Here is a 60948-nt window from a genome sequence, read left to right as displayed (position 1 = left end):
CATTATGTCTCCAACCAGAAGCAACCACTTTAAAAATATTTTGGAATGTATTTCTTTCCGGGGCATTTTTCAATGTACTATTTAAAAGGATTAATATCTAAAAATATCTGAATAATTTAATGGCTGTATATTAGTTTACTTATGTATAAACTATGATTGATTTAAGTCTTCCTTTAGTTGGATTTTAGATTGATCCAATTTCACTATTTTAAACAATTGAGATATCTGACAAGAGATTTTCACATATTGAGGTATATGGGGTAGCTATTCTGGTCCAAAACTGATTCGACTTGAACTAAGGAAGCCTGACTTCCAGCCTTCACACACACACTGTACGTCTGCTTTAGCCATTAAAGTAAAGAATTCATGCTTTGGAGAAAAGAATGCAGACTTCCCCGCCTGCGACGCCAGTATGGGTAACGCCCACCAGTATCGGTAAACGTGCTGTCAGTACTCCTAAAGATAAGTTCCCTTTCCCAGACATGAGGGTCATGTTGACCTGCTGATTTTCAACTGCCTATATCCTTGAAACTTTGATGAATATGTATCCCGGGCATGTTTGATGTGTGTTCTTTGTTCTAAAAAGGTATAAAACTGTCCTGAAAACCATGCTTCTCTGGAATGCTTTCTTGGTTTGTGGAGACCGCCTGCCTGGGTTATGATCCTCAGCTTGGCTCCAGTAAAACCACCCTCTCTCTCCTATCTAGAGAACGATTATTGGTAATTTGCATCAACATTTCTTTGGGCATAAATATTTATGATTATTTCCTTAGGGGAAGTTCAAAACAGGGAAATTGCTGGATGAAAGGACAAATATTTTTAGCCTTCTCTTATATTAGATATAACTTTATCTTTACTTTCCCCCAAAATATAAGTTAAAGATAGGGCAAAATATGATATTTTCTATGGAAGGGACTTATGTTCCTTTTCTCCAAGCAAGACCCAAATCTCCCTGGAAGGTTCTCTGAGGAAGTCTCTGGGTTCTTTTAGCAACTGTCTATAGAAGGGGTGGCTGAGAGATTTCATCTTACTTGGTCATTAGGTAGTAGCTGCATTTAGTCTTGAGTATTGTGGTGGTGTGCAGACTAAAACCCATCACTGTGAGACCCTTTTGTTTTCACATCAGAATTAAACACTTTTGTTCCAGAATGGGATTTGCATACAGCTGAAGCATTTTAGTGATATTTTGTCTCCACAGTGTAGTATCTTGTATGGGGGACTGGAATTGGCCACCCTAAGGTATGTCTCTTTGGCATGAGGATTATTTTGGGCTGGTTACTTTTAAACACTGCAGACATGAGAGAAACTCTGAAAAGTAGAAGTTACCCTATGTAAGAGACATTTACATTTGTAAAGGAAATCTCCATCTGTAAAGGTGTCTCCCTCTCTGTACCAGGAAGAAGGGGGGATGACCTTATCTTTAAAAACTCCAATCAATGCGGAAGGTGAGGACTTAAATCTGCATACCTACCTTACTCTTGTTTACTGTGCTTTTCTGGTAATCTCCCATAACTGACTCCCCCACCCCCAACATCTTCCTTTGCTTTTAGCTGAAGATGATATTTAAGAAGAGAACCGTCACCGTTTTGGTGAGCTGCTCAGTTTTTCTGAGTCTCTCCCATGCATACATGTCACAAAGCTTTGTTTAATTTTCTTTTGTTATTCTGTCTCATGTCAATTTAATTTGTAGTCCAGCCAGAAGGACGTAGACTGGGTAGAGGAAATGTCTTCCTCCCCTACACTTGCACTTAATATTAAACCAAAAGGAAACTCTGTTTATCCTCAACTCCTAATACCTCTCCTGCTCCTTTATTATTAATTTGGGCTGTTAGGAAGAGAATAATCTCTTTCTTTCTAACTGTGGATTGGGAGATGTGAAAAATAAGCCTAGCTTCAGGTGGAGGAATGGAATAGTTCAAAAGCAGGTCTGAGGCATTTGCAAATGCTTAAGAATTGAAAAATCAAAGAACTTATGGTCCCTGCTGAGGACCTAGAAATATAACTGGGTGTTTGAGTGTGCATGAGTATCTGTGAGTGTGCATTTGTGTGTGTATGAGAGTGTGTGTGTGTTGGGGGGGGAGGTGTGGTCCTGGCAAGTGTCTGGGAGCTTTGGGCCACTCACACTAGTCACAGGTTGGAGGTCAGTGGGTGAGACCAGGATTGCTGGAGGATTAGAGATCCAGTACGTAAAGCTCTAAAAGCAGTACTGCTGATCACAAGGACTCGATCAAGAAACAAAATAAGGAAAACACATTGGTAAATTATTATAATTGATCCTTCGAGTGGAGTCTGGAGCAGAAGTTCAGGTTTCTGATTCCAAGTGCAGTGCTCTCCCCAGTGGAGTGAATCAACTCTGAGATGCCAGGCACTCTGGCAAAAATTGTGGCCATTGCAGTAGTTGACCCTGGGCAATGTCCTGTGGAGGCAGGATGGGGCTGAATATCACCCAAGAAAAAGGTAAAAGAATTGGGCATCCTACGGAGACGTTGATTAAACCCCTTTCTTTTGGACCTCAAGATGGCTGACAGTGAAACACTCAGTGGCTAGCTCCTCGGGACTCCCCAGGGATTTTATGGGTAATGGTGGTGAGTCGTCTTTTGAGCATGTACATTATGACTTGATTCCTCCATTTCTGTCTTTGCACAGGGGTCTTCAAAATGCCCCTAATCTTAGGAAATTTAAATTTGAATAGCTCAAAATTAAATAATTGAAAACAGTTTTCTACTAACCAGTTTTATAATCCTACTCATTTAAAAGTGAATGTAAGGGGCCAGCCCAGTGGCGCAGTGGTTAAGTTTGCACGTTCCGCTTCTCGGCAGCCCAGGGTTCGCTGGTTCAGATCCTGGGTGCAGACATGGCACTGCTTGGCAAAAGCCATGCTGTGGTAGGCGCCTCACGTATAAAAAGTAGAGGAAGATGGGCATAGATGTTAGCCCAGGGCCAATCTTCCTCAGCAAAAAGAGGAGGAATGGCAGCAGATGTTAGCTCAGGGCTAATCTTCCTCAAAAAAGAAAAATAATTGAATGTAAAGGTTTTACCATTTTTAGGTTTTAAATATCAGTTTTCTGTGAGAACCAGCGTAATCTCTCAGGTCCTTCCTCTCTGTACTATAAATACTATGCTGTTTGGTAACCAGTCAGAGAGGTTCTGAGGTTGTACCCCTGAAGCTTTTTTTGGAGTTCAGGTTTAACCAAAGGGGTAAAAAATTAGGCAAAGCAATGAGTTTTCCTTACTTCTAAGCTCTGGGTCCTTAGGATACAGTCTTTGTGGCATATGACAAATCTCCATGTTTGACTGTGGGACCCAGGCTTGGCCAAGCTAAATGCCACTGCTCTCGCTATAGCAAGGGGTTCAGGGATGGAGCCATGAATCAAATAATCCAAAGAGTTTTATCAGGATTTTTTTCCCTTACAGATATCAGGAAAGAGATGCCTCCTTTTGGCAAGATTCCCTAGCTGAAGGATGGCATATGCCTAGAAATATGAGCAGCCATCACTATCCTGTGGGGACAACTTGCCTGAGAAGCAAACCAACAGAGAGGAAAGCAAAACTGAGAAGAGGGCAGAAAAAGGTAGTCTTGATCATATCCCTTGATCCAGCTGTGCCTGAAGCCAATCTTAGCCTCAGATATCCTAGTTACATAAGCCAATGCCCTGTTTGTCTTAAAGTTGTGCAAGTTGCGTGTTTGCCATTTAAACAGGTCCTTTACTTGCATTATTCCATTATTCTTTTTTTTTTTCTGCCTTATCTCCCCAAATCCCCCCAGTACATAGTATTCCATTATTCTTAATGTCCCTATTCTATAGACAAGGAAACTGAGATTCAGAAAGTCTAAGTGCTTTGTTCAAGCTAATGCGGCTGGGAAGTGGTGTGGCCTGGGAAGTGGTGTGGCTGGGCTGTTCTGACTATAGCTCATGTTGGTTCCACAGCCCAATGCAGCCTCAGTGAGTACGGCTAACTGAGCTGGCAAGCGCAGCCCTTGACATGATCAAGAGGACAGCCATTGGCTCTCTTGCTTTACTAGCTCAGGGGCAGGCCAATGACGTCAGACACTTCAGGCTGGTACACACAAGGTCAGACAGGATACACTTGGTCCTTGGTCCCATGCTGCATGCCTGGCTGTGCTGGGAATCCCATTTTATTCAGGCTTCCCATCTTGCAGAAACCACTACCTGGGCTGGATCAGACCTGGTTGGCCTCCAGGCAGCCAGGCTGCTGCTGAGCAGACACAGATCCTGCAAACAGAAACACCCCAGGAAGAGGCGCTCGGCTTTGAGGTGCTAAGCCTCCCACCTCCACTTCCCAAAGCTTAGGAGAAAAGAGCAGAAGCTGTTCCAATGTGAGATAACAGTATATTTAATATTTAAGTAACAAAACATGCAGGTTAATACTCAATGCATATACAATAAGTCAGAGCGACAAAAAAATTACAAAGCACGATCTAACTACATGAGGCTTTCAAACAATTAAGTGTTGGATAGAGAATGTGCGAATTCAAAACCCAGCTGAGCCACACCCCAGTGCCTCAGACCTGACCAGGGACTTTCTGTAGGTAGGAGTGAGAGCTCACCATGACCTTCAACTCAAATCCTGATGCCCTAGACTGCTCAGCTTCCTCTCCCCCGATCCCCAGTTCCTTTGCTTGAATTGATTTATCTGTCTGTCCTTTACCCAGTGCCAGACAATGAGTCCCCTGGGTCCTCTATCTGATTTGGCCTGAAACCATTGCTGTCTAGTGAGAAGGGTCTCTGAGTTTACTGTTTTGGCTCCTTTCCCGATTCCTCTGTTTAATGGGCCATGATCTGGTCTTCCCCCAGACATGGTCCATTCAGCCTGAAGACCCCTGTGGATATTCAGCCATCTCTGGGAGACCACTTTCACGCGCACTATTGGTGTGAGGACTTTTTTTTCCCAAGTAATAACCAAAGGGTCAGATTCCCCCGGTGCGAATGCTGCTGCCTGATTAGGTAGTTTTGAGAGACTGCGCTGACCTCCCTTTCCTGGGGGGCCTACCCTGGCTCTGGTGCCAGGATGGAAATCTGGTGGCCCGGAAGAAGGAGTTGAGGCCTTCTCCAGCAGTGATGTAAAGACGGGGAGGGTGTGTGCTGCAGAGAGCTTTCGGTTCTTGAACGTCCAACCGTCCAACCACTCTAGTGAATTCAGTGACGGGAGCAGCTCTCAGAGGAACAAAGCTGACCACAGTGCCAAGTAAGTGCGACTGTCAAGTGACAGTGGCCTGTAGTCGTGCAAGTGTGGATATGTGTCTCTTGGAAACATAACATTACATTCAGGCTCATCACTTTTTTCTTTTTTGAAAGAACTGGTTTCAACTCACTTCCTAGGATCTGCTGTGTTCCATTATCTGGTTTTCAAAGGGTTACACTGACTCTGTCATGTATGATCAGAGTCCTGGAGACCTCAAGGGGAGAGGATTAGGATCAGTCAGCATTTCATGAAATTCGGACTTAAGTGTGACTTTACAAAGTACAATAGAGGCAACGTCAAAGCAATTATTTTGTCATTTTCTTCTATCTACGTGCAGGGGTGAGGCTAATTCACAGAGCCAGTGTATCATTTCACTAATACACTAGTTATTCTAACTATATTTAGAATACCAAATATATTTAGATTACAAAAAAAAAAGAAATCCTTTTCTCATTCCTCCAGGGACACTTTCCGGCTGGTGACACAAAGAAGAGCTGCAGTGGAGAGCCCTGGAGACGCTGGGAGAGTCTGGCTGGAATTAGCAGATGCCAGCGGAAGCAGAAAGGCGTGGTTTCCACAAACTGAAATCACTTTGGTCAGGTAACGTTCAAAATCACAGTGTGAGAAAACTCAGATAATGAGCTGGAGACGTTACTAAGATCTTTCCCCATCACCTCTTCTCCAGTCAGTGTTTATTAGTAGCCAAACTGGGGAAAGGGAGGCAAAAATTAGATAGCAGAAAATGATGTCTTTTGACTGACTCTCTCTTTTTCCTTTTACAATTGTTCTGGGAGACGAGTTGGGAAATAGATCATCAATGAGCAATTGGCTAGAAGAAAGAGAGAGAGTCTGTCTAAATCATCCATATGTCTGATAGGAATTCAAACCACATTCTATCATCAGATTGGGGAGGTTATATTAAAAAAAAAAAGGAAATAGAGGGCTGGAAAATATGAGCTACGGCCTCTAATTCATATCCGATAACTCAGCTGTTTCGTGATGGAACATTTAGAGACGGAGACATGTGGCCAAGACCATCTGGCCTCACCAGGTGAAATCAAGGCTTTGCTAACTTCCAATTGTGAGGCAAAAGTGATCAGGAATCAAGGTAAAATGTCCTTGTTTTGGGGTGAGCTCTAATGGGGGAGTTTCTTCTGCCCGCGCGAGGTGTCTCCGAGGGCTACACGTAGTCGTACTTGGAAGGATGAGATTGTACCTCGTCCTCTGTGCGGGCTCCTCCATCGTATATCTTCTTGTTTTTGGTGTTGGACCCAAAGCCAGTGCTGGCCTTGAAGCCTCCAGGCTTGTAGGCAACATTGTGGCCTGAGGCATGATAAGACACGGTTTTGTAGCTGAAAAGAGAGAAACATTCCATGACCATAGATGTATTCGGTAGGAGGACGAACCGCCCCATTTTCCCTGGAATGTCTCAGTTTTAGCACTGAAAGTCCAGTGTCCCAGGAAAGCCCTGGTCCTGGGCAAACTGAGGCAGTTGCTTACCCCAGGCTTTGAGACACTGGTTTTTCTGGAGTAGAATTTCTTGCTTTCTATTAAAGCTGGTAGTTGGTGACTGGTGAGCTCCCTCTGGTAATCAGCTAAAATGAAGCTGAACCAGAAATACTGTCCAGGGGAACATGGTAATGCCAAAGAATCATAGAATTTGTGAGCTGGAAGTTACCAACGGCAGCCCATCTGCTCTAATCTGCTTAGTTCATGGAGGAGCTAACAGTGGCCCAGAGCTGGCAAACGACTTGCTGGAGGTCACAGGGCTAGTTAGCAGTAGGACCAGACTGGGATGCAGGGCTCCCAGCTCCAGGTCCATTCCTGGAGGTAAGCAGGGTTTCTCAGCAGCCATATATGCTATTGACGTTTTGGAGTGGATGCTTCTTTGTTGTGGGGCCCTGTCCTGTGTATTGTAGGAGACTTAGCAGCATCCTGGCCTCCATCCGCTAGATGCCAGTATCACCCACCTCCCCACCCCAAAGTGGTAACAATCAAGAGTTTTCAGATGTTGCCAAACATCCCCTGGGGGACAAAATGCTCCAGCTGAGAACCATTGAGTGAGGAGGACACTGGAGTCAGAGGGAACCTAGAGGGATGGGTTTTTTCCCTTCAAATAGGATCATTCCTAAATCTGCTCAGGCTGAAATATTCCCCTTCTGTTCTTTAGGTTCCCCATAGAAGAGAAGGTTCCTGAACCTTTAGTCATAAAGTTCTTCCATATCCCTGGGCTGTCATGCTGGCTGCAAATTACACATTAGGATGGACTCGCATCAAACATCTGATTGGTCGGGGAGGGGAGACTCACTTGGTTTCCTCGGGCGCCAGGCCCCGGCAGGCGATGCACATCATCACGCCTCCAATGAGCGTGAGGCCTCCAGCGACCCAGCCCACAAACAGAGCCGAACCGAAGGTGTACCTGAGCCGGGAGACGGTGGCTGTGAATGTGGGTGACTCAACTCCCCAGGTTCCCCACACGGCACCTGGCCATGCCCATCCTTTCTGGATTCCACATCTATCCCCACCCACGCCCCCGAAACATACACTCCTTTGGGTCACAGGCAACGTTCTCAGGTGCCCTGGAGGATGGACTTGGGACTGAAGCTAATCAGCGAAACAGCAGGAGATTCTTGGGCCCCTAGCATCACTCAGGCAGAGAAATACCTGTTAGTGTCTAATCCCAGAGAAACACCTCAGGAAAGCCCCCTCCTCCCTACTGGCAAAGGGGAGTGTCTCGAAGGTTTGGCCAGAAAAGTTCGAGAGATATGGACTATCTCCAGTTATTATTTCTGAAGGAGTTTTGGTCCTTGGAGTTCTTACTTTGGGCCAAGAAGCTTTCGTCTTATCTAACTCAAGGAACCCCGGCAACCACCCACTCAGGCAGGAGTGAAAGTTTGGAGTCAAGACAACTCGGAGGTGTAATTCATGCCCCATAGCTCCTCAGGATCAGGCGGAGTGCAAGGCTTAATCTGAAAGCATGCCCTTCCCTGTCCTGCTTGCCCCCTCCCCATCCAGTCTCCCCTTCTCTAGTAAATCACTTACACACGGATCCTCAGGATCTGTTTCTGAGTAACCCAACCTCTGGCACTTCTAATTTTTAAAAGTTGATGATTAATTCAGGTTATAAAATGAAAGGCTAACACAAAACACCTCACAAGCCGTGTATCGTGTGAAGGCAGGAGCTTTGTGCTCTGGTCCAGGGCTTAGACTCTGCCAATGTTTTACTCAATGCAGCAATGGCAGAGGAGGGGATCCTGGGACCGAATGGGGAACCAGAACCAAAGCCCCATCAATTGGCTGCCAAGATCTTTCTTGGTAGCTATGCTGTCTTGTGTGAATTCTGGGTAGAACAGATGAGAAGACAGAAAGAAGGGGGGAAACCACAGCCCATCCGTGGATAAAGATGTTCTGGAGGCCTTTCAGAATCCTGTAATTTCAGTCTCAGGACTGAAGTTGCCTGCCCCAGGGACAGGGGCAGGTTCCAGGGAGATGGCAGGAGAGAGTGACGACAGGCATTAGTGCTGGGTGCCAGGTGGGTGGGTGACTCTGCTGGTCAGGAGCAATGACACTAGGTACCCAGATACTTTGGACAAGGTGGGCTTTTCTATGTAGGATGACAACCATCCTGATTTGTCTGTGACAGAGGAGTTTCCCAGGATGTGGGACTTTCAATGCTAAAGCTGGGAAAGTCCCAGGAAAACCAGGACGAGTTGGTCAGGGTACTTCTAAGTTGCCCTTGTAAGCAAGAGACCATGGGAAGGCCATGGAGGAGGATGAGGGCAGCTTGTGGGGATCACTTCCTTCCCATTCTTGAAATAAAGCAGGAACAAGGATGGGGATTAGAGTTCCAGGGAGCCAGAGAGTAATGGATTTATATGTCTTCACACCCTGCCTGTATCCCATGATGGTGTGGCTGGAGAAATACCAAGTGGATCCATTCCGCAGACAACGAGTCGCTAAGGTATAATATTTACATTGTTGTCCCAGAACAAGATCTTTCTCCTTCAGGAATTTGTTGCTGCTTCTGGCTATGAAATATATTCCTTTGAAGTGGCTAAATGAATACGGGTGTGGAATTCCTCTTCCATTTTTTAAAAGTTCTACCCTTCTTCAGACACCAAATTATAGTGGAGTTTTATCTCCCTCTCCTCGACTGTAACCTCCATGAGAATAGGGACCTTGTCTTTATCCCCAGCACTCTGGACAGTTCCTGGCCCACAGCAGGTGATCAATAAATTTGCAAAATGAATGAATTAATGAATGAGAGAAAGAAGCAGCTGTACAAGGAAGAAACATTACTTTTCTCACCTAAACTGCATCTTGCTCATTTCTATTCCAGCTTTTACCTGTCCCTAGCCAGGTTCCTGTCATGGACTGGAGATGCGAGTTGATACTCATTTACATGCCTGGGTTAACAGTGCCTGTTTCATTGCCACCACAATGGGGCCTGTGTAAGAGTGTTAGATAAATACTGTGAACTGTCGCTGTATTTCAATGCAAATGTCAGATCAGCCCCAAGTCATATCACCAAGGATATTTCACTGAAATGAAGTTTATGAATTTACAGATCATTGTTGATTTATGATATGGCATGGTTGCCTCTGATAAATTTTCGCTATTTCAGGCACTGACAATCACATTAGGCATATGTGTTTAATCAGATTTTTACAACAATATTCCCCATGGAGCACGGAGACTAGATTAGGAGGTTACCTGGTCTGAACAGTCTGCACCATCCCACCCATGCCGGTGTACATGTTAGCTGTAGACATCCAGAAGTTAGTAACCAGCATGTTGGCAAACACAGACACTCCAGCGATTGCACAAATACCTGTGGGCAAAGAATAAGAAAGCTCCAGAGTCAGTTTTAAAGAGATCACCATGTTTCTGAGGCAGCGTGTGCGTAAATGAGTGTAGAGGAGCAGGCTGCAGAATATCCTGTTCCCATAACAGAGTGGTCAATCCAAGCACCGATTATTGAAGTCCCACTATGTGCTAGATGTTATATTAGGTGCTTAGACTCTCTTATCTCCCTAATTGTGGAAGGATTTACATGTGCACAGAAAGAGATTTTTCTATGCATTTTGGGACCGGGGGTTAATAGTACAAATATTTTGGGCCTGGTCCTTTGACTATGTTAAGAGCTCTTCCCTTAAAATCATTTTCTAGAGTCTTACCAAAATAATGCCTTTGGGGATTGAGTCACATGACTACCCTAGGGTTGAGAGTCTCTTATAACGGGGTGGGGTTGGCAGCTGAGAGGAGCTTTAGCACTTGTGACAATTCCGTAGAATGTAATGGGGCCTTAATCTCAGATTTTGAATCCCAGTGTGTAAAGCTCTGATCCATGTTCAGATCACACTCAGTAGAGAGAACCGTGTTTCCTCTGCCAGAAAGATTTTGCTTTGACATTCCCAGCAGCATATTTGAGAGGGGGAACCCCAGGCTCCTTGTTCACCTGAGATGATGAACATGATCCCAGACGTCAGTGTCATGTTGGCCTTGGCAGAGTCCTCCATGTTGCCAATGCGGATGCACTTCAGGGCAAAGATGGACACCAGGAGGCCAATGGCACCCAGGACAATGCCCACAACCATCAGGGCTCGCACTGCCTGCAGCATGGCTGCAAGACAAGAGGCAAGAGACAAGCAGACAAATAAGACCACTTGAACAAAGCTTTGTTAATAAAACAATGCAACCACAACCAACTAGCACCAAACTGCTGAGAAATAGCAATTCCATAAACTGTGAACCTTGTCGTTGTCAGGGGATGTGGAATTGTGGGAAATGCAAAACTATTGCTTACAATCATCTAATTGATGAAGGACACGCATGTGAATGTAGAATGAGACAATTAGGGACTGCTGGAGCTGGGAGGGCCAATGGAATTTAACTATTTTATTTCCCCATTTTAAAGCTTGATAATCTGGGGCTCAGGAAGGGGAAATGGCCTGATTAAGGTGACATTAAAAATTACTGATAGAACTTGGAGTAAAACTATCTTGCTTTGACTTCTAACCCAAACGTCTCTCTTCTCTGGTCTTTCCATATAGGCTCAATGCTTCATATAGTTGGGTCTGCTTTAGGAAAACGCAGTGTTCATTTATAGCATATAATAAAGCAAGGTCACTAGGTGATATACCAAGGGCATTGTATTTTTGCCTCTTTCCAAAGGGACAACTAAGGGCTTGGTGAGCTGTGATTTGGGATGTATGTAAAAGACTACTATATCAATCTCAGACCTTTCAACCCAACCCAACCACAGTTTATTAGCCATTCCCTTTCCAGGAATCAATGGGAGCTCTTGGTCTTGCTGGACTCTCCTGCAGTGACCTCCCCTCTAGATATATCCAAAGTGGCTTCTAGTGCTTCCTTAAAGTGCAGGGGACTCATCTCAACAGTTCTTTACTGAGCCCCATGACTATGCATGGGATTGACGGTAATTAACAGGTCAGATGTGGTCTCTGCCCTCATGGAGCTTTGCCAAGGAGGGGAAAGACAGTTATTAAACATGTCCATTACAAGCATAATGAATTTTACAAAAGGAAGACAAATGAATCTTTGGTCTCTTTCAGAGGGAAAGGCCCCAGTGTGGGTAGTTCTGATAAAGCAGAACTGAAGAACTGTGTGATACAAGGCAGAGAGCTCCGTCCTACCCTAGTTGTCATGGCCAATTGCTACTTTTGATTGAAAGCTATTAGGGGCTTTTAATTAAACAATTTTCATTAAAAAGTTAATCCACATTAAAAAACTCCTGCAATGTAGGTAATATTACTTCCATTTTATAATTGAAGAAATTGAGACTCAGAGGTTAAGTTACCTAAGGACACATATGAAGGGAAAAGCAGAGCTGGGGGTCAAACTCAGAACTGTCTCAAAATGGTTACTTTCCCAACACAGTACGTTGCTTTCAGGTACCTTATCCTGGAAAAACCGGCAGAGTCTGGCTGCCGTCAAGGTACAGGGACCTGTAAGCTCCTAATAGGATGTATCCTCCAAACTTGGAGGCTTGGCCATAAATGTCATCCTCTGAAATGGATGCTAAGAATGCATAAAGGGATATTCTCCAAAAATCATCTCAGGGAATACTCTGTCCCAGGAGACTATTTATAAATGTGACTCTCAAGACAGGGGAGCCCTGGGAGGGAATTCTCTCCAATCTCTTTGGGAAGATTTCCATCTCAAATATGGCCAATATCAGTGGAACTGCCAGCTTATTTACTCTAAGGTGTGTATCGCAAAGCAATTTGTCATGACGGAAGAATTGGTGATCAATAAAACATACTGAAAAAGGAGAGGTAGACCATGCAGAATTCATTAAAGAGGCTTCTGCAGCATCTGAGGAATGGGGCCTGGCACCTTTCTCATCGGGTATCTCCCTGTGCAGAGATGACAGTATCCAGCTACTCCATCTACACCAGCGATCTCCATTCACTTGATTCTGATTCTCTTCTCCCTAAAGAAACTTCTGCTTTTAACTTTGCTTCTCTGCTGGGAAGAGAATTCTACAAGCAGCCATCATCAGTCTTGGTCCTATTAGCAACTGTATTCCCAGGGTAAATGTATTGGTTTATGGTGTGGATCAATCCTCCAGGATCTGACTATTCATTCCTGGGAGAATTGATTAACACTGGCATCTTGGGCTTGCAGCTGAGTTCTGATGCGAGAGCAGTGGTGGCTCTAGTAAGGGAAAGAGAACTTATGAGGGCCTTGGAGTGGCCCTTGGATCCATTCCTTACATAGGAGGGCTCCAGTGTGTCACCTCTGTTCTCCAAAGCCTCGCCCAATGGCTTTGCAGGGGCCACAAGATGCCAGGAACAAACACACTGTTCATTCCCTCATTAACAAAAGCAAATATGTGTCATCTACTCGTGTACTCATTTATGCCTTTGTATATTCATCCAGCGCACGTTATGTACTTTCATAGTCACACATTAACATATTCATACACTCATCCAGGAATTCACTTATTCATTCATTAAGTATTTTTAAGCTCAAATTCTCTGAAAAACCCTTTGCTAGAGGCTCTAGGAGGTATAGTTTCATGAGAAATAATCTCTGCGTTCAGGCACTTTACAACCTGGGAAGATTATATTTTTATTGGGAATCTTGAACCTCAAATTTCTTTTCACCTTGGGAGTGCCTTGGCTAAGGAATTATAGTAGAACCACTTTCTGATGGTCACTCGTGGTGTGGTTCCAGTTCTCTTTAACACACACAAACTACAAGCCTGTGGTTCAGGGCAGCTACAGAGAGGAGATTTGTGGGGCAGCCCCAGACTTCAGGATAGGTTTCTTTTTTAGCCACTCTGTCTCTTATTTGATATTCTGAGCAAGAGGCACAGGCTTATCAGCTGATAACACTGAGTCAATGGGCTCTATAGTCTGATTCCCTGCACCAAAGGTGTGACCACAGCATTCTTTCCAAAGAACAATGCAGAATTATCAGACCTGAAGGGTGGGCAGGCGTCAGGGCTGACAGAAGCAAACAGAAAAATGGCAACTCAGCGTTCCCTGCCAGTTGCAAAATATCTTATTCCCCCAAAGGAGCAACGGACTGACAGGCAAGGGGACTTCGGGTGTGGTTCCCAACCCTGGCTGTCTCTTAGCATCTCCTGGGGGGAACTTCAAAAGAAATATCAATGTTTTGGCCCCACCCCTTGAGATTTTCATTTAATTGCTCAATAACGTAAAATTTCAAGGAATAATCTGGGAAAACAGCCCTCAAGGGGGCTCAGGAAGAGGTGCTCAGACTGGAGTTGAGAGGAGAGTTCCCAGTGGCTGACATCATTGAGCTGGCTGGGGGACAGGGGGTGGGGTGGGGGGTGCTGATAAGACAACAAGTCACCAGGGGCCAAAGGCCTGGACCTGGGGCCTTTGTTGGGGGCGGGGGGAGAGGACCCATACTTTCAGGCACAGCTTGGCCTCAGATTGGAGGCCGGAAGGGCTAGTGGAGGAGTTCAAAGGAGGGGAGCCAGAGGAGGGAAGTCTGAGGCCAGGCCTCGGAGGAAAAGCCCTTTAGAACAAGGTGGAAGTGCCTAGATTCTCCAGAGATCCCAGGGAACCAATATGGAGGTCCTTTGTATCTACCGAAATCCTACAGAACAATGTGATACCAGGTGAATGTCATTAGGCAAGTCTTTTAATCTCACTGATGCTGCTTCCTCAACTCTGGAGTGGGATAGAGATATCTCTTACACAGAGACATTGTGAAGAACAGATGCTACTTGGCACCAGCATAGACTAAGGCAGGATCAGTAAATGTCACTTTCTGCCCTTTCTCTAAAAAGAATGTACTTCTCTCTTACCCTACGTGGCTTTGGCTTGCACTAACTGTGTACAAACCTGAATCCTCTCACATGGTGATAAATTATGGTTGAGGATTTGAAAAAGTCATGCATGAGGGAGTGTAAAGGGCAAGAGGGGAAGAAGATCTTAAAGGAGGAGGCGGAGGAGAAAGGCCTGGACTAAGGTCAGGGGAAGATCAGGAAGGATGGGTTCAGGATCTGGCTGGCAGTGAGCAGGGGAGCAGGCTGATGGGTAAGGCAGTGTAGATGGCTTCCATCCTCATTGCCTTTCCTTTTCACCACTAAGGGGGTGTCCAACTACATACCTCTGACTATGTGTGTCCCCACCAAGAAATGATGCCCCACCACTGACTAGTCCATGCTAGGGCATGATGCTTTGTGGGTGGCTATGCTTGCTATCAAAGCAACAACCTCCACAACCACAAGCTGAGGAGGCATTTGGATCCTGACTCTACATAGCTTTGATCATCGAGAAATCAGGACAGCCAGCCACATTTTATATCTAAGACACAGGTTCTCTTAGGCTTTGTCAATGTGTTCTCAGTTCTCTGTGAGATTGCCTTCAGAGGTATAATAGTGTGTACACTTTTAGAAGTTTGTCCATATATTTAAAAAGGTATATTTGTGCTAAAACATGTCTCTTTGTTGAAGAAAGGGAAAGCAGCTTGACTGAAAACCAAGAGGCTCCCCCAGATCTCATTTCAACTTGATAACTACCTTAGAACCACTCCACCTCCCAGGGTCAGTTTTTTTCACCAGACAGTGGGGAAAGACAAACTGGTTTCACAGGATCGTGAGCGCTAGACTTGATGTGAAACATTCAGCCAATAGTAAGAAGAAATAGACAGGGAAGCTCTTTAGAAAGGGTACTTAAGAGCAGTTTCATAGTTTTTTCCCTTATGGATTTTGCTTCAGATTTTGCGGGATTGTTCTCGGGGGTAAATGTTGTTTCGCTAAATTCCCCATTCCTGTGCGTGTGAACGTGATGGACAGCTGATGGGAAACTCCCTAGCTCTCCATGGCTGCTGTTTTTACATCGAGGTAGAAAGGAGGAAATGTAGCCAGTTTTACGAAAAACATCAAGACCCTCAGTGCCTGCAATGGGGCCGAGAACGAGTGAAGCGCTTGGAACACAGGCAGGACAGGAGATGGGAAGGAGAAAAACGGACCCTCAATGGTCTTTACTTTGTACATTCGGGTTCATAAAAGATGTTTGATTTTGGAGAAGAAAAAAACCAGGAAGATCAAATGTCCTAACCATTTGAGAGCTTTGGGTGGTGTAGACATGAAAGTAATGATTTAATGACGCCAAGAGTTAGATCGTGTCAATGGGCCGCAGAGCACTTTCACACACATGCCTTATTGTGAAGCATTTCACAGCTGAGGAAATCGAGGCCAAGAGAGGTAGGTGGCCAAGCTATGCCCTTGATCCCTGCTCACCTGCCTCTAACCAGAGATCCCCGCCACCGCACCAAATGCAGTCCAAATATCTGCAAACACGTTAGAAGAAGCCTGACTTGACCACGATGTCATCATGCCGCCAGGGACGGGAGTTTGCCAGGTCTTCGCCTCCTCTCCATCCTGCTCATTGACTGCCCTTTGCTTTTCCCTCCCACTGTCTCCAGGGAGGGGAATTGAGAATGACACAAGTCATCCACTCTTCAAACTTCGTACTCCTAATTGTGCATTGTTGATGATGTTGCTATAAATGGGTCAAGGTGCCCATACACTCTCAACTCTTATTGTGCTCAGACCCAGGCCAATCTCTTCAATTATAAACGTGGCCCCTTCCAGCCGGAATGTAGAAACAGGGCCTGAGCATGGGGCAGGGGAAAAGACACAGACTTGGAAGCCTTTCAGCCTTGTGTTCATGTGCTGTTTCTGCATCTTCCATCCATGGGAGCTTGCCCCCTCTCTCAGTCTCAGTTTCCGCTTTTGTAAAAATAAAGCTAATACGTATTGCCCTGTATTGTTGTGAAGGTTAAACTGGACAGTCTATGTGCAGTCCAATAAATAGTAGCTGTTTTTATTTCTGTGCACTGTCCTTGGGGAACTCCATACTACATTGACTGTTTGGAATATAGTGAGAGGGAATCTTGGGCTATAAATTACACAGAGCTGGTGGTAAATGGGTAAACAGTCCCGCTACTACCATGGTGTGCCTCAGTAATCTATCTGTAGGTTACATCATATAGCTAGTTGAATGGAATGAAATTATTCTACGGCCATAAGTTCCAACTAAATGTGATACATTTTTATCAGATGAATGAAAAGTTAAGTGAGATTTTGCAAGAAAAGAGCTTATACATAGGAAGAATTGAATAACTGGTAGCGATCATTAACTAAAGTATTATAATGGTATTGGCCTCATGTCTTTATAGCACTTTAAGGCTTACTTTTCTGTTGGAAGGTGGTACTCCCTTCCAGCAGAAAGGCTTGTAGGTCAAAATTAAACTCTCCATCGTCTTGCATTTCTATCTCCAGGCATTTTACCCATCTCCTCTGCATCAGGTCTCTCTTCCCTAGACCCCTTGTCATGCTCAAGAAAATGCTTTCAGCAGCTGTTTCCGATGGCTGAATCCCCTCTAGGCCTCAGGTCCTGGCTGGTTAATGTTCCTCCTTCCAGCTCCCTCAGGATCCCAAGTGTCCACAAGCCACGCTCTGGCTCCTCCATCTCCTTACGTTCCTGCCTTCAGTTTTTGAGCTTCTTTTTAGTCTCTTCCTCCTGGTAATTTTCCCGCCCAACCCTCACCTCAGTCGGCCAAGTCTTAAGTCATGAAACAAATATTTGCATTTCGGGATGCCAGTTTACATTGTAGTCCCTCTTGCTGCACGAGGACTGGCTATTCTTAAGTCCACGCTGTTCTCCATGGCCACAGATTGTCAGTGATTGGAAGTATCCCCTTTTCTGCAAGCTCAGTCCCAAGAAATGTCTTTCCTGGCTTTTGGTGGACTCTTGTTCCCTCAATCTGGACAGGCAGGGCTGGGGTACACCTCTGTGATGGCTGCTGGGGGTGTTTTAGCTTTTCAGAATTGTGAGCAGCGTCATGAGGAGAGAATATGCTCAATCTATCAGAATGCTCTAGGTTTGGTACAGAGATTTGTGGGATCCTATTCAATTTGGGGATGTGAGGAGGCGTCAGGCAGGAGGTGGTATGTGAACTGGACCTCGCACACAGGAAGATTTGTGGAGATGGAGGTGGTAGAGGGGGCACAGAGGCAGTGGGGGCAATGGGTGTCCAGGACCAAGCCCAGAGTATAGTAAATGGACAGGGAGAAGCATAGGCTGAGGGCAGAGGAACAGTAAGACATAGGGCAGGGAAGGGAGGTGAGGGAGGTGGGAGGGCATGGGTGTCAGGCTGTCATGTCTGCACCTGATTAAGCTGGGAGTGGGGAACCATGGAAGGTGCTGGGTTTTGAAATATCTAGGGAGATGAGAACTGAGAACTGGAAGTGGGTGATTGGAAGATTCTGTCCAACCCTTTGCTACAGTGAAAGGAGTAAACGCTCTAAAGAGGTGAAGGGCAGAAACCAGACTGAGAAAAGTTAAGAGTGAGAGGTGGTAGAAAAATTTAGTCCTTTAATTTGGTTGTTAGTGACCTAGGGAGAGATAGAGCTTGACAATGATCAGAATCTAGAGGTTTTCCAGGAAAAGAGGATACAGGCATAAGTGAGGAGGAGAGATGAACGAGGCAAGAAGGAGAGGGCTGATCAGCAGGGACGACCAGGCAGCATGGTGTGGGGCCTGCAGAGCCCGGTGGAGAGGTCGACCTGGGAGGAGACAGGGCGAGGGGGAGGGATCTTGTTCTGCAGAGAGTACATCTGCCAGGGGGAAGCCGGGTGGGGGTGGGGGTTGGGGTTGGGTGTGGGGCGTGAAGGTGGGGGGAGATTCCGAGACGGTTCCTGGAAGATGGGATCCCTTGGTAGAACCAGAAGGACAAGTGAGAGTGGCAGCAAAGGGGTTTGGCCATTTAGGAGGGTGGGAATATTTGGGAGCCCATGTGTGGAAAGACACAGACAAAACAGAGACTGATAACGTGTGACGGAGCCCTGGGAAGGGGTTATTGAGCATGAAGTTATGGATGTCATGCCTAAATTTTGAATATAAGGTCAATCTTTTTTCCTCCTTTGGTAGTTCCTTCCTTCCTTTGATAGATAAAATTGGGTGCAGCTAGCAAGTCAGCAATCCACGGTCTTGCATTTCCTCCCTTCCGACCTCTGCTCTCCCCCGACAGCATAATCCCTCCTCCGTGGCTTCCTTCCCTCAGGCCAGGGTCTGCCTCCCTTGCTCCCCTAAGCAGGTCCTTCGCTAGAGTCCGCAATCCTGTTGGTCCTGAAAAATGAATGGCTTCCAAAAATGGAGTAAATACCCCAATTCTTCTACTCTGTCACTATCTTCTATTTCTTTCTGAAAATGAATTATTTGAATTGTTTTTCACGATTCAGTTTCAAGGGCTTCACAGGCTCTTAACAGTTTTGTGAAATTTATTTCCATCTACCTGTTTACAAGGCGTTTGTTTCAGAGAGGCAAAACCCAACGCTCTCTTCCTTTCCTCACCAAACTCACATCTTGGCCACTCCCTGGAGCCACTAATTAGCGTGATCATTTATTTTCTTTTTACTTAAAAAAAAAAAAACAAGTAAAGCACCCATAATATCCAGAATGCAAAATTCCTATGATGCATATTTGAAATAGTTATCTGTATTAAAAGCAGAGGTTTAACTTATTCCATCTTCAGGGCTGAAAGGATATCACATTTATAATTATATTTATTTTCTGAAATTACTGTAATTCCGTAATTCTATTCTGACATACATTGTGAGTGCATACCAGAACTTCTCAACACAAATGCAGAAAAAGAAAATTTCTAATTTAATGGCAATATATATTTTTGGTACCTATAGAGACTCCAATTGTCCAAAGAAAAATGAAATTAAATTGAAAATGACATGAAATTAGCTCTCGAAAAACTTTTTCAGCGACAAGAAAATATTCCCCATCCTGCTTCTCTCTTCTCATGGATGTGCAAGCAGGAGCAAGGCCCAGGCACATACATGCACACAGTTAATTTTCTTCTTGAGGAACATTTTTCTAGTCTATTCTAGTAGCATGACCCCACAACAGGCCCATTCTTTCAAGACCTGCGTCCTTACTGCCCATTCCTTTGACTTAAGACTGAATTCTCCGATTTTGTCCTGTTCAGCTATGGCTGTCTTTGACACGGGGCCAACTTCTCAGATTCACACCTTTAGTCGGAGCCGACGCTGCACGGGTCCCACCCAGCCCCCCTGCCGTGGGGTCCCTCGGCCCCAGCGAGAGCAGCAGCCCCTGGCCCCGCTCCCGGCGGGTGGGCCCAGGGGTGGCCCGCGCCTACCTGGCAGGCCTAGGATGGTGAAGTAGGGCCGGCACTCGGTGAACCCCGAGCTCTGCCTCACACAGCTCTGCCACAGCCCTTCGTACTGGAACACGGAGGTGACAGGGTTGTCGTACAGGTCCTGGGTGCTCCACGTGTCCATCCCCGTGGCAGCGATGCAGCCCGCCAGGCCCAGCACGGACAGGAGGAAGCCCACCACTTGGCAGGTGGTGGTGGACATGGCCTTGGCCTGGGCGTGCGGCCGCCGCCTCCCCCGGGAAGGTGCGGGCCCACCGCGCGGCGCCCTGGAGGGAGCTGCTCTCACCCACGCTCTCCCTCCGCTCTCCGTGTTTGCTCACAGTGTTTTCCTTAGATAGTTCAGTTTCACTCTTGGTTCAAGGGCGTAATTTTTTCATTTGTTAGGGAACCGGCCCCAAGAGGCACTTGTCCTGCTGAGCGGCGCAGGCCCAGCTGGTCTGGTTCGTGCCAGCCTCCGGCATCCCGGCATCCTGGCTGGCCTCCGAGCATCCCGAGCACGCCGCCGGCTGGGGCGAGTTGACGGCCAGCGCAATGAGAACCCCACCGGCCCTTCCTCAGCCCCTGCTGTCACGGAAGCCACTTGGCGGAACTTATGCGTAATAAAATGGCCCCAGGAATCTCTTAAACCAGACTTCTACACTTTCTCCTCACAACTCATAAACCACTTTTCACTTACGTCTTCCCATTTTGACCTGACAGAAATGGGTAGGGCAGGTGTCCTGGGCAGAGTTGTCCCAATTTTTGAGAACAGGGAGCCAAGTCCTAGAGACATGCTCTCGGTCCACAGGTGTTGGAACTGGGATGGGAAGCAGCAAGCCATCCTTTTGACCTCCAGCTCGCCCTTTCACTCCTGCCACAAGAACCACAGGACCATGTGGCAGAAACAGAAGGTTCCACAAAGGACAGAGGAGGGACCAGGGCTGGCTGGGCCAAAGACCCTGAGCCGGTCACTCAGAGACCTAGGATCGTCTCTGGACGCTGACGTTACCATGCTGTGTGCTACCTGTTTTCATCTGTAACACGTGGGAACTAAACCAGAATACTTCACAGCCTTTTGAGATTTCACACACTGTCTTCTACGTTTTGCTGAAAAGTTTTCACTACCGTTGGTCAAAATATCAGGAGTTATATAATTACAAAAAAGAGAGAATCAGCTGGAGATCAGCCCTTGCGTTTTGTCTACACAATTCAATTTCGTTAGAGAATCGATCAATCTGTGGCTTCCCGTGGGTCATGTGTCTGGTCTCTGAATTCAGATACAGTTTAATTGGTCATTCCCCAAATCTGGATTTCAAGGCCCTGAAACACACCCACACACACCCACACCCCAATCTCTACCCTGTACAGGTTCTCCCCAGGAAACAAGCCTGTCCATCTGGACGTTTCAATGCTATCTTGGGCGCACCCTCCCGGCGCTCCCACAGCTTTACTCCCAGCAAACACAGAAAGCAAATATGGAAGGTCTCCCCCCTAGTTTGAATGGAGGCAACACTCCCCTCAGCTGCACACCTTGCTCTAGGTTCTGTGATCTGCGTTTGTAGAGAAGGAAGCATGAACCAGGAAACTCAAAATAAGAGCATAAGCGAGAGCATGTGACTTAAAATGGAATGGTGTTGGTGGCTGTGGCTCCCCTGAACTGAGCTAGAGGACCAACCCTAAAAGGGGAGGAGGGGACAATAGACAAGTGACTCTGGTCTCTGCTGGTGGACGGGGATTAATCAATTAGATTGGAAAATGTTGTAATAATTCGGGAATGATTCTGCCACTGTTTCTGTGGACAGAGTCCACTTTAATCTTATTTCAAACAAGAGGCAGGCTTTTTATTCATAAAGAGATCTGTCAGACTTTTGTTTCTGGTGTTCATTTTATGACATTTGCTTAACACCCCTCAAACACATTGACAATAATGCCACTGAAATAATAGATTGAAAATGGCAAAATGTAAAAAATAGGTTATTACAAGTTATCTATTCTCACTCCTGGTAGTTTTCCCTCCCACTTCCCTATGCAAATGTTTTTATGCAAAATTGCAAGACAGGGAAAAAAGTTACATAGGTAATAATGCATTAAGCTTTCTTTCCTGTTTGAAATGGTGACAGTGACTTTATTTTTTTGGAAGGAGGAAAAGTTAATTTTAAAGGATAAACTAAAGCTACCTCGACCTAAGTAGAATACTGAATGAGTAGAGAGAAATTGTAAGTCTGCACAATTTTTTTATGTGAAACAAATATTTACATGTTTTAAAACATCTGGAAGATGAGATTTTTTACTTTCTGGTGAGTTTTCTGTGCTCTGAAATGAGTGGACCACTGCTTTTGCCATCACTGACAAAGAGTGAATTGGGGTCCAAGAGGAAAATCTGGCTTCCTTGTTCATGGCAATAGGCTTTGTTAAAACGTATTAAATGTATCTCTGAGATAATTCATGGTCTGATTCTGTTTAACAATAATGGGGTTGGTACAACTTTGTTTAATCACCTTTAAAATGGAACAAAGTTTTTTCCTGACTTCTTAGGGGAAAGAATTCCTATATTCAGGTTTAAATGTAGCTCTGGCAGTGTCATTGTGGGTTATAAATTTCCAGGAGCTTGTATTATTTTACTGACATTGGAGAAAACGTTTCCTCCAATTTTCCTTTTCTTTCTTTCTTTGGAGGCAGATGAGCCTTGAGCTAACATCTGCTGCCAATCCTCCTCTTTTTGCCGAGGAAGGCTGGCCCTGAACTAACATCCATGCCCATCTTCCTCTACTTTATATGTGGGATGCCTGCCACAGCATGGCTTGCCAAGCGGTGCCATGTCCACACCTGGGATCCGAACTGGCGAACCCCAGGCCGCTGAAGTGGAACGTGCGAAGTTAACCTCTTGCCACCGGGCTGGCCCACTCTCCCGCTTTTTCTTTACAGCTTTTTAGGAATGTTAATATAACACCATCTATGGTAATTAGGTAAAAATGGTGGTCAAATAGCATTATAAAATATTATATCCAGGAATTAGGGAGGAGTAAAATTAGTATGCTAGCAAGGCAAATGATTGGTACAACTATTATTTTTTTTCTTTTAAAATATCACCACATTGTTTATCCCCAATTTCTGATTCTACTTTTTGGTACTATTAATAGAAAATATGAAAGTAGAGAAAGTGTTAACAAGTCACTTGTAATTTTAAATCCTACACAAAATACTTGGCATATTTCCTTTTTATCCATTCTCTGTATATATATAGAAAGATTAAGAGATTGTACAATTTGATGTTTTGCTCTTTTCACTTAATTGCATACATGTGCAATGAAAGCTCCTTGTAAACATCTTGTAACGTTTTATGTTAAACATTTAATTCCATATGAGCAAGTTAGTATTTTAACATAAACATACTAGTATTCTAATACGTAGAAATGCTATTATTCACCTAAACAGCATCTATTCTTATACAGTTAGATTGTACCCTTCCTCCAATTTTTTTGGTATGAAAAACGACGTTATGAGGAACATTTTTACATATAACTCCCTGCCAGCATTTTGGATTACTTTTTTAGGATAGATTCCTAAGAGTGGAATTAAGATGTCAAAAGGTGTGAAGTTTTAAAAAATCTTCTTTATGTAGAACCAGACTGTTTTCCACGAATTTTGCTCCTGGCAGCAGTATTCTAAAGCTCCTGCCTCACTGCACCCTGACCTACACTGTGAGTTTGGGGACTTGTACGTGATCGCCTGTTTTAATTTGCATGGTTTTGACTACTAATCAGTTTGAAACTTTTTTTTTTAAACAAATATTTATGAAGCATTGGTTTTGTTCTTTTCTTGAGTTTTCAGTTTGTACTTCCTCATTTATTTACTGGAATTTTAGCACTTTTCCTATAAATTTATATGAATTATTTATTTGTTAAAGATCTTAATATATTGCTATGATTACTGAAAAGATCTTTTCCCATTGATTATTTGCTTTTTAATTTTGTTAATGGTTTAGAGAAAATGTGCTCCCCAGTCCGTGGTGCATAATACACGCTTCCCAAATATTTGTTGAATGGTGCAGTCAAATGAGTTTCGTTTCTTTTGTGTTATCCTCCACCATTTCTGTCTTAGGAATTTATTTTCCGTTTAGGAGATAGAAACGATTTTAGGATTATTTTAGAATTTTAGAAGATTTAAAACTATCATGTATTTTTACATTTAATCAGTCTGGAATCTATTTTGGTTTATAGTCAATAATTTCTGCAGCACCAATTGGGTAACCGTCCCCCCACTGCTTGGTGGAACCCTCTCTGTTTACAGCATTAAATTCACAGATGCGTCCTCCTGATTTTAGATTTTGTTCCATTGACCTGTCTGTCCATCTTTGGGCCAAAGCACACTTTTAATTATTACAGCTTTGGAATTTGGTTGAATATCTGGCAGTTAGCCCCCCACTTTTATTTTCTTCTTTAAAAAAAACTTTCAAAAGTTAATTTCATCCGCTACTTTTTATAGATAAACACTTTGTGACGTTCCCAGAGGAAAACCCTTACTGGTGTTTTGATTAGAATTCTCGTAATGGAGAAGCGCTTGGGCTCTGGGGCAGTCTGCCTGGGCCTGAATCCTCGCCCTGACACCTAGTACTACACTGACTACTAAGTACGACTGTGTCTTTGGGACATTGTTAACCTCTCCGGGCTTCAGTTTCCTCATCGATGAAAAGGAAATAATAATACTGCTTACCTCACAGGGTTGTTGAGAAAACTAAAGTGTAAATATATAAAATTATGTCACTTAGGTATATTAATATATGGTAATTCCTTAACCCAATGCCTGGCACATAGTAAGATCTCAATAAATTTTATTATTGTTAATAATAAATTAGTAAATATATTACTTATTATCATACATCAGTTAGGGACAAATTCACATCTTTATAATGTTCCTATCTAGGAACCTGTAGTATATATTTTCATTTAATTAAGGCTTTTAAATTCTTCTTAGTAAAGCTTCCTTATTAATTTTCATTCTTGCCGAATATTTACAGATATTCTTCCTAAGACACGTTTAACACATCTCATTGTGCCTCACCCCCTCCCCGGTTCATATCACACACACAGAACCAAGCAATTTTAATTGTCCTAACATGCTACGCTCTCTCATGCCACTGAATCTTCCCAGATGGTGTTTCTCTGTCTGCCTCCTTATCCTCTGGGGTACCTTGCACATGTCGCTGGTAACTCGGCTCACTCATCATTTCCTTTAGGAAGCCTTCCCCTCCTCGTGTCTGCAGCCTGTACCACGCATAGCACTTGCTATACTTTACTGCAGGGATTCTTGATGGGGGCTGATTTTGCCCCCCAGGGGACATAAGGCGATGTCTAGAGGCATTTTTATTTGTTACTACTGGGAGGGGGAGGGTGGAGGCCAGGGAAGCTGCTAAAGATCCTGTAATGCACAGGAAAGCAGCCTACGGAAAGAATTATATGGCCCAGACTGTCAATAGTGCTGAGGCTGAGGAACTTTGTATTGCAATGATCTGTTTCCTCAATGTCTCTCTTTCTGGATTTGTGAGCCTTTTGATATCTCTATGTTTCTATGTTTCCCATATACAGACAGCCTGGAGCACTGTTGAGTAAGTGTTTAACAAATGTGTGTTGAATGAATAAATATTCCTTCTAATGTCACAATTTCTGTGTTATTATTTATTTCCCTATTACTTCCCCGTGTGTGACAGGGCCAAAGGCCTTTGCTTTTCCTTCCTTGTCCTTACCAAGAGGAGACCTTGTTTAAACCTAGTCAGCCTGGGACCAGTTGGCTGCTGGTTATGGGCCATGAAATGATTTGGTCTAGGAGGGTGGCCACCGGTCCTACGCCTGGGGTTTCTCTGGAGGGTTTGCTTGTGCCTGACTTCTTGCCTCTGAGCCCGAGAGTCTGTGTTTGCATTCTCGGGAGTGTGAAGCTTCTCAATGGAAATTTTAAAATTCTGTGCCTTTGTTTCAATGGCAACGGAAAGGAAATTAGAACAAGCATGTTCCAGATCCTCTGGCTGGCCACTCCTGGTTTATGTTTATGTTGGTGTTTTTGATCATGTTTATACCAGGGGACAGCCAAGTGATGTCCTCAACTGGCACACAGACAAAGAGCTCACTCTAGCTCAAACAGAACACGGGGAATTTCTCCCCGCCCTGTGGCACTGGCCCTCCGCGCTCAGGCACCTGCGCCCTGGTGCTCCAAACCACAGAAACCCCACCAGGAAGCATGGCACCGTCCTGTCTTTGCACGTAGCTGATTGCAACAATTAGTGGCAGTAAATACACAGCAGAGAACTTTCCCTCCCCAATTCCAGAAATAATTGGGTTGACAGCCTTCGAGCCGCATTTCAGTAGCGCCACAAGGCCACCTTACCTCGTGTGAACAAGAACGGCAAAGAGCTACCAAGGGGCAGCCCCCTCACTACCACAGGAGAGGATCCTGTTAAACTCCCAATGCAAGTGAACACTACCCTTAACACCAAATTAAGTTTTAAATTTGGGTTTATTTGTTTTTTAGTGTTATTTAGATTACATTTGCAAATGTGATGTTTGTATGTATATAAGATGTGTATGCATGAGGAATCTAAATCTATTGTTATACTCGTATGTATTAAAGTGACATTAAAATAACTATAATTTAAATCAACGTTGAGGGTCTGCAAGAATTCTTTTTCTTTTAAAAGGGATTCCTACAACACTATTTTTGGAAAATACTTCTCTAAACTACCTAGTCACAGGATTTTCATACACACACACACACACACACACACTCAGGTTCTAAGAAAAGGCCTAACAGGCAGTTTTCGTCTGGCCTGGTTCTAACTCTGTGAGCTTGGGCAAGTCTCTTTGCTCCTGCAAGTCTCCATCTGTAAGACAAGTATGGAGGGTGTCGGCACCTGTTGTTAGTCCAGGACACTCCCAAGGAGAGGACCGTGTGGGGCTGCAGCATCAGACTTCGGCAAGAGAAGAGGCTAGGAAGGCGCCTCTGCATTGGGGGTAGAAAGCTCCTAGTCAGGAGAGGTGTCTGCTTGTGTCTGAGAGCTTCTGGGCTCCCTGTTAGGGCTGTGGCCTGGGGCTTGGGTGCAGGCAGGACAGAGGCTGAGTTCCTTCAGTCTCCATCTGTATATGACCTTGGGCAAGTTACACGAACTTGGTTTCCTTGTTTCTAAACGTACGATAATCACACCAGGCTCTCAGGGTGTTTTGTAGAGATTACAGACAAGATAGCAAGGCAGCTTACTCAGTGCCAGTGCATGGGTTGCCGCGGTGACTTGCCCTTTGTGAAGCAGTATGAGCCCCTCAGATGTCACTCGGGTACTTGTGTGGTATGAGGTCAGCCCCAGGCTCGTTCTCTCCATCATGGCCTCTAGCTCTGTGTGGACCCAGGTCCCTAGCCTCTGGAGAGTTTTGGGCGTTTTGCCTTTGAGGTGAGGGAGAATCCCAGGGCAGGTGGTTAGACTCAGAGCTAAGGCAGGGCCAGCAGGACACATGGACCTGGGAGTGGCTCCCCTTCCCTCCAGTGCCTAGAGGAGGGAGGCCCCAGTGAATCGACAGCTGGTCACCCACTGACGGGGCTCATGTTCTCCTGTTCATACCCAGGCCCTTCCTCTCTTAGCCTGGCATTCAGTGCTCTCCATAACCATCCCCACATGCACCCTCTTCCCCAGCCAGTGTCTTTCTTTCACTTTCCCCTGAGGAAGACTCGGGTGGGAGCGCCCTCATGCCTTTGCTCATGCAGATTTTTGTTCAGTGATTCTGCCCCTCCAAATCCTAACCACCTTTCAAGGTTCATTTGTGGTTTCTCCTCCTTGGTAAAGGCTCCCCTGAGCAGTTCCCTCCTCATCTCCTCTCCTGCAGCACTGGCCCTCTCTCCTCCTCACTTGGTACCTTGTCTTATCCAGCTTGGGGTGCGCGTTCACATTTTTGGGGGTGCCAGGCCCACAGAACCCTGAGGTTGTAGCGAGCCCTCCATCAATGTGTGGAAGGTATAAAAGAATGAATCACCATGTGACTGAAGTCTTCACTTGGTGCCTTCTGTGCATGTTTTAGTCTTGACCCTACTGTCAAATACCAAGTTCCTGGAGGGGACAGCCCTACTTTCTATTTCTGATCCTCCTTGCAATGCCCGCCTTAGATCAATGCCCCTCTCAAGACTTTGATATGTATCTATGGAAGGAACAAAGAACCAAAAAATGAAAATGACAAGCTTATCCATTGTCTTACTCTGTTACTTGAATGAAGGACAGTTTTAACATTCTCTACTCTTGTGACTTGAATTTTTCTTCAAGTTAAAATGCCCAATCTACTGAGCGAACAAACACACAATCCTTGTGTGACTAACATGCTGATCTGGGGCAGTGGGCACCACAGCCCACACACCTTTCCCCGTGTGGTAGAGTTCACTTGCCACAAAAGTCCTCTGTGCAGAGAGTGCCCTGATTCTGGTTCCAGGTGACCCATATTTTCTGGAGGTCAGGAGCCTGGAGCCACAGAGAAGGGGCCCATCTGGCACACCCCAGAGAAACATAGCACTCGGTTCTTTTTCTCTGGCCCTTTCCTCTGCCCCATTTCTGTTGCTGCTACGTGCTTAGAATTCCCTGGAAGCTGGGAGAAGACCCAAGGAGGACGGGAGATGGAACTCTGTTCAGGAGATCCATAGTCCCCGATTCAGGGAGGGGGACTCTTGGGGCTAAAGGAAGGAAGTGGCTAAAGTCTGGGTCTCCCAAATCCTATTCCCGTGGGTGATTGAGACTCACTGCCATTGCTCACATAGGAGTTATTTTAAAAATGTGCCCCTTGGGGAGAATTGGGCACCACCCAGTTAGGGGAACAGAGACCTGACAGCTCCAGCGAGCTCCTCTCCCTAAGGCTCCTGCACTCCTGTGCCACCCTGCTGGTGGGGCTGTTGCTCTTCCCTCCCCAGCGGTCCCTCTGTGGTGCCCAGGCAAAGACTGCAATCCCCCGTCTGCTCCATCTCCCCCGCCAGCCTACCAGGTGCCGGCCCTTACCTGGCAGCCCCAGCAGGGTGAAGTAGCCCCGGCACTCGGTGAAGCCAGAGCTCTCTCTGACACAGGAGCGCCATAACCCTTGGTAGTTGAATACAGCTGTCACCGGGTTGTTGTACAAGTCCTGGGTGCTCCACTGGTCCATACAGGTGGCAGCAATCACGCCTGCAATCCCGATCAGTGAAACCACGAACCCCAAGCCCTGGCAGGCGGTCACGGCCATGGTGGGGTACAGCGTTGACACAGAGCGCCACACGAAAAGGGGACAGCCCAGTTCTGAGAGTGCTCAGTGTAGCGATGGAGTTTTCTCGAAGACGCTGGTGCACACGTCACGAATGGGCCATGCAATGGAGGAGGGGACTCAACAGTGCCACCTGAGCTCGCCCTCCTCCTTTATCTACCTGAGTGAGATAATTTCCACAACATGGTACCAAGAGCCATTTATTTTCCACCATATGTACACTCTACTCACTGTTTATCTTGTGAGGGAGTTTCTTTCCTGATTACCAGGTTCCCCTCTGTGGAGGGTAAAGCAAGAGCAGAGGGCGCTGCCTGCAGCCCTGTAGGTGGTCGGGCAGGGCTTCCAGTGGCCAAGTCATAAGAGACTTGGAGATGAAAGGGCTTCATCCATGTGGTCTTCCCAAGGTACTGGCTGCTGCTCCACTTAAAACCCTTAGGTGAGGCTGGTTATAAGGCAGGATGAAATACAGTCTATTCTCATTAATCACAGTAGTTATGTTCTATAGAGTCACCAGGAACCCAGAATTAGCAAATACTAAATCACTGCCCCCAGGGGAAATATGGGCTTAGGTCCCTGCGAGCCTCCCGTGGTCACGTTTTCATCAACCAATCAATATACAACCTTGTTTTATGTGTGTTTCTGTTTGAAGACATCGTATTTAATCTGTATTGTTGATTCATTAGCGTTGAACTCACAGCCAACAACACCATAACTCAGGCCTGAACGAAGCTTATCTAGTACATCCCTTCTCCATAAGGCACGAACAGCCTTCCTGCCTTTAGGAACACTAGACTGCACTTTAGCGCTATGCTTGGGGCCATTTTAAATAGAGAATCACCAGCAAAAAGCACGAAAATATGAAAAACATGGCATTAAATACGCTACAAGAAGCACCCTTGTTTATAGTATGGAGCTGAAACAAAGAGTCTGAGCACGGCCTTGTTCCACTGCCGCTGGGAACATGCACCTCCCTTGACTTAAATTTTTTGCCCTCTGCACATGCACAAGTCCAGTAATGACGGAGGAAACATCTGGAGTATTGATTTTTGGATTAAAATAAATTTTAGCGAGAATTCACAAACATGGAATCTTCAAATAATCTGATGGAACTGAGCGGTGGATGTGGTCAAGCAGTTCGCAGCATCTGTGGCCTTGACTCTGCCTCCAGCAGAGAGACCGGGGAGGAGGGAAGACAGCAGAGGTAGGCAGCAGGAAGGCCTTTGGGTTCTGGAGCCAGACAGCCTGGCTTCAACCCTCACTCCCCTGTTGACGAGCCACATGAGACCACAGCTAAATCACTTACCTCATTGTCTTCTTCTGTAAAATGAGATAATGACAGTGTTTATCTCCCTGCATTGTTTTGCAGACTAAATATGATAACGCATATGAAATGCTAAGCATTGCCTGTGGAGCGCCGTACTCAGAAAATAATAGCAAATATTACTAGGGGAGACTGTTAGTAATATAATTAAAAGCTTTAACAATGGACTTAACCACTCTCACAGTGTGTTTCTTCACATTGATCAGAAACGAAAGCCTGACCTTCTCACACAAAGTGTCTCTAGTTACAGAAAGGCTTTTTAATCTTTTTGGTCCAAATATCATTGCTATCTGCTTTGAACCTGGATTCAAGCCTCAATTCTTTTTACTAACTCACAGAACTATATTTTACGTCATTGGCTAACACCTCTGTGCCTCGCTTTCTCCATTTTTAAAGTAGAGGAGTTGGAATATCTCAGAAATTTCATAATTTTCAAAAAGAGAAACATTTTCTTTGTGATATTGCCAGGGAGACTAATATGTTATGTATATAAAAAATGTGTGTGTGTGTGTGTGCGCACGTGCATGCATGTGTATACTTGTGTGGCAGTGTGAGGAGAGGAGAAGGGGGTGCTACTATGGTTTATAGGATGGAGGGAACAGTCTGCTCACTTTGCTCTTGCTCTTTGAAGCTGGGTCATTTATTAGACTCCCACGGGCCTCCAGGGAACATAATTTGAAAACCACTGGACAGTACTCATTCAATAAGACAATTAGTACAGTGAAGGGATGGGCTAGAAAATTCAACTCGTTGGCACAGGGAGAAAGTTTGTTAGGCTTAGTCTGATTTGACCCCTGTGTGGAAAAACAGAAAAAATCTAAGAATATATGACCATGAGCCTCTGCTTCATATGTGACTGGGGTTTAAATTTACACACCCCACATGGTGGTCCTGGGACGCCCACACTAAGAAAACAGCAGTAAAAGGTGATTCCAGACTGATAACATCTGGAAGGACTTGTAGAGGCAACTGCAGACCCCTCAATGCAGGTTGAATGGGATTTCTACATTTAAAGCCCTGTCCAACTTGAGCTCAAAACTCAAAATTCAAAATCTATTGTAAACAGTGGTACACATACTAGTAAACCTAGCCTCAAAAGAAGAAAATTTGCTGGGGACTGGCCTGGTGGTGTAGTGGTTAAGTTCACATACTCCGCTTTGGCAGCCTGGGGTTCGGATCCTGGGTGCTTGTCAAGCCATGCTGTGGTGGTGACCCACATAAAATATAGAGGAAGATTGGCACGGGTGTTAGCTCAGTGACAATCTTCCTCAAGCAAAAAGAGGAAGATTGGCAGTAGATGTTAGCTTAGGGCTGATCTTCTTCACAAAAAGAAAAGAAAAAAACTTGCTGACTTAGTAGCATTTGCTGATTTCCATGACATAAATACACTCACCATAACTGACTTCATGCTTCCAACGTGAGATCATTGAATGCACAGTTGGGAAGCTGATTCCAGCACAGCACTTAATTGTGAATAAGATCACAAGACTTAACAGTTACAATGGTCCCCCAAGAAAATCAGATAATATTGGCTAAAGACATAAAAGAAGGAACTAAAATCATAAGTAAATATAAGTCACCATGAAAAAATCTGGGAAGATTTGACAACCCCTACCACTAGAATTTCTAGAAATTAGATATATAGTCAATGAAACAAGAAACTCAGTGTACAGTGTAGTAGGCACGATTTTGGCTCCTATGATCTCTGCCTCCATAGTTCTATTGTGTCACATGGCAAAAGGAATTTTACACATGTAGTTAAAGTTGCCAATCAGCTAACTTTAAAATAGAGAGATGATCCTAGATTATCCAGGGAGGCCACTGTAATCTTATGAGACCTAAGAAACAGAAGAGGAAGGCAGAGCAGGGAGTGAGAGAAATACAGCAGAAAGCTGAGCCCGGCGTTAGAAGAATGAGAAGGATTTGATGCACCATTGTTGACTTGAAGATGAAGGGAGTCATAAGTCAAGGAAACAGCGATCTCAGTTCTACAACTGCAAAGAACTGAATTCTTCCAGCCAACAGTGATCTTGGAAGAGGACCTCAAGCCCTGTAGGAGAACCACAACCATGGCCGATGCCTTTGTTTAAGCCTGGTGAGCCCTAAGCAGAGTATCTAACCACATCATGGCAGACATCTGACCCACAGAAACTGTGAGATAATAAATGGGTGTTGTTTGAAGCTGCTAAGTTTCTGAGAATTTGTTAGGGCAGCATTAGAAAGCTAACAACAGGTAATCAGCAGGTTAAACACAGCTGAAGTTAGCATTCATAAATTAAAAGATAGAACTGAGAAAATTATGCAAAATGTCGACAGAAGTAAAGAGATGGAGAACATGAAACAGCAGTTTAAGGCATGGAGGATAGAATGAGAAGTTCGAATGTACACATAATAGGAGTGCTGGAAGAGGAAAACAAGGAGAATGAGAGAAAGACAGTATTTGATAAGTTAATGGCTAAGAATTTTCTAAAACTCATGAAAAATATTAATCCCACATTAAGGATGTAATTAAAAGCTTTAAGATGTACCATAGTTTCAGGAAAGGTAAATTAAAACAAATCAATGTCTGAATGTATCATAGTATTGCAAAACACCAAAGATAAAGAGAAAAATCTTTTAAAAACCTGAAAGAAAGGAATTATAGCCATTATATCAATTGCAACAATAGAAACCAGAAGATGACAGAATTATATCTTTGAAAATTGAGAATAAAAATAACTATCACCTTCAAGATAATGAGAAGACAAGCCACAGATGGAGAGAAAATATTTGCAAAAAAATATTTGGATAATGGACTAATCCAAAATATACAAAGAACTCTTAATATTCAACAATAGGAAAATGAATAACCTGATTAAAAACGGGCAAAGAAAATATACAGATGATAAATAAGCATTGGAAAAGATGCTCAACATCATATGTCACTAGAGAGCTACAAATTTAAACAGCAATGAGATACTACAATGAGATACTACATTGTACCTCAGTACCTAATACATATGTACTAGAGTGGCTAACATCCAAAAAATTGACACCAAATTCCAAAAGATGTAGAACCACGGAAACTCTCATTTATTGCTGGTGGGAATTCAAAATGGTAGAGCCATTTTGGAAGACAGTTTGGCAGTTTCTTATAAATCTAAACATACTCTTACCATATATGATCCAGCAAATCACACTCCTTGGTATTTACCCAAATGAATTGAAAATTTATATCCACACAAAAGCCTGCACACAGATGTTTATGAGATCTTTATTCATAATTTCCAAAACTTAAAGTAAACAGGTTGTCCTTTAGTAGGTGAATGGATAAATTGTGGCACATGCAGACAATGGAATATTATCCAGTGCTAAAAAGAAATGAGCTATCAAGCCATGAAAATACATGGGGGAACCTTACATGCATATTCTAAGCGAAAGAAGCCAATCTGAGAAGGCTACATACTACATGATTCCAAATATATGACATTCTGGAAGAGGTAAAACTATGGAGACAATAAAACAAATCAGTGGTTGCCAAGGGCTTGGGGCTCTGGAGGGATGAATAGGAGGGGCACAGAAGATTTTAGGGCAATGAAGCTAATCTGTGTGATGCTATAATGGGTGGATATATGTCACTATACATTTATCAAAACCCGTAGAATGTACAACACTAAGAGCGTATCCTTTTGTAAACTATGGACTTTGGGTGCTAAAGATGGGTCAATGTGGGTTCATTGATTGTAACACATGCACCATTCTGGTGCTGGATGTTGATAGTGGGGGAGGTGTGTATGTTTGCGGGCAGAGGGTGTATGGGAACTCTGTACTTTCCATTAATTATTGCTGTGAACTGAAAACTGCGCTAAAAAATAAGGTCTACTTTTTACAAAACGGCTGCTTCATATTTGGTTTGGTACCTGAGTGGAGAGAGAAGAACAGCTCTGGAAGGGCAGAGCAGAGAACAAGTCGGGGCAGGGAGTTGGAATCAGAGGTGGCCATGAAAATGTAAAATTCTTTGGAAAGCTGAGAAGTCTTGGAGTGGACAGTAGACTTTCCCAGGGCGTGGAATGAGGGCTCAGCACACGCTCATTAGATCTTCAGGGATGGGGGAGCCCCTGGGGGAAATCTCAGTTACACGGCAAGCAGGAAGAACAGGCGTCCTGTGTTGGTGATGTGCTCAGCCACGGGCAGGACTGAAGTCAGAATACGCTTTCAAACTCCCAGGGACGGGGCAACTGTGAGGCCTGAATTGGGAAGAAAGAATTCTGACTCAAAAGGCCCTCCAGTGACTGCGAGGCTGGCTCCTTGCAGCTCTGCGCCTCTGGCTGCCAGATGTACGCCTTAGCTCTGTGGCCAAGAGGACATTCCTTCCATCTGACCTTTTCTCTGGATGGTCAATGGTCAAGAACCCTTTGGAAAATTGTAGGAATTTTTTTTATGACCAAATCTGGGAATCAGGGGCAGAGCGGTCTCAGTATGTATAACACGTGAAGAAGTTCATGTCCTAACTCTAACTTTTTTACTGATACAATTTCACAGAAACTGGGCCTCTGTTTCCCAGAGAAATAAGGAATATTTCCTATCCATAGTTTAGGAACATTTTGGAAAATAACAATCTGAACACCACCATGTCCAGAGGTCTTCAGCACTGAGTGTGGGCTCTGAAAAGACAGATTCAAATTTCCTGAAGTGAGAGAGCCCATCTACTCTTCCGGAAGAAATGTCCACCCCAGACTCTGTAGGAGAAACTCAGCGTGTTCTCGTCACGATCTCATGCTGCTGAGTGAGATAGTAATCAGAAAAATGACCATTGAACCCCGAGTTTCAGCCTAATGTGGGTGTTCCAAGGATACAATTCAATCACGTAGTGACTCATTTCCATTCGGTTTGGCTTGTGGGAGTAACAAGATAATACTCCCTTGATTGTGGACTGGGGTTATGAATGGCTCAAGTACCCCACCCCATGTGAGTATCAGGATTCAATTCTGAAGCTGGTAGGCGTGGCTAACCAAAATACCGCCCAGTGTTCACTGACTTTCTAGACCTGGCTATGTTTTTGAGTCCCAGTTTCAGTGACTAATAGCATATGGATTTTTAATAAGAAACACCCCTAGCATATTTGGCAAAGAATTTAAACATTATGCATCCTCTCAGGCTAAATAAGAATTAGATCCTTATTTGTTTGCCAGGCAAGGTTTCAGTGGGGAAAACCTTGCTCCCTTCGGTGACGAAGCAAAATGCAGCAGGAATATGGACACTATCCACGATGTCCACGTTTGTCCTGTTGCCAGCATATGTCATTATCAAAGTGTACCCTGAAATAAAAGAAGTCCTTTTAGGGCAAAAGTTCTAAGACAGAACCAGCCCTTGGCATGGTTCACAGATGATCCCCTGCCCTAATCTAACTATCTTCCTCATTGCTGCTCAGTGCCCCAGGCTCCTCACGCTCCCCCATACTCTAAAATCTGATCTTAGGAAAGAGATGTGTTAAGGTGTGATGATTGAATGGCAAAGCTTAGTTTGTAATCTCTTCTGGACTATTTGCATTTTACCCCATGAATCAACTTCTCCTCTCTTCACCTTAAAAACAAATCAAACAAAACGTTTTCTGTTTGCTAATGGTTTGGTGATTCCCCAGACTTTTGGATTGTATGAATTAGTAAATTTTCAAGTAAAAAATTCCAGGACCCTGAAAGGACTGTCAAATTTTGACTTTGCTCAGTAAGGACAATAACTAATTATTATAATCATCATCATTTATAAGAGAAAAAATATTTTAATATGAAAAAGATAGAAACCACAATCTCAGAATAAAGGACTGTCATGAACAGCCAGGACATACATATTTGTATTTACTTTCCACATTGTCTTCACTTATTTTCCTCATTTCTTTGCAGATGGGAAAACCATCATCACGGACCATCATGGTCCATGGAGCAGCTTTGGTGCAGAAGCCTGGAGTTGGAGGACTGGGAGCTGTCTGATAGCCAGTGAGATGCTCGCTGCTAAGATTTGTTGAGAGAAAGGAATGCAGGAGATAAGGGCCAGAACCATGGCTCCTGAGCTGAAGGTGAGGGTGGGAGTTTTGGTGATCCTGAGGAGAAGTGCTGACTTTGGGAGGAGCTGGAGATGGACCTTTGTCCTATCTTTATAGGAGATCTTGAGGACTCAGGATGATCTGGTTGAGGGGGCAGGGACTAAGGTGGGTGCAAGTGGAAGTGTGTCTGGTGAAAAATAGTTCACATCAGGCACAGAAGAGAAGAGAAACAATGAAAAGTCCCTAAGGACAGTGACTGTCACCTAATACGTTCTGTGGACAGGGACTAAGGAACATGATTGATTGAGTGATTGATTTCATGTGATTGATTTGATCCATTCATGAATGCAATTTGTCTAAAAACCAGTTGTTGAGCCTGGCAGTACACCAAGTACTGGGAATGTGTAAATGTCCTTGCATAGTCCTTGGCCCTAGATATGCATAACTATTTATGAATGATACATATGTGCTGCTATAGTTATGTGTTATATACATTATAAAACATAGCCTAACATGGAAATTAAAGGAAGACAATAAAAAATGATTATAAATAGAAGTTCTGAAATTATCTTCCTGTATCCCAGTGGATTGTTCTGCCTGTCTCTGGGCTGTGTACACGCCTTATCTGGAAATTATTGGTCCAATCAGTTGTGAGCAAGTTGAGAGAGAAACTGGCAAGTAGAAGTGATAATGGCTTTGGAGAGAGGAATATTACTATGAGGCTGAGGAACAGACATGGGGCTCAAAGAGAGAGTGGCCCAAGTTCTTTAGGATCAAAGAGAAAAGACAAAAAAGGGAGTGAAGAGAAGTGAAATGAAGCAAAGAAGACAAGAGAGAAGAGTGTGTAGCTTGGGCCCCGGGGAAGAAGTAGACCGATCAGGAAACCTGGTGAGTGACCCTCGGGCAGAGCTTATCAATAGAAAGAGAGATTGAAACTGGTTGGAGTGAATTGGGTTCGTTTGGACCCAGCTAAGAGAGCAGCATAAGGCTGGGTCTGCGATTTACCTACTCTATCCCACACTGTAATACAGTGACAACTGACGACTTGTGCTCAGCTACAGGTGACAGGATGGGAAGGGCTAACATGAGACCTGAAAGATGGAGAAGCCATAAATCTGGAGGAAGAGACTTGCACTGGTTCTGACACATAGGTCACACGGCCCTGTGGCTCAGTGTTAGCTTTTTGAATCATTTGATAAGAGTGCTAGGGTGACTAGCCATCCTGGCTTGCTTGAGACTGTCCTAGTTGTATCACTGAAAGCCATAGGTCCTGGGAAACCCCTAAGTTTTGGGCAAACTGGGACTGGCGGTCACCCTAAGTTATAGCATCTTGCCTGCTCTTTAGAGGAACAACCTTTTATCTCTCTCAATCTGTTAGGTTCCAGTGGAGGCGTTTCCACATGATACAAACCAGGTCACTGAGACTCAATTCTGGACACTTAGTTGGGACTGTTGGGAAAGCAAAGCGGTTGGTTTCACTGGGACTAATGGCATCAAGTCCGTTGAATGCTTGGAGATGCTGGAATCACTGATTGGAGTCTTGAATGAAGCCAATGTTAGAGAAAAGTAAAAAGGAGAGATGGAGAGAGCTACTCGTTCTTGATGATGTCTGAGCCCCTCTACCAGCCCATGCCGAAGACAGCTTTACTCTTAAACTTTTTCAGTTTTATGAACTAGCAAATCTCCTTCCACCTCTACCATCCCAACTCCACTCTTTGCTTAAGCCAATTTGAATTGGGTTTTTCTAAATTGTAATTGATAGAGTCCTGACAAATACAGCTTATGGTGATCAGATAGAGACAAGAATATGTGTATTGTGCTATCCACAAGGCATCTTTTATTCTATATCTTGATGCTTGGTACCAATAGCTGCCAGCCCTCCCCTAAGGTTGTATGGAGTTTAATGATCAGGAATAAAAGTTGAGAACTGATGTCTAGTGGGCTTGGTTATCGTTTCACAAAGTAGTCAGGAAGAGTATTGCAGGACCAATGCTATAAGAGACTTGGAAAACTCTTGACTTTTGTTACTTCATTGTATTTATTTTTATTTATTACTGTGTCCAGAGTGATTAACAGTAAAATCTTGGAAAAAAATATACTAAACATTAACTTGTAAGCATCTTTTAGGGAGCAGCTAAGCTAGGGGAAGAATAAATCAAGGGACATCCAGGCAGAGTAATAATTTAGAGCCCTCCGTCCAACCAAAAGTCTTTAAATATTTGTTCAACATTTATTTAGAAGTGGCAAAAAACTCATTTTATGAATAATTCACGTCCATTGATTAAAGCTGTCCTGAAAACATTCCATAAAACGTTCCTCACTTTTTTTATAACTCTTCTTCTCCCCTACAGTGTTATGATCTTTTGAAGCAGACATCTCCTTGGTAGGCTTATTAAGAAGTTTAAAATAAAAAAAAAAATAAGTCTCAATAAATGGCATTATGCTATGTATGATGTAGTTTTATAATTTCAGTTCTCTTTGAGAGACCTTTGGCAACCATTAGCAGCCTGGCTTTGGGATGGAGCACTTCAGAGAAAAATATAGGTGCTGGAGAGATTATATTTTAAAATTTTTTGCTAGAGGGCATATTCTGCTTTGGAAGGAGTGGGACTGTTTAACTTTTCACCAACAAGGTAAGGAATTGTGTAAGGAAATCTGAGTTAATTGACATTATATATCCAATTTATTCAGTGAGGGCTTAATATCCCATATGGACTGTTACCACTGTCAGTTGCCTGATTAGCCAGGCCCTAATCCAGCTCTGGAGAGAAGAAGTGGTAATGGGTGCTAAACAGGAGAAAAAGCTGGATACCCAAATATGCAGGAAAGGATGTTTTGAAAAGAGCATAGAAAGCTGGTCTGTTGTTCTCAGGATGGGCAGTAGAAATGGTAGAAAGGCCAGGTGGGGAGGTAGAAAGGCCAGGTAGGAATGGTGGGCTAGGTAATTTGATTAATCCTACCACTGGAAACTATTTAAGAAGCTGGATAAAATATTAAGAAAAAAGCTTCTAAAAAACGTAATAAAGTAACAAGATAATAAGGAATCACCAGGCCAAAAGTGAAGGAAAAACAAAACCCTGAGCATGGAAGTTAGTTTTAAGTGGCAGCATTTTCTGTCCCTTCAAATTTAGGACCTCTGTTTTGACAACCTTGTGGGGTATGTGTGGAGGACAAAGATCAAAGTTCCATGAGAGTCAAAGGTGAAGAGACAAGAGACTATCCTGCAACAAACTGAGACTCCAAAAGTCTAAACTCTCAAGATAAGGATGATCCAGAAGGTCAGAAATTCAGCTTAAAAAAAATTCCCTGGATGAGGCTGGCCCAGTGGCTGAGTGATTGGGTTCATGTGCTCCACTTCAGTGGCCCAGGATTCCCTGGTTCAGATGCTTGGTGCAGACCTATGCACTGCTCATCAAGCCATGCTGTGGTGGCATCCTACATAGAAGAATTAGAATGACTTATGACTAGGATATACAACTATATACTGGGGTTTTGGGGAGAAAAAAAATTCCCTGGCATTCCAGATAATTTGATTTAAGGTGGTTTCAGACTGGCAAAGACCTCAGGTACCCAGCATAAACAAACTCAAATTCTCCTTTGAAGACTTTCTCTTTATTGTGGACTTCAAATTATTCCTTCAAATAATTTAAAAAATATAATATACAACATATAGCCAAAGATAACCAGGCATACACAGAAATAAGACTCCATGGGGGGCTGGGCCCGTGGCCAAGTGGTTAAGTTCATGCGCTCTGCTTCGGTGGCCCAGGGTTTCTCTGGTTCGGATCCTGGGCACGGACATGCCACCACTCATCAGGTCACACTGAGGCGGCATCCCACATGCCACAACTAGAAGGACCCACAACTAAAAAATATACAGCTATGTACTGTGGGGATTTGGGGAGAAAAAGCAGAAAAAAAAAGAAATAAGACTCCATGGAAAGAGCTAACAAAAGCAAAACACAACACAAAGGCAGCTTAGACATAGTCGAAGAGGGAATTAGTGAATGGGTAGACCCATCAGAAGAAATTATCTAGAATATAGTATGGGGATAAAAAAGAGAGAGAGAGAAATGATAAGAATTCTGGAAGATACAGTGGTAAGATATGAACATGTGTTTAATTGTAACCCAAAAAGGAGAAGAGAGAAGGGTGCAGCGGATACTATATTTGAAGAGACAATCACTGAGAATTTTTCAGAACTGATGAAAGATACCAGTGCACAGATTCAGGAAGCCCTGAAATCCCAAGCAAGATAAATCAAAAGAAATGTATTCCTTGACACATCATGATGTTGCCGAAAATCAGAGATTGGAAGAGTTTTTAATAGCGGCCAATGAAAAAGAGATTACTTTCAAAGGAGCAGCAGTTAAACTGTCAGCAACAAGGGAAGACAGAAGACAGTGGAATGATATCTCCAATGTGCTGAAAGGACACAGATGCCAACCTACAATTTTATATTTGGCAAACAAATCTTTCAAGACTGGAGATAAAGAAAAAATATTCAAACAAACAAAAAATGAGTGAGTTCTCCATCAGCAGAACCTGTAACAAAGGAAATTCTAAAGGAATTTTTAGATAGTAAAAAAATGATTCCAAATATCCTAGAACTTATAAAGCCCAGATATTAAAAACCCACAACTAATATTGTATCTAATGGTGAAAGTCTGAATACTTTCCCCCTAAGATCAGGAACAAGACAAGGATGTCTACACTCATCACTCTATTCAACATTTTACTGGAGGTCGAGCCAAGGCAATTAGGCAAGAAAATGAAACAAAAGCTGTCCAGATTGAAAAGGAAGAAGTAAAACTCTCTCTCTTTGCAGATGACATGATCTTTTATATAGAAAATCCTTAGGAATCCACTAAAAAACTAATAGAGCTAATAATGAGTTGAGTAGGTTGCAGGATACAAGGTCAATATATAAGAACTAATTGTATTTCTATATTCTTGCAATGAAAAATCTGAAAAGGGCATTAAGAAAACAATTCCATCAAAAAGAGCAAGATGCTTGGGAATAAATTTAATGAAAGAAGTACAAAACTTACATTCTGAAAACTATAAAACGTTATTGAAATAAATTAAAGAAGACTGAAATAAATAGAAACACATCCCCTGTTCATGAATAGGAAGAGTTAATATTATTAAGGTGGCAGTACTGCTCAAATTGATTTTCGAATTCAATGCAAACTCTATAAAAATTCCAGTTGACTTTTTTCTTTTAAAGATTGGCACCTGAGCTGACAACTGTTGCCAACCTTCTTCTTCTTCTTCTTTTTCCTGCTTTTTCTCCCCAAATCTCCCCAGTACATAGTTGTATGTTTTAGTTGTGGGTCCTTCTAGTTGTGGCATGTGGGACACCGCCTCAACGTGTCCTAATGAGCAGTGCCATGTCCACGCCCAGGATCTGAACCGGTGAAACCCTGGGCCGCCCAAGCAGAGCATGTGGACTTGACCACTTGGCCACGGGGCTGGCCGCAGCTGACTTCTTTATAGAAATGATGAGCTTATCCTAAAATTTTTACGGAAATTCAAAGGACTCTAATAGCCAAAATAATAATGAAAAAGAAGAACAAATTGAAGAGCTCACACTTTTCAACTTGAAAACTTATTACAAATCTATAGTAAGAAAGATAGTGTGGTAGAAATAATGGAATAGAATTGAGAGTCCAGAAACATTACGGTCAACTGATTTTTGACAATGGTGTTAAGACAATTCAATAGGGGAAGGAATAGTCTTTTCAACAAATAGTGCTTGGCAACTGGATATCCACACACAAAAGAATGAAGGTGGACCCCTACCTTACACCATATGCAAAAATTAACTCAAAATGGGTCAAAGACCTAAATGTAAGAGCTAAAGCTGTAAAACTCAGAAGAAAGCATAGACATAAATCTTTGTGATCTTCGAGTAGGCAATGTTTTCTTAGACGTGACCTCAAAAGCACATGCAACAAACGAAAACAGAGAAATTGGACTTTATCAAAATTAAAATTTTTGTGCATCAAAGGATGATATCAAGAAAGTGAAAACAGCCTACAGAATGTGGTACTGTGAGAAATCATCTTATTTCAGAATTTCAAATCAAAATTTCACTTTGAAGAATGGAGGTAAGCTAAGGGAAATACACTGCTGGTCCTCCTGGGAGGATTTCTGTATGTCGGGCTGGCTGAAGGGAGGGCAGTGACGTGTCAGGACTCTCCTGATAAAGGTCCTGTATGGTGACTGTGTTTTCCAAACTAAAGAGTTTGTATGCATGAACTGAGGAGGGATTTTCCCCCCTGATTTTGATTAGTTTAAATGAAAAAAAAAACTAATGGAAAATTACATTGTCTTTAGTTAAGATAAGCAACAAGATGAGAAAAAAATCCCTATATGGGAAGAGGTTGGGGAGATGGTCATAGGAGTTTCCACCTACTCACCAGCACACACCTTATCTGAGCAACACCGAGAATCAGGAAGCAGTGGTACTCTGTGTTTCCCGCTCTCAGGAAGAGAATGAGGCAAGAGAGCAAACAGGAGGGGAGGGCTGGTTTCTGTTTGACTAGCGGTACACCCACGAGGCTCCCTGCCTCCTCCTGATTCTCAACGCACAGGCTGCATGTTCACCTTTAGTGCTTTTATTCAGGGGAGCTGAAAACATACTCAAAGTGTTTCTGAGTCATGGGAAAAATGAAAGCTCCAACCTACATTTTCCTTCACAAAAGAGTTTCTTTAAATGACAGTATTTATTTTGTTTCCCCATCATGAAATGGTAGAAAATGTTAAAGAATAAAAAATTTTAAGGATCCAAAAGAGGGATAAATAGATCGAGCATAGGATTTTTAGGATAATGAAACTACTTTGTATGATACTATACTGGTAGATACGTTCATTACACGTTTGTCTAAACCCATAGAATGTACACCACAAAGAGTGAGCCCTGATGTAAGCTCCGGACTTTGGGGATTATGATGTGCCAGTGCAGGTTTGTCAGTTGTAGCAAATGGACCACTCTAGTGGGGTATGTTGACATTCAGGGAGGCTATCCATGTTTAGGGGCAGAAGCTATATGGGAAATCTTTGTATCTTTCCAGCAATTTTGCTGCAAACCTAAAACTGCTTTAAAAAAATGAAGTCTAATAAAACAATTTTTTTAACTGTTTTCTTTTTTTTTTTTAAAGATTTTATTATTTTCCTTTTTCTCCCCAAAGCCCCCCGGTACATAGTTGTGTATTCTTCGTTGTGGGTCCTTCTAGTTGTGGCATGTGGGACGCCGCCTCAGCGTGGTTTGATGAGCAGTGCCATGTCCGTGCCGAGGATTCGAACCAACGAAACACTGGGCCGCCTGCAGCGAAGCGCGCGAACTTAACCACTCAGCCACGGGGCCAGCACCTAATAAAACAATTTTTAAAAATAAGATAAAAGGAAAAAATTTTAAAAAATCCAAAAAACGATAAAAGCATAGAAAATAAAGCGATAAACCATGATTCTACCTCTAAGAGATATCATGTTAACATTTTGGCTTTGTTTCCTTCTAGTTTTCTTTCATGAATACATATTTTTTTATGTAGTTGGAATCATACTATGTATGGTTTTTATCATGCTTTTTCATTTAACTTTATATTCATAAAAATATTTTCCTACTTCAAAAATTCATTGCAAGCATAAATTTAATACACTGTTGTGTGGATGTACCATATTTGTTTAACCTTTCCTGTGCTGTTGAGTGTTTAAGCTATTTGTGGTGTTTACTTCTTATGCATAATATGATTTTTGAAAAACCATTTTTGAAATCTTGATGGGTAGAAGTTGAAAAAACTGGCATTAAGCTGTAAGCAGTTTTCTGTTTCACTAGAGACAGAGGCTCTGATACTCCTTCAAGACGGGCTGCATCTTGTTCTGGGCGCCACCAGACTTAACACTATAATTACACCAATGTAAATTACTTACTCACTTACTATTCTTGGGGAAAATGTGGTGTCATCACCCACCATAATATAAGTGTTTGTAGAGTGAAAATCCAAGTATCCTGATGGATAAGGTACTTTTTTTGGTGTATGCTTGAGTCAAAATTGAGTCTCTGCAGAATTTCTTTCTTTCCTTTGTTTTTTTTTTGTAAGGAGAAGCGAATGGAGTGAAAAAAAAAGTTTTCCCTCAGTTTGAAATGAAGCTGCTTTTTGCCTAAAGGTGTTGTTCTCCTGGATTTGGATATGCGTATCAGTGTACATGCTCTGGTTACCTGGAGCACCCAGCCTCTTGAAAACTAAACCAGATGGGTTCCATCACTCATTCTATAGCTCGTGGGTCTCCAAAGCCCTGCCCGTGATTGCTGCGACTTCCCAAGGGTCTTATGTTCTCACATCACCTTTGCCTCTGGGATCCTGCTGCCCTGCAGCTCTTGCTGTTCTGTTCCATGTATACCCAGATCTCAAAGTCAGCTTCTTCAGTTTCCATGATACTAACTCATAGAGCATCCCTACACAGAGAAACAATAATAATGACTGCTGACATTTACTAAATACTTACAATGTACCAGGCATTATTATAAGAATTTTAGAGGTATTGCTCAGTTTAATCTTCATATCTGCTCTATGAGATAGGCACTTAAATATCACAGCTTCACAGATGAAGAAATGGAGACACTGAGAGATTAAGTACAATTCATGTGCAAGTTTGTTTTCTAAAGCATTAATTTATTTAAAAATTAGTAGCATCCTAATAATTCTGACAGGTGCTAGAGTTTCAATGGTGAGTAACGTAGACACGGTATTGGCCCTCAGAGAGCTCATCATCTAAAGGCACGACATAGACTATTACAAAGTTACCGAAAACATGAAATAGATGAAGAACAGAGAGAGATGACACAGAGAATTTTATTTAATCTTTGTAGTTATAGAAACTTCCTGAATAAAATGACAATAGATATTTGCAGGATGATTGGAAGTAAGCCATAAAGGGAGGGGAAGAACCAGGTAAAGAAAGTTTCAGGTAGAGAGTAGCTGTGCAAAGTTTGAATGAAGAGTAAGTCTGGTGAGGACCAGGTGTCAAAAGGGTTGGAATGGTTGCAGCACAGAGTGAGGTGGAGCAAATGTAAGAGAGGGGCTGGGGAGTTGGGGCAGAAGCCAGGACATTAAAGTCTTGTAGGCCATGGAGTGTCTTGTACCCTTGTTAAGGATTTTGGATTCCATCCCAAGGGTAACGGCAAGCCAATGAAGGGTTTAAGCAGGCCAGGGACATGATCATATTTGCATCTTAAAGGGTTACTTTGGTTGCATATGGAGAATAGAATTGCCTAGTGGCTGATTACTAACAGCAGAAAATCCAGAAGGCTTTTTAGTGGGCCAGGCAAGAACTCATGATGGCTTAGACTCAAGGAGTGGCAATGTCAATGGGCAGAAGTAGAGGGATTTGAGGTTTACTTAGAAAGTTGTGTTAGTCTGGGTTCTTACTTGCAGAATACAGAATCCATTCCAGGTGATTTAAGCAGGAAGGGATTTATGGTAGGATATTAGGTAGCTTACAGAATGTATAGGAAGGCTCATGGAATAGATTCTAGGCTGAGCTTCTGGAAAAACGCCTAGAGGAGGTGGTAGGGAATCCCTCTGCCATGGCCAGACAGCTGCTCCTGTCACTACCAAACCCAGAACCACACTGTCTCTGCTGCTACCCATACCAACAACATGCATGCCTCATGCCCTGCCACTTTTCTGACATAACTCAGTTCTGATCAAAGCATCATGTAACTTCATCTAATTAGAAGGACTTTAATCACATAGGCCCCCTAGTGGCAAGGAACCAAAAGAAATTTACAACCTTCTGTACAGGAAGTCACGCTAGAAAGTAACTGGAATGGCACTGAGTGAGCCAATATGCAACACCTGTCCCAGAGGTGGCAGGGCTGACAGGCTTTGGTGAATGATTTTGAGGAGAGTATAAGAGAGAAAAAGGTGTTAAGAAAGATCCCTAATTTCCAGCTTAATGTATGTGGGGATTGTGGTAGATTTTATTGAAATTAAAACATGGCAGAAGGAGAATCACTTTGGAGATTGGAGAAAGGGGACAGATGAGTTCGTTTGGCTATGGGTTGATTCTGAGGTATCTGTGAGTTGTGTATATAGATATGTCCCAGAGATACTTAGATGTAGCGATCTGGAGGTATAGGTTTCTGAGTCATCAGCATGTGGATGGCACCTACTGAGAGAGATGAGATAGTCATTAGAGGAATGAGATCACATAGGAATAGAGTGTAGAATCTGCAGCATGGAGGGACGAAGACAAGAACCTTGGGAATACTACCAACACTAGAGCACAGGCAGAGCAAGAGATATCAGCCAAGACTGAGAAGGGTTGGCCAGAGAGCTGGAAGGAGATTAGGGATGTGGAGTCATGGAAGGCAAGAGAAAAGAGTGCTTGGAGGAGAAGAGAGAAGGTGATAATGTTGAATGCTGCTGGAGGTCAAGCAGATGGAGGACTGAGTGGTGTCTAGTGGATTGAAGGACAAGAGGTCACTGGTTCCTCTTCTGTCCTCTTCCGAGGGCAATTTAAGTAGAGTGGTAGAGAAGAAATTCAGATGTAGGGAGTGGGGGAGTGCATCGGATATGGAGAAGGGAAGAGAATTACAGGAGATGTCCCTTTCTGTAAGTTTGGCCATGACAGGAGAGATGAGAAAAGGACAAGTGGTTGAAGGAAAATGGGTGTGTGTGAGAAGACATGGCTAACGTGTGTAAACGCTGATGGGAAACCAGGAGAGAGCAAGAGGAATGAAGATTCAGAAGACACGGCATAACTGAGAGACTGAAGTCCCTGAGAAAATAAGGGTAAAGCTAGAGCTTTGGTAAGTAGATAGAGGGTCATTGATTCATTCAATTCATTTTTATTCATTCATTCATTCAATTTATTTTCTTTCTGAGCCACTGCCTCCTTCAGCTGGGCACTGCGTAGTTCAGAGTTCACTATGAATTTCTCCATTGAATTGCATTTATTCATTTTCTACCTCACATACTCACTTAATCCTCAGTTACTTCCTCCCTCCCTTCCTTCCTTTTCTTCTCCCTTCATATATTTATTGAGAACTTGCTCTGAGCCAGACACTGTGCTACATGCAGGGGATACAATCGTGAATAACACACTCAGAATCTGCCTTCATTGAGCTGGTAGAATAATAGGGAGAGAGACATTAATCACATCACAAATATAAATCTGAAATTATCACAGTGATAAGAGGCACAAAGGAGAGGCTCATGTGCTGCCATACATATAATAGGGGGATTTACCTAATCTGGGGAATTCAGGAAAAGCTTCTCTGAGGAAGTAGAAATTGAGCTGAAATGTGAAAGATGAGTAGAAATTCACTAGGCAATGAGGGATGGGTAGTTGAGAGTAAACAGTATTGCTTACAGTAGGAATGAACTTTAGAAACAACCTAAATGTCCAACAATAGGGGATTTGTTTAATAAATTATGGTGTATCCATATGATGGAATAATGTGCAACCATTTATAAGAATTAGATAGATGTATAAACTTTGGTTGATATGAAAGATATGCTGTTCAGTGAAAAAGGAGGCCACAAAATAATATGTCTGACACGATTGGAAGGATATACTCAAAATGTTATCAGTACTTATCTACGGAAGAAGGGATTAGAGTGGGGCTTTTAGTTTCTGCTTTCTACATGGGCATGCATTACATTTATAATGTGAAAGGAAAATCAAGAAAGAAATTACATTTTGGAAAAAGAAATGATTAATTAAAACCTGACCCACTTTATAGAATTAAAGGAAATCTGAAACATTTCCTGCAATTTTGGCTGTGCTCTGAGTGGGAACCAGTCAGCGACAGTCAGAGCAGGGGGCGGGGTGGGCCCTGGGGGAGCCAGGGGTTATGTGTTCAGTCCCGCAGAAGTTCCACGGTCGGCTGGCTCGGATAGGGAAGGGAGCTCTTTGTCCCCACCCTTCCTGGGCCTCGGATGGTGGTTTTGGGCCAGAAGGAGTGCACTTCCTGTCATGGGCTCATCCTGGGCCGGGGAACGGACTCCTCTTTGCGTCACTTTTCTTCCTGAACCATCTGCCTCCTCCTGCTGGGCCTTGTGTAGTCCAGAGTTCACTATGAAATTCTCCATTCAATCATCCTTCTAGTTGCTCTCACATTTGTTCCCTATCTCAAACATGCACGTATTTATTCACGCATTCAGCCACTCACTCATCCATCCATTTGTTTATTTCTTCACTCACACATTCACTCTAAACTTATTTACTCAACCGATCTTTATGTGTCTGGCATTGTGGGGATAGAAAAGAGAGAGGCATATGGTTCAGAGATTGGAGTCCAGCACTGCCTGCCTTGGCCCAGGGTACTGGGCAGACCCACCCTCCTTCTCCTGCAGGCCTCCACTTTGCTTGTAGCTCTCGAGCTTAGTACTTCTCAGACATTGATGTTTACATGAATCACCTGGGGATTTTGTTAAACTAAAGATTTTGGTTCAGTAGCTATGGATGAGGCCTAAGATGCTGCATCTCTGACAAACTCTCAGGTGAGATCTATGCTGCTGGTCCTCAGACCACATCCTGAGCAGCAAGAGTCTTGGTCAGTGTTGTCCAATAGACATTAGGGTGGCCAGATAATAGCCTGGACATAGAATTTCAGATAAACAAAGAATTTTATTTTTAGCATAAATGTGTACCAAATCTTGCACAGGACATATTTATATAAAAAATTTACTCTATATACAAAAAATTATTTGTGTTTATCTGAAATTCAAATTTAACTGGGCATCCAGTATTTTTATTTACTAAATCTGGCAAGCTTACATAGATCTGAGCCACAAATACACACCACATAAGTAATTTAAAATTTTCTAGGACCTACATTTTAAAAAGTAAAAAGAAATAGGTGAATTAATTTAAATAATACACTTTATTAAACCCGATGTATCTCTTTTTTGTGCTAAGTCTTTGAAATCTCGTGTGTATTTTACACTTACATCTATCTCATTTTGAAGTAGCCACATCCAAGTGCTCAACAGCCACACGTGGCTAGTGGCCACTGCACTGGGCAGCGCACGCCTAGATCTTCCCAGATATGCTTATTTCATCGGCCTGGGGCATGGGGACGTTTTCACAGCTCCCAGCTGATTCCAAAGTGCAGCAAGACAGCCTGGTCCCAGATCACTCGGGGATGAGCAGCAGCTGCCACAAGAGGGAGCCAGCCCCTTGGAATAAAGGCTCCTCAAGGCCACCTGGTCTTCCCTACGCAGGGACTCAGGAAGTGCCGGGCGAACCCACAAGCACAGCTCCTGGACCTGTTCTTCAGTTTCCTTCCCACTTGCGTTCTCAGCCAAGGTTTCCTACAGGCTGGGCCGCTCCTGCAGATCTCTCTGTGAAGTTGCTCCCTAATTATCTCTTTCGTCTGTGGTATCTTGCTCTCTCCTCCCTCCTCCCACCATCACAAGGTCTTTCCCCCTGTAGCAGTGTGGTAAGGTACAAAGACTAGGAACCAGGGGTCCTACAGATTGGGGTCTGAATCCCAGCTCTGCTACTTACTGGCGAAGGGTCCTTTCAGCACATCACATAACAGCTCTCCGCTTCCTCACTAGCGTGGAGATAGTACCAATCTCATAAGCATGTGGAGGAAGGACACCGTGTGATAATAAACTTAGAGCAGTGCCCAGGAGACGTTCGTAATAAAGGAAAGCAAAGTATGTGCTCAGGAAACAGCAGTTCACGCTCCCTGCCCTACAGATATGTCAGAGGCAATATGATTCACCAATATATTAGTTCCCCAACTTGGCTGCACCACAGGGTCACCTAAGGAGCTTAGGAATATATCCCATTTCCTGATCTTCTCCCCCAGAGATTCTGATTCAGGGGGTCTGGAATGAGACCAGGGATTACGGACTATGAACTTTAAAGCTGTTCTCCAAGTGATTGTGAGGAGCCAGCCTAACACCGGCTTTGTGGGTTGTTTGGGAACCACTGACATGTGGAAGGAAGAGGGATTTGGAATCAGGGGTCCTGGGCTTAACCTCTTGCTTTGCTGTTTACTCAACTTCTCTGAGCCTCAGTTACACCATTTGTTGGAGGAGACCAATGAGACACCTGCTCAGGAGGTGGTAATACCTGTAAGGCAGAGTGGAGGCTGGGTAGCCACGGTCCCTCCTTCCTCACCCTCTTCCTGTCCTCCCTCTTTCCTAATTCCCTGAGCTACCTACTGTTTCTTGCACAGACCATTCTTTCTCATCTTCCAAGCACCGTTCATTCCTTTCCTGCCGCTTGGGAGGTCCTCCTTTCTCCCTTCTCTGTCAGAGCTGGGCCAGCTTACATCGAAGCCCCCCCTGCTTCCCTTGGATTTCAGATTAGATCTTGGCTTTGGTGTCCTATTGCTCCACTCCGGTTTCTAATTCAATTTCTTTGACTGAGCTACCAGTTTGCCACCGGACTAATTCGAATAAGGCCTTTCCTATCCCCTCACCATTCCTCCTATTCTATCTCTGCCCCCCACCCTCAAGGAGCCAGACTTAGCTGACAGGTCTTTCTGGAAGGGATGGATGTCTAGGGAAGGGGAGGAGGAGAAGTTCTATACGGAGAAGAGTGAAGAAGACCACCCCATCCTCCTGTTCCATTGTAGGTTTCTGGCCCCAAACAGATTTGCTTTACAGCAAAACTTATCAAAAACAAAGCTAAAAGACAAATGGCAAAAGGTTAATATCTTAACAGGTCTCATATATAAATGATGTTAAATCAAGTTGGGGGTTTAGATTGGTATCACGGACCAATCCTTCTGACTTTCGAAATGAGACAGTAGCTGTAACTTAAAGTGACGGTAGGATTATCCAACCAAGAGAGGGCAGAACAATCATGGGGCCTGCTGGAGTTTTCATCTAGTTGTAGAGGAAATTTACACCCACTGACCAGATTTTAAAGTGACAATAAAAGACCCCAAATAAAATTGCATTATTATGTCAACAGTTGTGCCTATTCAACGATCGATGTACTGGTCACACCCAGTATTCTGTAACCTGTTTATTTTTAACTCAATACATCATGGAATAATTTTTTATGCCATTACATCAAAATTTACCTCCATCTTTTAAAAGGCTGCATAATATTCTATCACGTTGTTACTGAGCCCCAAGGGACTGCTGGCCCGCAATTGGGTCCTTTTGCCGGGAGCTGCTTGTGCCAATAGAACGAGACCAGGCTCGGAACAGCAGAGCAGAAACTTTATTCATTGATCAACAAATGGAGGCGGCAGGGCTCCTGCTCTAAAACATTTCTCAAGGGAAAGCGAGCAGGGTTCTCTGGGGATGTGAAGGGGAAGGGTCTCCGCATCAGCGCTCAGGGTCGGGGCATTTGGGGCATGCGCAGATCTTCCCTTCTTTCGCACGGCACTTTTCCCACGCATTTCCTTTTGTGCCACAGACCCCGTTACCATCTTGGCCCTTTCTGATTTGGAGCGGTTCTGTGACTTGGCCACCTGGGCGTGGTTCTGCTTCGGTTCCTATAAGCAAGCACAACTTAAAAACAAAGCATTAGACGTGGAAAGTGTTTTAGGGACTTCCCTGGGTGACAATATGACTGTATTATGATTTATTTAATCAATTTCATTTTAATGTATGTTTAGTTGGTCCAGTGTCTTTTATCATAAAGAACTATGATATTTCTATCTTAGAACATTAATCTTTTCCCACTTATTTCATTATATCCTCAGGGTAAACTCTCTGAAGTGAAATATCTGGTATAAACATAAAAAAGATGGACATTTAAAATTTTGATCACATTGTTCTCTTAAAAAGTTAGATCAGCTTATACTCTTGCTAAAAAACAGTGTGTGACAATTTTCCATATCCTTGAAAACTGACAATTATTAATATTTTTATTGTTTTTGAGAAAGAACAGATGGAAGTGATGTCCCATTTCACCCTGCAGTTCTTTGGTTATCGCCTGCCAATAAGCACCATTTCCTGTATTTCTATTTTTTCTCTTTTGATTCGCTTGTTCATGTTGGTGAATAAAGTCTTAATCAGGTTAATAATTCCATTATAAGGGTGTGTTTTAACATCTTCTTTTAGTTAAATTAATGTTAAATTGGTGGGCAGAGGTCTTTACCCTGCAATTATGTAAGATTAATGCCTCCCATTACTGTTTTAGATTAGAGCACTTTTCAGATTCTTATCTTCTGTGTAACTCAAATTTTTCTGGTGTTTCTATTTTTTTTTAGAAGAATATGAGTGTAGCATGAAGCTCACTGAGGCAGAAATAAGGTTGTTAAGATGCCCTTCGGTGGGGGAAGCTGCTGCTTACCTATTTCGCTTCTCTGTGGGACCCACTCATTCATTACAAAAGTCAGGCAGTCCAGATCTATTTGAAACAATCTTTGAGCATGCTTATAAAGACTAAAAAGGGGTTTGTTAATGAGACTGAACTCAATTTACTAGACTGCCAACTTAAACATAAATATATATGTCTCATTAAGCACATACAGATGGGTTCTGTGATCAATTTCAATGTTCTCTTCACCAAGGAGCTTGTTGAAGTTCTTCACCCGGGATGATGACTAGAGTGGCCACTTCTGGCTATTGACAGTGACCATATTCCTGGGGACCCCCTCTGTGTGTCTCGGCAGCTCCTGCTATGCCCAGGTACATCCTTACATGAGGCGCAGTGGTGGCGCTTGTTGGCAGACATTTGCTCCTCTTTCCATCATGTTTCAGTTCAGTGTAGGGGCCCAGTGAAATCATGAGAATAAAGCTCAGGGGTTTTCTTCCCTCCAGTATGCTTTGCAAAATATAGCAAAGAAGTTTAATCCACAGGTTGCAAGCCCAAGACAACTTTCCTTCTCCTGTATCCGCTCAAACCCAGTCTTGGACTCATTCTTTCCTTCGTGTGGATGACTTCCCAAGTAGGCTCCATGTCTTTCCCAGTCATTCTTAGATAGCAAAAGATCCACCCGAGTAACAAAAAAACAGGCACATTTCAGTGATTAATATGTCCACCCTAACAATGATGTGCCCAATATATTTAACACCCACAGAGGATCATTTGTTAACATTTCCTCCCTCTATATGACTAAATTATTTTCAGCAATCACCATGAAAGGAAACAAATAGCAATGGCCAAGGAAAAAATGTGAACCATGAAATTTTTCTTTTATCAAACTTCCATCTATAGTCATGCCGGTAAACAAAACGTAAACACAAATAAAACAAATACTATGATACAAAAAAGGGGAAAAGTAATGAATTAATACTTTCTACTGACATTAGGAGTTTTTTTTAAAGAAGCAAAAAATTACATTGTAGTTTGCACTCTTTTAAATTCTAAACGCAAGCAAAACTCCAAGTGGTCTCATAGAATGATAAAATTGAAATAACACATGTTCTTTGTCTTTACAATAACTGTGCTATCATGGTTTATTTCAAATCTACTAATTAAATGGCAGGAATATGTAGTACCACAGGAGTTGGAGATATTAAATGTGCCTGAAGCAAACACAAAGAATTCTGAATCCTTAAGAACTTACTCTTGAAACAAATGTGTTCAGCTAAGTTCAAGTGTGTCGGGGCCAACTGGATAGCAGGCAACTTTTTGAATTAACTTCTATGCAGAAAATGTTTATGAAAAGAGAAGTAATAAAAATGTGCCAATTTGAAGGCTACAGATATATTACTAATACTCAAGAGTAACCACAGCAATTGTTTAGGCATTAGAACAACAAAAGATACTTTTGGGGAGGAGAATTTTATTATTGACATTATATAGAATTATCACATGATGATACTAAAAAGCAGACCGACTTTGGGTAGATTTTATTATTGCTTTTAAATTCTCTACAGACGATGCCCCCCTGATGCCTTGGTACCATATGAACTCCCAAATTTGGATTCAACCTTCAGGAAAACACAGGAAGAAGATCCAAGCTTCTGTCATTAAGTGAAATGGGTCTTGAAGTAAAAATTATGCTCAGTTATTAAAGAATGGACAAAGTTATTTTCTTAAACACCTGAGTTTGTGGTTGGAAATTTGTATTCAGTAACTTGTTATTCCAGAAACTGCTTCTTGGTGCTGTGGCGATCCTCTCTCTCTCCTCTGAGCCCCGGATCTTCTTGCATATAGTGCAGTTTCTGTTGCATGGATAGAAGAGATTTTAAACTTTTATTTGGGAGAGAAGAATCTCTTCATGAAGGGATCCAAACTGAGCATGCATGCCTCCCTAGGCTGAAGCATGAATGTGTAACCTCAGTACACAATTGGCACAGTATTCAAAGGGATGTCCACGGCCAATGTCAAGTCAGTCAGAGTCCCCTTCATCCTTTTTCCCCCTCCCATCATTCAGGGCTTTCCCACACCCTCATCTTCTTTGGCAATTCCTGGCCTGAGGCTGCTCTAGGGAGGTAAAATGGCAGCTAGGCCACTGATTCCCAGCATCTTCATTCTGAAAAGCGTTGATCTGAGAGTGAGGGGCCTGCAGTCATAGAGGAGGGGCTCTCTTGTAGAGCAATGGAAATTTTTCTGAATAGTGAAATCCAACGTGGCTTTGCAAATGACCGCTGGTGAGTGAGTCTTCAATCAGGATGCCGCTTTGGTGGTGTTTCAGCTTTCAATTATCTCGAAAGTCCTCTGGGGAAGGCACAATCAGTATGGTCCCCCATTGGGCCTGATAACTCTCCAAAACCTCCCTGGGGGGCTGGTGTCCATGCCAAGAAGGCGCTGCAGCAATTAAAGAAGGTTTTCTCCCCGAGCTCTGGGTATATTTATCTTCAAGCTAATGTTACAGTTGGTGTTTCTTTTGCCAAGCTTCGTCACAACTGGGCCTCTTACCCCTTCACAGCCTCACGACAGAGTGAGAGGAGGGTTCAAAACAAAACAAAAATCTTCCTGCTGGTGAGGGGGCAAGTGCTAGTTGGATAGCCATTAGATTCAATAAGTCAGCCTCATTTCAAAGGCATCTTGTTGACCTATCTTGGGTCCCATGGAAGCTGTGACCTAGAAGAGGCGCTGGGCTTTTGTCCCCAAGGGCTATCGGGAGGGAGGCTGGGCGGCCAGAACGATGCCCTGCTGGACAATAGGGAGCATTGACGAAGTGCTCCCATTTATTGGCTGAGCGACTGCATCAGTCATTCATTCACAGGCACAAGGTCTAAATTGCAGAACCAATTAACAGCACTAATAGCCCTTGCCTGAATTAATCTTTGAGACAAAAGGGAGGAGAAGTGGAAGTGCTATTAGCAAATCAAGCTGTACCATCCCTCTTTATTGCGGAAATCTCAGTGTCTGTCTGTGGCTATTGTGCGCTGACTGCAATTACAGCCCTCATTTAAAAATGATTAAGTGGTTATAATTATTTTTCAATTAAAACTTATATCTTCCATTTATGCAACATTTCAGACTTCAATTAAACTTCTTTTTAAAAGTGCCACTGAACCAAAAGATTCCTGTTCCCTCTTTTACCAGGAAACCCTAAACTCAACCCAGAAAGTATTTTGAGTTCCAACCTTCAGAACTAGTTTCACTAAATTTAGACATCGTGATGAGAGTTATCAAGAGATACAAAAATTTGCAGTGCCTGCTGGAGGAGACCACCACCGCCACGGGTGTGGGGGAGAGAGAGACGGTTCCAGGCTCTTCCTGGAAATTTGTGACTGTTGAGAAGAGTGGGGTGTTCTCACCATGGGATGGTAGTGTCACTAGGAGAGCTGACGCCTGAGGCTAAATATTTAGAGTCGCATTCTCAGCTGTGTCCCTGTGACGGTAATGATGACTGAAAGAAAGGTGTGACGTTTTGAGCCATTTAATTCAGTTAAGAATTAGAGCAGTTTCAGGATTTTCCTCTTAAAACATGTCTTATTTGCCTTCAATGTGCTTTCTTGAGAAGGAGAGACAGGAATTGCTAGGAGTTATGCATAAATCACAGCCTATTTTATTTGGTGATGCCCACGATCGGAGCACATTCTTGAAGGATGACCCCTGCGGGGACATCATGGTAGTGTGTGTGGTGGTAGAAAAACGGGTTGAGAATCTTTGGGGCCCAGAGATTCCAGTCAAGACTGTTTCACAGAGCCTTGCTCACCAACTTTGTGAGGCCCAGAGCTGTAAAAAGCAATTCTTGGCCTCAGAGAAGCAATGTAAAGAGTTAGTTCTTATCCAAATACTGACTGACCTTGACCTGCTTTTTTAACCGGATATTCTGAGTTAATAGCTTCAGTTTTATTCTGCGCTGTTGAAGGCAGCCATGCCACATGTAATAAGTTTTAAGTGCACACAATTAAAAGAAATTATTTATAATTCTTATTCCTTAGTCACAAAGTCCTGATTTCTCTGACCTAATTCTGGCTCTGGTGAGGAAATTATGTCTCAAGAAATGGAAGGCAATGGCAGTAATGAGATCTCGAGCCTGTACTGTGGACCAGACTCTGCCCGAGAAACTCAGACAAAACCGATGGCCCTTCCTGAAAGGAATAGATGTACTACTGCCATTTATTTTTTCCATTAAAAAAATTAAACAAAATATATCATTTGATATTTTTATACCTCCAAAGTACCTTTTTTGTGCTTATAAAAATAATATATTAATTATAGAAGATAATGAAGTTTGGGAAGTAAACCTAGGCAAAAAAAAAAATCACTTCAAATCAAATTACCTGTAATCACTGTTAAGGATTTCATGTAAGACTTTCTAGTATTAAAAAAGTTATTTCTAATTAAAGTTAGATAGCAATATCTCTGTTACCCTGAGCATCTTACTGGCCCATAGCAACAGGGAGGATGGGCCGTGTGTTCTCCCTCCTGTGATTGCTGTCTCCAGGGTCCAGGGAAAGGACCGAGGGTTTTAGTGAGCTCCATGTGTTTGCACCCAGGGCAAAGAAACTTATGAGTGCTTCTAGATTCAGAAGAGACTGAGGAACTGTGCTTGGTGCAGACCAGCATTAGAAACAAAATGGTGGTCAAGAGCTAACAGCAAGCAAGGAGCGGGGCCAAGACCCTGTGGACTTTTTTGTTTAAACACAGGACACATCGGGCTGGCAGTAGAGTGAAGAGGGCTCCTGAAGACTGAGAGAAGCCAAAACATTTGGAAGTGCAATTTTCCCAACTGGTATTTTAGTAAAGCTTGTTAGAGCTAAATTACCATTTTTGGTTTTCGCGCTTATATCTAAATACCCTTTATTATGCCCCTACTATTTCCTACTGAACTGACTACTTTACATCAGTTATTTTTTATAGTTTATATAACACACCTATGACGCAGATGTTATAAAGCTAAATTTCCAGGTGAGATTAAAGTCGTTTAGAGAGGTTAAGGATTTTGCCCGTGGTCTGATAGCTAATAAGTGGCAGAGCTGGATTTACTTGTCCATTTTGGCACCAGTACCACTCTTTCTTAAATATAACGGCTTTATAGGAAGTCTGATACCTGGTAGAGCAAGGACTTTCCTCCCTTGCTCCCTGTCACCCAATGGTGTCATCCTCCCCACGCATCCACCTCATTCCTCTTCTTTTTCCTGTACTCTTCCATGTGAATTTAAAGATGAGCTTGTCACATTCCATAAATAAAACCCCTGTTGGGATATCGATTGGAATTACATTAAATTTGTAGGTTACTGTGGGGAAGATGACATCTTTATGAGATTAAGTCCTCCTATCCATGAACGTGGAGTATCTCTCTGTTTATGCAGGTCTCCTTTCATGTACTTCAATAATATTTTATAATTTTTTTCCCATAAAGCACATCTATTTATTCCAAGGCTCCTTACAGATTTTTATAGTTTGGTATTGTGAATAGGGTCTTTTTCTTATTAGCTTTTTTAGCTGATTATTACTGTTGTATACAATTTCAATTGATTTTTGTGTATAAGTCGTGTGTCTAGCAAGCTTGCTGAATTCGCTTATTTGCAAATAAAGATAGTTTTGTTTCCTGTTTTCAATTCTTATGCTTGTATTAGAATTGAATTGCTTGTATTCAGTACAATGGTGGTTAGAAGCAATGACGTGGGCATTTTTGCTTTGTTCTTGATTTTAAAGGGACAACCTCTAATCTTTCACCATCAAGTACACTATTTGTTTTAGGTTTTGATAAATGCCCTGTCTCAGATTAAAGAAGTTATTTTTGGTTTCTATTTTATTAGAAGTTATTTTTCATCCTGAATAAGTGTTGAATTTCATAAATCTTTTTCCGCATTTACTGTGAGGATCACATAGTTTTCCTCATTTCATCTGGTATTGTGTTATATTATATTAATAGATTTCTTTGCATTGGTAGCATATGCCCTATCTTATCATGGTATACTGTTGTTTTCAATTTAATGATATTTTACCATCTAGGTTTATAAATGTGATTGATGTATAATTTCCTCCCTTCCTCCCTCCCTCCCTTCCTTCCTTTCTCTCTTCCTTTCTTCCTTCCTTCCGTCCTTGTCTCATTTTAGTACTGAGAGTATACTTACTCCCCTCTGTAAGTTAATTTCCATCTTTCTGTATTTTTCCATTCTCTGAAACAGTTGATGTGTGATCAAAATTGTTTACTTATTACACATTTATTGAGTACTCACTATGCATCAGACCCTCTTCGAGTCACTGGAGGAAAGTCTCACCTTACACTTTCCTTAGCATTTTGACCGAACTCCTCTGCTCTGGGTCTTTGGGAGGGAAGAAGAATCTTTCAATTTCCAATTCAATTTCTTTCATAGTTTCTGGTTTATTCTCACTTCCTGGTCTTCTTCAATTTGTTTTTCAGGTTTTTCCTAGAAATTGTATAGCTGTTTACCAATGTATTGGGATAAAATTATTTATAATATTAAATTATGATTTTTAGTCTCTACTGTGGATGTAGCTTTGTCTTTTTTTTCCCCTCCACAATATTGCTTATTTTTGCCTTTTCATTCTTGCTTAGTTTGGTTAAAGGCCTGGTTAAAAGTTTGTCTGTTTTATTATTTATTAAACTAATTTTACTAGTTTTTGCAAGGAATCATCTTTTGGTTCCTAATTTCTGCCCTTAACTTTACTATTTTCTTCCACTTATTTTCAAAGAAATTTTTGCTTTTATCTTCTTGAAATGGCCACATAACTAATTTATTTCCAACCTGTCCGTTAAAAAATACATTTCTCCAAATATTATTCCCACCGAAAGGAATCAGGGTTTTTCAAAGACTGGCGGAGTCCAGATCTGGGGCACAAAATATACAAAATGAGCCTGGAACATCTGTCACAATAGATAACAAAGAAGCTATCAAAGACTACCAGGGTCTTAACAATAGGACCCTGAAGCCCAATTAAAGGAGTTCGTTCTCACTGGCCGAAGATGGGACAATATGATCATCAAAAAGAGTAATTTCTGCAGTGGATTGAAATACATCATGTATGTTAAAATCTATGAACTCATAATGATACTAAAAATATCCCTCATGGTAATCTTTGATGTTAGGATATCAACTCATTATTCCGAAAACCCTTTAAAAAGGAAAAGTGTCAGTATTTATCCTGCTTTTCCTATATAAACTATACCTCAAGGTAACTAAATAGTTGTTGGTGAGGGAAAGCTCTTTTTGGAATAATTAAATTAATAAATAAATAAGGATACACTTAGGAGATCACCACTGCGCAGCCCTTAATGATCAAACGGAGGCGGGCAGAGGTTCTCAGGGCTTCTCCAGTCTCCTGAGTTGATGTGCTGGGAGTACACACCACTACCTACAGGGTATTCTTGCCAAAAATCCAAACCCTGTCCTATTAGATCTCAACGGCTAACTAATAGTTTATAGGAAGTACAGGGAACCAAGGAACAAGTTAAATGACCCTACAGGGATGGACTCAATACCATCCAGACTGGGAAATTCCGCAAGAAAAATACCTTCTTTAACAGAAGGCTAAAAATAGCCTTCTTCAACAAATAATTAGCAAGAAAAAGAGGGAGAGATGAACTTATCACTTAAAAAGATACCTAAGAGACACATAAACCAAATACAATATATGGACCTTGTTTAGAATCCTGATTCTAACTAATTAACTAACTGTATAGAAAAGTATCAAGGAATTATTAGTAGTTGTTTTGGGTGTGATGATAGAATTGTGCTTTGCTTAAAAGAGAGAGATGCTTATCTTTTAGAGATACACACTGAAGGATTTATGGATGGAAGGATACATTTTGCCCCAAAATACTCCAAGATGGTTAAATGTTAATAACGGTTGAAGTTGGCTAATGGGGACATAAAGGTTCACTATACTCCTCTTTACTTTTGTTGAGTTTCTCCATGATTAAAAAGAATGCATCTAAAGCTTTAAAATTGCCTCTCAGTAATGTATTAGCTTCATCCTACAAGTTTTCCAGGTAGCGCTTTCGTTGTTTTTCAGTCCTAAACATTTTTCAGTTTCCGTTGTGATTTCCTCTTTAAACAATGAATTGTTTATGGATGCATTTATATGCATAAATACACATATGAATGAATATACACATAGATACTTGCTTCATATACTTTCATATTAAATATTTTATATGTCGT

General features: G+C 42.8%; 1 protein-coding gene across 3 annotated transcripts; it reads right to left on the bottom strand.

The window, feature by feature from the left end:
* Window positions 1-4338: 4338 nt before the first annotated feature.
* CLDN18 (claudin 18) lies at window positions 4339-29117 on the bottom strand. 3 transcript variants are annotated; one of them, XM_070239100.1, is made up of 6 exons: window positions 19888-20413; window positions 10664-10828; window positions 9919-10036; window positions 7514-7624; window positions 6422-6557; window positions 4339-5912 (listed from the first exon to the last, which is right to left on the bottom strand). In XM_070239100.1, the coding sequence occupies exons 1-6, from the start codon at window positions 20105-20107 to the stop codon at window positions 5901-5903; spliced, it is 762 nt and encodes a 253-aa protein (XP_070095201.1). In that variant the 5' UTR covers window positions 20108-20413; the 3' UTR covers window positions 4339-5900. The 3 variants fall into 3 exon arrangements, with proteins under 3 accessions (XP_070095201.1, XP_070095199.1, XP_070095200.1); XM_070239098.1 differs by lacking the exon at window positions 4339-5912 and having other exon boundaries at window positions 6100-6557; XM_070239099.1 differs by lacking the exons at window positions 4339-5912; window positions 19888-20413 and adding an exon at window positions 28898-29117 and having other exon boundaries at window positions 6157-6557.
* Window positions 29118-60948: the final 31831 nt, after the last annotated feature.

The sequence above is a fragment of the Equus caballus genome, chromosome 16, assembly GCF_041296265.1.
Source record: "Equus caballus isolate H_3958 breed thoroughbred chromosome 16, TB-T2T, whole genome shotgun sequence".
Taxonomy (NCBI): Eukaryota; Metazoa; Chordata; class Mammalia; order Perissodactyla; family Equidae; genus Equus; species Equus caballus.
The sequence above is the reverse complement of the archived record's forward strand: the minus strand, read 5'-3'. Positions and strand labels throughout refer to the sequence as shown.

Bases quoted from the DNA above. Each gene is read 5' to 3' on its own strand.
- CLDN18 (XM_070239099.1), bottom strand. From the start codon at position 29,117: ATGGCCGTGACCGCCTGCCAGGGCTTGGGGTTCGTGGTTTCACTGATC. The intron at 10,037-10,663 runs GTGAACAAGGAG...CTTTGCCCACAG, and splicing joins GATCATGTTCATCATCTCAG to GTATTTGTGCAATCGCTGGA. The intron at 6,558-7,513 runs GTGAGTCTCCCC...CTCTCTTTTCAG, and splicing joins CTGGCGCCCGAGGAAACCAA to CTACAAAACCGTGTCTTATC.